The sequence below is a fragment of the Peromyscus eremicus genome, chromosome 3 (genome assembly GCF_949786415.1).
Source record: "Peromyscus eremicus chromosome 3, PerEre_H2_v1, whole genome shotgun sequence".
NCBI classification, from domain to species: domain Eukaryota; kingdom Metazoa; phylum Chordata; class Mammalia; order Rodentia; family Cricetidae; genus Peromyscus; species Peromyscus eremicus.
In genome coordinates this window covers 131,854,183-131,906,572 of record NC_081418.1, presented here as the reverse complement: position 1 = coordinate 131,906,572, position 52,390 = coordinate 131,854,183, and the positions used below count along the sequence as shown (strand labels likewise).

The 52,390-nt window shown below is 47.1% G+C and overlaps 1 protein-coding gene across 1 annotated transcript; it reads right to left on the bottom strand.

Annotated features, from left to right (window-relative positions):
* Window positions 1–8,303: 8,303 nt before the first annotated feature.
* Window positions 8,304–28,663, bottom strand: Il17ra (interleukin 17 receptor A). Its single transcript, XM_059258498.1, has 12 exons — window positions 28,430–28,663; window positions 20,119–20,143; window positions 18,547–18,693; window positions 17,765–17,877; window positions 17,138–17,264; window positions 15,496–15,543; window positions 15,222–15,385; window positions 13,950–14,033; window positions 13,479–13,556; window positions 12,433–12,559; window positions 10,693–10,734; window positions 8,304–9,808 (listed from the first exon to the last, which is right to left on the bottom strand). The coding sequence occupies exons 1-12, from the start codon at window positions 28,553–28,555 to the stop codon at window positions 8,304–8,306; spliced, it is 2,586 nt and encodes an 861-aa protein (XP_059114481.1). The 5' UTR covers window positions 28,556–28,663.
* Between the last annotated feature and the right edge of the window lie 23,727 nt (window positions 28,664–52,390).

The following is a 52,390-nucleotide window of genomic DNA, read 5'->3' as shown; positions in this document are numbered from 1 at the left end:
GCCGGAATTTCTGAGAACAGAGCTGGAAAAGGCCGATGAGTAGGGAGGCCTTTCTTCCTCTCTCCTGGCCCTTAGCTGCTGCAGGGCTGGATATGGGCCACATGCTGTCTGAGACTTGGAAACTCCAGGGCCTGCTAACGCTAGGCAAGATTTATCTGTAGGAACTCTAAAAGCAGGAACGTCTTGGCCTATGGTAAGAGGTGATTCAATAACAACTACACATTCTTACCAACATAACAACTTTATTAAGTCTTCATTATTGTACACACACAGGCACACACACGAACACTGTTTTTGCTTTTCCATAGCATTTCATGATCCTTTTCTCCCCGAAGCCTGAAGAATCGGCAGTGAACAGCATGGGGCCCAGGGCATGCACACCTGTGTATTCGCTAGGACCCAAGCCTGCTGCTATCCTGCTTCAAGAGGGCACCCCAGGAGCTACGTTAAACAACTCTCCTCACACCTTAGGTATACAGTGACATACTTTCCTCTGATCTCGGCTCTGTTCTCCACTGCCATGCCTCCCCATCACACTACCCCAAATCTTACTCTACTCCATTACTATACTCTGAGGTAGAACTGAGGCCCCCAGCTACTGGCATCAGGTGGCTTCAGTCCATGAAGAATTACATGCCACAGCCCTCCCACAGACTGGCTGTCACACCTAAGCTCAGGATTTCACACGCCTCTTCTGCTTCTTCAGTTTGGCATCCCCATCTCTATCCTGATTTTCTCCTAACTGATCTGAGGAGACTTCTGGGTGTATCTGGCATGCAGTTCCCCTCCACCCACCCCAGGGCAACAGATCCACTTATGAACGAGTCCCCAGCTGCTCCCACCCTAGCCCCACAAAGCTCTCTCCACCCTGAGCTCTGACTCCATAATACTCAACTCACAGGCTGCTCCCCTCCCAGGAGCAGTTCCTCTGCCCAGACCGCACCTCTCGGGCTCTTGGGTTCTTTCTGTAGCCCAGGGCAGCAGCCCTCTATTCGGCCTCACGCCTCAGATTATCGTCCTGGCTAATTTTCATCCTTATTGGTTTTTAAGTTTCTTGGTGGCCAAGGCTGTGTCACGAAACTTGTTTTTTAATCCCAAAGGTACAGGACCGATGCTCCAGGAATGAGTGACCCACTTGGCTACGAGCTCCTGGAAACAGGCTGTGGATTCTTGTGTGATGATGACCAGGTGTGCATATAAAGTAAAGGGGGGCTGTCCAGGGATCGAAATCCAAATGTCTACATTTGTTTTTCTGAGTCTTGCTATGTTGTCCACACTGGTCCTGAACTTGAGTTCAGGAGGTCATCAAGTCTCAGGTCCCACGTGCTGACACCACTATGTCAGACTTAGAGACCCACATTTCAAAGGCGGGCGCTCCCCCCCCCCCACTCCCCACATATACACACCAATACAACATACATCCTCTTAAGCACAGGATCAGGAGGCCCTAGTGCAGCAGTCCGCTGGCTCAAACGCCATTACAAGATGGCGCTGGTTTCCTGTTTATCCCGAATGCTAACGTGTCGCTCTCCCGCCCGATAGTACTGACCAATCAGCTTACCGCCCAAGCTCCGCCCCCAGAACCTGCATATAAGCCAGCTTGCCCCGGCGCCCGGGGCCCTCCTCCCGTACCAGCTCTCCCGAGAAGCCATAACCGAGCAGCGTTCAATAAAACCGTGATAGAGGAAGAATCTTGGAGTCGTGTCTTGCTTCCCCGCTGGTCGGGGCGCGCCGCAACTGGTGCCGAAACCCGGGAAACTTCGGACCTTGCGAACGACTCGGAGGAGGGCCGAAGATTCAGAACCTCACACGGGAACGGTGAGTACTCATAAGGTATGACTGACGCCTATGACACCAATCTTGCCTTTTTGCTGGACTTTTTCCCGTTGATAATTTTTGTGTGGGTTATCTTGGTGATTGGGTGCTGCTTTTGGCTGCGCTGCCACCGCGCGGAGGAAACTTGTTTATGTTGCTGTGAGCGAAACGAAAGTAAAGTTTGTGTTGCTGCGAGCGAAACGAAAGTAAAGCTCCTTAGTGGGGACTGCCGGAGATAAGATAGTCTTTCGTTAGCTCGTTGTTTTCTTTGAGTAAACCCGGTGTAGATAAATCAGTTTCAAAGATGGGGAACTTTGACTCACATATTGAGTTTTTTGTCAAACCTGTGAAGGAATTACTGGGTGCAAGGGATATTAATGTTTCCTCCGGTTCTATAAAAAGGGCGCTTAAAGAGATAGATCAACATGCGCCATGGTTCGCGGTATCCGGTGATCTCACGATGAGTTCCTGGGAAAAGCTAGGAAAAGATTTAGAAAAACACAAACAAGATTTAGGAAAAGCCACCTTGCCTTTTTGGAGATTGGTGAAATCTTGTCTGGATGAGGAAAAGGCACAGGAAGCAGTAGCAAAGGGGAGAAAGGCTATGGCAGAATGGCAGGATAGTCAGTCCGAAACCGGTAAGGAAACAGAAGCTAGCAAAGAAAATTCTAAACATAAAGAAAATAAAAGAGAAAAGAAGAAACAAAAATTACAACATACAGAAAGGGAACCTTCAGCACCAGCGTACCTATGGTCGGAGCTGGCCGCTATTAATTTGTCTGATTCTGACTCAGAGTTAGATACTGAGGATGAGATAGACCTAGAAAGGGAGGCTGCGGGGTATGAGCGTGAAAGCTATGGCCCAGGGCCCGGAGCCGAGCTATCACGACCACCGCCCTTCGCTCCTAACTCACAAGTGAGTACAGGAAGCTGCGCAGGAAGTCATCGCATTCCTCCCAAAACCTGGACTAAACTAGCAAATGCTTTCCCGGTGTTCGAGGACCCAAACACACAGGTCAGGTCTCATGAGCCTGTATCTTACAAGATGTTAAAAGATCTAGTACAAGCAGTTCAGACCTATGGCCCAACTGCCCATTATCCTCTGTCTATTTTAGACAGAATAGCTAAGGATGTTTTGACTCCGGCAGACTATCAGGAAGTTGGAAGGGCAGCTTTACCCCCTGGTACTTATCTAGAATGGAGGTCTCTGGTCACAGACCATGCCCAAATTCAGGCCCGGCGTAATGCACAAAATGGCCAGCCAGCCTGGACGGCGGATATGTTGTTGGGTCAAGGACAATGGGTAAATAACCAGATAAACTTCCCCATTGAAATTTACAATCAAGTGAAAGAGATACACGTATCCGCCTGGAAAAAACTGGTCAGAAAAGGAGAAGTGAGTGGAAACCTTACTAAGATCATTCAAGGACCAAATGAGCCTTTTGCTGATTTCGTAGCCCGGATGCTTGATGCTGCGGGAAAAATTTTTGGGGATATGGAAACAGCTCTCCCCTTAACGCAGCAACTTATTTATGAACAATGTACAAAGGAGTGCAGACGGGCTATCACGCCCTGGAAACAGAAGGGGCTTGAGGCTTGGTTGAAAGCATGTAGGGAGATAGGGGGCCCTCTCACCAATGCTGGCCTCGCTGCAGCAGTTATGACAGCTGTCAACCGAGGAAGTGGCTCTAAAGGAAAATGTTATAATTGCGGAAAGCCAGGACATCTAAAGAAAGAGTGTCGGTCTCCTTCAGGAGGAAACCAACAGAGGATGCCAGGCACCTGTCCCCGATGCAAAAAGGGAAAACATTGGGCAAATGAATGTAGATCAGTGAAAGATGTTAATGGGCAGCCCCTCCAGCCGATGTTCCCTGCGGTCTCAAAAAACGGATCACGGGGCCCGCGACCCCGGGGCCCGAAAGTGTTCGGGGCTATTCAGAACGAGGCATCGGGGGAATTCCCCCCGCCTCCCTCCAATCAGGGCAAAGAGCCACGTCAGCAGCCGCAGGGTTGGACTTGTGTGCCGCCTCCTCAATGGTACTGACTCCTTCTATGGGGGTGCAGGCCATTGATACTGATCTTATGAATCCATTAAATAAAAATGAGGTGGGCCTTATAATTGGGAGATCAGGTAGTTCCATTAGAGGATTGATGGTTTTGCCAGGTGTTATTGACCCTGATTACCAGGGGAAAATCAAGATTATGTGCTGGTCTCCCAAGGGATTGTTTTCAATTGCTCCAGGAGACCGCATAGCTCAGATGTTAGTTCTCCCCTCTCATCATTCTAGATTTCCAGCTTCTGATAGGGAACGAGGCCTTAATGGGTTTGGATCTACAGGGAAAAATGCCTTCATGCTTGCCATGGGTTTGGATCAGAGACCTACGTTAGAATTAATAATAGAGGGAAGGCGATTCCTTGGATTATTGGATACAGGAGCTGACCGGAGTGTCATAAGACAGGAAGAGTGGCCCTCAAAGTGGCCACTTACTATCGCCTCCCAGTCCCTTCAAGGCTTAGGATACCAAGAAACACCTAGCATGAGCGCTAAGGAGCTTACTTGGCGCTCAGAAGAACAAGAAGGAAAGTTCCAACCTTTCGTTGTATCACTCCCCGTTAATCTATGGGGACGGGATGTGCAACAACAGATGCATTTGCAGCTTACCAATGAGTATTCCCCTGCATCACAAGCTATCATGAGGAAACAGGGATATTTTCCAGGAAAGGGGTTGGGAAGGAACCTTCAGGGAAGAAGTAGTCCAGTTCAGCCGTCATCCCATAGGTATAGAGAAGGGTTGGGTTTTTCATAGGGGCCTCTGAGGATAAGCAACCATTAAAGATACCCTGGCAAGTTGATACACCCGTTTGGACACCTCAGTGGCCCTTGTCAAAAGAGAAGCTCCAAGCGGCAAAACAATTAGTTGCAGAGCAGCTTCAGTTACATCATATTGAGCCTTCCACGTCACCGTGGAATTCTCCCATCTTTATTATTAAAAAGAAATCAGGAAAATGGAGATTGTTACATGATCTACGCTCCATAAATGCACAGATGGTTATTATGGGACCCGTACAACGAGGTCTCCCTATGCTTACAGCATTACCAAAAGGATGGCCTGTGATAACAATAGACATAAAGGATTGCTTTTTTTCTATTCCCATTCATGAAGAGGATAGACCTAGATTTGCTTTTACAGTTCCAGCCGTTAATCATGAAGCTCCTGATGAACGCTTTCAATGGCGAGTTTTACCACAAGGCATGGCTAATAGCCCGACTATGTGCCAACTTTATGTTGGCCGCGCCATTGACCCTATTCGAAGTCAGTTTCCCAATTTGAAAATTATACACTATATGGATGATCTTCTTATAACTGGAGAAAAGGTTAAGCAAGTCGAAGAATGCTTGCAAAGCCTTTTGAAAGCTTTAGCAAATGCAGAGCTTTATATTAGCCCTGAGAAGTTACAAAAGGGCATACTTGTTGATTTTCTTGGTACCCGTATTTCCCCAGATGAGATTATGCCCCAGAATATTACCTTACAAACTTCATGCCTTCATACATTGAATGATTTTCAAAAATTTTTAGGAAATGTTAATTGGCTAATGGGATATTTGAAAATACCAAAAGGAGATCTTATGCCCCTATATAAGATATTGGAAGGTAATCCTGATTTGACCTCTCCCCGACAATTGACATTGGAAGCTCAAAATTCTATCCAAAAGATACAAGAAGCGTTAAAAACAGCTCAATTAAAGAGATTAGACTATACACAGTCATTCCAGTTAGTAATCCTCCCCACAAAGGTTGTCCCTCTAGGAGTGGTTTGGCAGAATGGACCTCTTTGGTGGCTGCATGGACAAGGATTGGGATCTAAAAATGTCCACTATTATCCCGATTTAGTGGCAAGGCAGGCGTTAAATGGTCTAAAGTGGTGCCTTGAGTTTTTCGGCGAGCCACCAGCAACATTGATAGTGCCCTACACCAAAGAACAAATTGAGATTTTAACAGGTGCGACCTCATGGTGGGCTATTCTTGTGGTTAGTTTTGCAGGATATATTGATAACCATTACCCTAAACATCCTCTGTTAACATTTGCCTCGGAGGATACTGTTTATTTTCCTCGAATCACATCTCAAAATCCCATCATGAATGCCCCTGTAATTTATACTGATGGCTCAAAGACCGGCAAGGGTGCCATGTCCATCGATGGTCAGACCTACAGTTTCCAGTTTCCTACCACCTCCCCTCAGGTAGCAGAATGTCTTATTATACAAAAGGTTTTTGAGAAATATCCTAATATTTCTTTTAATTTGGTCTCTGATTCCCTATATGTTGTCAATTTACTTAAAAATTTGGAAATTGCTGCCTATATACAACCTTCTAGTATGGTGGCGCCGGTATTAAGACAGATTCAAGCCTTGATGTTACTTCGCTCTCAACCTTTTTATGTGACTCATATTCGAGCACATAGCGGGCTTCCAGGGCCAATGTCAGCCGGGAATACGTTGGCAGATGAGGCCACCCGCATAGCCATAGCTGCTTGGATTATGAGTACACCTTGTGAACAGGCACAAAAGTTCCATGATAATTTTCATGTATCTGCTAACACCTTGCGCCTGAAGTTCAATATCTCCAGGGAACAAGCTCGTAATATTGTCAAAAAATGCCAACAATGTGTTGCCTTTCACCATCCACCGCATATAGGAGTTCTCCCCAAAGGGCTGAAACCCCTAGCCTCGTGGCAAATGGATGTTACCCACATCTCAGAGTTTGGGAAACAAAAATATGTTCACGTTTCAGTGGATACCTTTTCTGGCATTATTTTTGCCACTGCCATGACTGGTGAAACGACACGCCATGTCATTGCCCATTGTCTAGCTGCATGGGCCAGCTGGGGTAAGCCTTTGTTCTTGAGAACGGATAATGGTCCGGCTTACACTTCTTCCTCATTCCATTCCTTTTGTGCAACAATGGATGTTCAACACTCCACTGGCCTCCCTTATAATCCACAGGGACAAGGCATAGTGGAACGTGCAAATCGTACTATTAAAGAACTGCTTCAAAAACAAAAAGGGGGAATAGGGCGCACCCCTGGCGAGCGCCTCTCCTTGGCTCTTTTCACTCTTAATTTTTTAACTTTGGATGAAGCATCTAAGACCTCTGCTGATCGCCATGTGGGCGCAACACCAGTCCTTCGGGAGATGGTGTTATGGAAGGATGTGCTAACAAATAAATGGATGGGCCCTGACCCCGTATTACGTAGGTCAAGGGGATCTCTTTGTGTTTTCCCACAGAATGCAAGAGACCCGATTTGGGTGCCGACAAGACTAACACGAGGGGTACAACAACATGAGGAAGATGGAGAAGATGATGCTGACCTTCCTGACGATCAGCCTCTCCCTGAATCTGGCCTGGACTCAGGATGACATATTCTGGGCTTTCCTTCGAGCCTGGCCTGTGCCCGCTCCTGTGTTTTTAACGGATACTCTCTTTCCACAATTTCATTCCACCATCTGCAGGCTGGAGGATGAAGTTTGTTATCCTACCACCTATCAAACTTCAAGCTATAATAGCACTGATTTTATTTTCCAGTTCAAAAACAGTGCTTAAACAGTAAACCTTTTAAACCAGCCAAGAATAAGTTAGGATCCCTGTTTCAGGCATATAACAACAAAAGTCTGGCAGGGTACCCCTGGGATATGAGAGAGAATTTGAAATGTTACAATTGAATTTCACCGCCTCTATTGCTGCCCTAAATCAGACGCGTGCTCATTTGACCACCTTGGGAGAATTTACTGATTTTTTGGTCACAGCTGCATCTTATGTGAAGGAATGGGCTGGGGTGTGGGCGATGGGAACAGTGGGCTTGATTGGTCTAGTCATACTGGGTTGGATCCTCTGTAGGTTGATAAAGCGCAATCGTACAGAGCGTACACTTATGCTATGGCCGCCCTGGATGCTGGCGGTTCCCCAAGTATCTGGTTGGCCCAGCTGAGGGAACTGTAGGCTGTCCTTGCACTCGGAGGGCTCTGCCCATTGCACCCGATTAGGAAGCCTATGATACTGCTCCTGCACACGGAGAGCTATGCTCATTGCACCCGTTTTGAGAGTATCATTGTTCCTCCTACTCAGCACTCGCCCATCGAGCAGGAAGCTCATCATGAGGAGACTCCTAGCTCTGGGTTGCCAAAAACAAAAAGGGGGAACTGCAGCAGTCCGCTGGCTCAAACGCCATTACAAGATGGCGCTGGTTTCCTGTTTATCCCGAATGCTAACGTGTCGCTCTCCCGCCCGATAGTACTGACCAATCAGCTTACCGCCCAAGCTCCGCCCCCAGAACCTGCATATAAGCCAGCTTGCCCCGGCGCCCGGGGCCCTCCTCCCGTACCAGCTCTCCCGAGAAGCCATAACCGAGCAGCGTTCAATAAAACCGTGATAGAGGAAGAATCTTGGAGTCGTGTCTTGCTTCCCCGCTGGTCGGGGCGCGCCGCACCCTAGGAGGGAGCCTGTTCTTCTGTGGCCAGTCTCCTTGGCTCCAAGCTGTCCCAGTCAGGGTTCTTCTCAAGTTCCCAGAAGAAAAGTTGCCGCTGGAGGCTCCTCAGGTTCTGCAGGACCTCAGGAGACAGAGGCTCAGCTGACTCACCCAGTTCTAGTTCCTCCTCCTCCTCTGCCAGCCAGTCAGGGGGTTGAGGGGAGCTCCTGGAGATGTAGCCCTGGTCTGACTGCACTGACTGCCGCTGTTCCTCCTCAGAGGGGGTGCCGGGGTCCTTGAGGACCACCATGGGCCTCGCCCAGCTCTCCTGGGCCTGTCCGCTCAGACTCTGCTGCAGCACTGACAGCATCAGGCTTTCTAACTGCTCTCTTGCCTCACTGTGGAAGTGGTCAGGTGACATCATCGGAGTGCTACAGAGAGGCAAGTCATCTGAGTCCACGGGGAGGCAGAGGAGGCTGTTCCTCTGGGCCCCCAGCAGCGGGCAGGCCTCACTGTCCTCTGCCAGGGTCAGCTGGGTAGCGGCTCCACTGCCATCTGGAAGAGGGACAGGTTCCACCAGGCCGGCTGCAGGCACTTGTTCTGTGGGCAGCACCACGGTTTGGAGGGTCTGAGCCCCTGGCTCTCTCTGGGGCGGCAGCAGCAGATCCAGCTTTGCCATTCCACTCTCCTCCTCACCGGCACAGACATTTACCACCACGCAGCCCTCAGAAGGCTCCCGCACCAGGGGCTGCTGTTTGACAATTCCTCCCCCTGGTGGCAGTAGTAGGTCTTCAAATACTTCCTCATCCTGAGATGGGAGCTCTTGATCACCTGCTAGGCAGAGGTTCTCCCTCTCAAACCAATCCGGGCACTTGGTTTGCCACTCCTGGAATCTAACCACAGCCTCCTTGAGCTGAAGGCCACTAGGGCTCTGCAGGTAATTCTCCCCCGTGAGCTCTTTGACATGGTGCATCCGGCCAGGTTCAAACATCTCCAGGTCCTGGATCCGGAAGTAAACCTCCTCAAATCTGTCCATGAGTGGGTACCTGGAGGTGATGTTGAAGAGGTCGGGGACATCGCTCTCGCTACTGATGCCACTGAAGTAGCAGACAATGTAGGTACCAAAGCAGGCTGGCCTCTTGAAGTCTGGCAGGATCATGTTCATGGCTGCCGTAAAAAGGTCCCCAGCAGGCTTCCAGCGGTCACACCGCAGCTGCACAGCAGGCTCAGTCCAACCCAAGATGGCCTTCCACTTGGCCTGGGTGCCTCGGGAGCACAGGACGATGATTTTGGAGTTGCTCTCCACCATTTCCTGTTTCTGTCGGCCTACCCAGGTCATGACCCCCACCTCTGAGATAGTCTTCTCTTCCAGGAGGTCCAGGACTACTTCAGTGCCGCAGGCAGTGATCAGGAACTGGGCGAACTTTAAGACCACCTCCACATAGAGGGGGTGGTCAGCGGAGTAGACAATCCAGACTTTCCTGGGCTTCAGGGGCGGGGGAGTCAGGTCGGGCCCAGGGGAGATGCCTGTGAGAGACGAGAGAACACGTGCTGATCTCACGTGCTGATCTCACGTGCTGGGCCTGGGCAGCACCCTCCAGAGCAGTGGTTCCCAACCCTTTGGGGCTCGAATGACCCTTTCACTGGGGTTGCATATCAGATCTTTCTATCACGATTTTAACAATAGCAAAATTACAGCTATGAAGTGGCAACCAAAGTAATTTCATCGTTGGGGGTCACGGTAACATGAGGAACTGTATTAAAGGGTCACAGCGTTAGGAAGGTTGAGAACCACTGCTCTAGAGGCAGCCTACAAGCCAGCCGTACCAAAGGCAGAGTTTGGCCTTTTGGGCAGGCCAGATGCTGCTACCCTGCCTTGTGATGTGCGAGAAATCAGTGAGGGGCCCTGCATGAAAAAGAACCAATCTCCCTCTTCCTGCACCCCTGCTGCTTCCCCATACAGTTAGTTCTATCTGCTTGTTGGCTGATACTTTAATCATTTTAAATGAAAAAAGGGTAAAAAGCTGGATGTGGTGGTGCACCTTTTAAATCCCAGCACTTGGGAGGCAGAGGCTGCATAGTGAGACCTCCAGACCTCCTAAATCAAGATAAATAAAAGACTAAAAGGTACAAGGATCTGCCTGGGGAAGAGAAACACCCGCTCAGGGAAGAGTGCTCCCCACAAAATGTTCACCTTTCCTTCTTTGTCTAAGCAATTAGAAAAAGAAATCCTGGGCCCTGTATTTGGGGTACCCCCAAAGCCCTCTCTGCATGAGGTGGATACCTGTCCTAAGTAAGAGTGGAATCTTCTGAAAGTCTGACCAGAAACACACCCATTCCATCTACCCCAAGAACCCAGAGCCAGGCTTTAGAGAGAAAGGCAGGGCACCCGCAGAGCAAGTGCTACTAACCATTGCATTTGGAATCACCACCATGTTTCTCGTGATCAGACCCTGCAGGGAAAGAAGACAGCTACTGAGTGCCTTATTCCTCCGAAAGAGAAACAGGGACCCGCTCACAGGTATCAGAGGGAAGTGAGGCTGAGTGACAAAGGAACAAGGGAGCAGCCCCTCGCCGGTGACAAGACACTCTGGGCCTCTGCAGAGACTGAGTCACGTAGCTGTGTAAGTGTGAGCCCCGAGTTAGCTGCTCCAGGAAGCTGTGTGAACAGGGAGCTTCTAATGCTGCTGACACTCCGTTCTGTCTCTGAGGAATGGGTCTGTGGAGGTACAGTCTAGAGATCGTGTGGGAAGTGCTGGGCCCTTCAGTCAGTCGTGGTCTGGATTATCTGTGGCACCCCCAAGCGGGGAACCACAGACCTGAGCTGGGGTGTGCTCCCTGGCCCCTCTCTAGGGTTCCGCTTCCCAGGCCTCTGTGAGCAGACTCCACTGGAGGAAGGGCAGTCCACGCAGGAAGCAGACATCTTACAACACTGCCTGCCAGAAGTGGCCCCCATGGCCCTTACAACATTTCCTCCCAGTGTTCTTGAGATGAGGAAGGGGAACTATAGTGTTAGGTAATTGTTCCCCTTGGACACGTGACCAGGATTCTTTCTTTCTAGTCCAGGGAGGGAACCCAGGGTCCCTGCGCATGTTATGCAAGTGCTCTACCTCTAATTTACATCTCAGCTCCTGAAGAAGAGATTTAAAATCTTAATTTCAATCCTCATTTTTTTGGCCTTGGCCCAGAACTGTCAAAAGACAGTCTAATGACTAGTGAGTGAGGTTTCTCCCGTTCGATTCCCTGTGGTGGGGACACTGGGACACAGCAGGAAACATTAACAGCAGCTGGGGCATGGTTCAGCAGTCATGTGAGATGTCACGTGACTCTCCCCAGAACCTTGTGGACCCCACAATTCAGGATGAACTATAATCTGCATGAATATCAGCAAGTGCAGAAGTAGCTTCCCAGATGACTGAAGACACATTGTCACAGTACAGAATAGCTTAGGCTTCTAACCTGCCATCCCACATGCTCCCGATTAAAACTTGGCCAGTAGAAGGGTACTCGGGGAATGAACAGTTACTCTAGGCTCTGGGAGGCATCCCATTTTACAGAAAAGGAAAAGGAATCTAAGCTTAAGTAACTCCTCTGACTACAAAGCTGGTAGTGAGCAAGGTCTACCCTTGTGAGTTCATGGTCAAGAGCCTGAGTCTTCTCAGCCTGCTCTGAGTGAGTGAGTGTGGCTGACGCAGGGACATTCCATGTTAGCTCTTTCCAACCTGTTGATTTTAGAAACACTAAGTTTAACAACAAAAATACCACTGTGGCAAACAGCACTGAGCAAACACCATGAGCCAAGTTCTGAGGAAAGAATTCACGTTTGTTGTTTCCTTTAATCCTTACCACAGCCTCATGATGTGCATATCATTAGAACTGCCATTTTGTCAAGGAAAGCCTGAGGCTCAGGTTGTCCCACATGGAGCTGGTCTTTGATTCCAGGTCAGACTGATGCCTGGTTCTAGGTTCCTGACAGCTGAGAACACCAGGTCTCATAATAGCCATGTCTATCCTTCATTTGGCACTGAAGGGCGGAGTGAAGGATACCCCTCAAACACAGCACGACAGAGGTCTAGATTGTGAGACTAGGGCAAGAAGCGAAGACACATGGGAAAAGAGAAGAACAGGGTCAGCCCCAGCCCACTCCTTACCAGAAAGCCTCCAGGTCATGCAGACGATCACCAGGATGACAGAGCCCACTAGCAGAATGGCGATGATTGTGATGAAGCCATATACCCACAGGGGAATAGAGTCTGTGACAAACAGAACAGTGTGAGTCTGGGGAGGGGCCCCACACACCCCAGCCCAGGCTCCATCTTATACCAAGCTACACTAACGATTTCACCCTTTGGCTGGCTGTGGGGGTTGGGCAGCCTGTCTTCCTGGATTGGCTCAGGGATCAGCTGGGACCTCATGTGGTCCCTTGGGAATGACCTTGACTGTAAGAGGACTTACCTGCAAGGGAAACTGCAACGGAACAAAAGAACAAAAGGAAATAGGGACAGGGTTACTTTTAATGATTAGCAGTCACCCAAGCCCATCACAGACACCCACCGATGGCCTTAACCCATCACAGACACCCACCGATGGCCTTAACCCATCACAGGTGCCCACCGACGGCCTTAACCCATCAGAGAAACCACAAATGGCCTTAACCCTGTAGTCGGGCATAGCTACACTTGGAGCCTTCTCCATGGAGCCCTTCAGCCGAAGCTGTAAGTGATACCATTCTTCCCATGGGGGCCAGGCCTCCTCCCACCACAGTGCCACATCTGCCCCCATTTGATGCGCACAGGTGGCTGCCAACCCCTACACACTCAAGTAGGAACCTGGGGCTATGTCTTTGGTGTGTGAACATGGGCAAATTAATATCTGTGCCTCCGTTTTCTCATATATGAACTTGGCATGTTAAAGCACTTCCATGGTACCTAGTTCTTACTTTGTGAGAATAACGATCTTGTTTTTCAGCCAAGGAAACTGAGTTGATAAGAAGGGTTAAGTCCCTTCAGGTGCAGAGCTGGGGAAAGTCAGCAAGGAGTCCAACCCAGGAGTGTCATTCTGCACTCTACCTTGGCTACCAGAAGCTCAAAGCTAAATCTCCCTCTCCTGACCATCAGGATTCCTCTCCATGGAGACAACCTTCATCCATGCTTGCCCCATATATACCAGTGACCACTGTTTCTCTCCTACCTGAGGCCTCTGGGATTTCTGGGCAGTGTACAGTCACAGCGTGTCTCAAGCAGTCATTCAGGCAGCTGATGAAGAAGGGTTGGACCTGGGGGAGCGGAGGGTGAAGAATATGCCTATCCAAGCCTCATACCAGAAGAGGTGATCTGTGAGTTACAGACTCTGGTTGGCCAGGCTCGGGTTTCCACATGGCTGTTGAGCTGAGTGTGGTAGTGTGTACCTATATCCCAGCTGCTCGGGAAGCCGAGGTAGTCTCCTCAAGGACAGCCTGGGAGATACGGTAAGACTCCATCTCAACGGGCCTATGCTCCTTAATTTGCAGTGTGGCTGTCAGGCCAGGTCTCCCACTCCTCAGGCTGGGAGGACCAGGAAAGGCAGCCAGAGGCTCCTAGCCCGTGTGGCTGGCGCTGACCTCCCGGCCTGCTCCTCCCTCTGAATGAAGGCCACCTGCGCGTGCTCTCCGAGCGCTCCACCCACTCACCTGCAGGCGGTGGCGGCAGCACCAGTCGGAGCTGGGTAGAGTGAATGTGACATTGACTCGCCGGTGGAATAATTCTTGTCTGGGCTGGAGAGAGAGGCAGAAGCTGGGTAAGACCTTGGGGTTATACACCCACAAAAACAGCTGCTGGGAAAGGGACCCTTTGTGGACCAGCCCCACTTACAGATATCAGAGGGAGAAATGCTTTTCTGATTTCTGGTCCAGAAAAACTGTTATTTCTGCAGGGTGACTAGCCTGTGGTGAACTTCTAAGTACATTTAGTAATGGAAATTTCCCTCTTTGCTCCAGCTGCTGGGGACTGGGGCACCAATCTATGTATATGCGACAAGTGTACAGAGTACAGAGCACACTTTCTGTTCTTACCTGGCCTTATCTTAAATATTTTCCTTCTGTCTTAATCTCATTTCTTTTTAAATGTCCAAATAATTTTTGAGAGAAAGTAGAATAAATACAGGGACCAGGCAAGAGGCCTGGGGGGCATGGAGAACATGGACTGGATGGGGTATGGAAAAATGGGTGGGGTGGTGGGCTGGGCAATATCATCACTACTTTACAACTGAGGATTCAATCATGAGGGGATCCTCAATTAGTTAGCTATCGGGAAAACACAGAAAGTAACAAAACTTGCCACTCTAATTATTCTGCCATTTTAACCCTCCCACTACACCCCCATACTTAGTTCCCTTAACTACAAGTTTAGGACACAATTAGTCTAAGGCCTTCAAAGGCCTAAGCAAACTTTTAAGTTTAACTTCTGATATCTAAGGATTACAAGCCTTTATCTTCCTCTATTGAATGCAAATCAATTGATGTTATGAAGCCAAACCCCCACCAGATTGATGGGATGAAATGAAATTTTAGTTAACAACTAAAATACCTTACCACTGGCTTCAACCTACTTCTCCTGCCTGGGAGAAGACAGAGGAGGCCCGGCAAAGACATTTTTTTTCTACTTCTTTCAATCGATATCCAACATGAACTTCACCACAAGGCTTGGTAAAGAGAGAACTTGAACTTCTGCATTTAGATTTACAGTCTAAAGCTTACTCAGCCATTTTACCTATGTTCATAAACTATTCCCAGCAAACTGCGAAGACAGCAGAACCTTTGCCTCCGGAGAGGGCACAGCAACAGCCAGCACTCCTGAGTACGTGCTGGGCTCCGGCAGCAGGGTTAGCTAGGCCCAGCAGGAAGGAAGCGCGAGCCTTTGAGAGGTATTTTAATCTAGTCTGGGGGGGTAAGAAATACAGGTACCGCAGGTATTTGCTGGATGCCATCAAAGCAGCTTTGGTTCTCTGAGTGTGGAAAACTCTCCAGCAGGATCTGGTAGGGGGTGGATTCATTCCATACGATGAAGCTCACTCGCAGCTCCTGGGCATCCAAGGTCTCCACAGTGATGTTGGGATCCCAGAGGCTGCCTGCCATGGGCGCAGGGGGGTTGGGAATGAGGAGGGGTAGGTGTGTCCATGGGCAGTGTGTTGTGCATGTTAATGTGCCCAGGTCAAGGTCTCCTAGGCCAGCCAGTTACCTGAGCTCATACATGGTGTGGTCATCTTCATCCGGGGGTCCTCACAGTCTGCCAAACCCAATAAAAAAGAAATCAGTAAGTTTCTGCCTTTAGAGAGTTTGTTCTTGAAGATTTGGGGGTTTTGTTTTGTTTTTCTGAGACAGGGTCACTCTACGTAGCCTTAGCTGTCCTGAAACTCACTATAGACCGGGCTGGCCTCGAACTCACAAAGATCCGCCTGCCTCTGCCTTCCAAGTAGTAGTGAACCACTATGCCTATCCTGCTCTTGTAGATTTTTGACACGGAGGCCAAGATTGCTGTGCCTCTGAGGAGCCTGTTCAAAGACACTCCCTCACTCCCTGCTCCAGGCCCAGAGAGCTGCCCCTGGCCAGAGATCCCATCAAACTGGGGCAGCCTGGCTCCTATCTTAGGGAGCCCTCCTGACTCAAGCATCCTCCTCCTGAGCTCAGAGCCTGCTTCACGTGGCCAGAAGTCCCTGGCTTACTCCAGTTTTCTCCCGTACACACCTTTCCGCCTGTTACACTCGGGAAGCTCTGCTGTCCTCCATTGCAGCTTCGCTGACTCTCCACACACTATCACTAGGTTCTTACTCAGGACCCCGGGGTGGGTGCCGAGAGTCAGCATTTACTTATTCATTCATTCGTTCCTTTTTTCTTTTTTCGGTTTTTGTCTACAGAACTGAGGGTCAAACCCAGACAGGCACCTTGCCACTGAGCACCTGGGAATCAGTGTTTGTAACAAGTTCCCAGGGCAGGGGAGGAAGGGAGAAGTCATTTGGCAAGTACTTATTGAGTCTCCCGTGTGTGATGCGGTCCTGGGCACTGCACAGACAGTGGAAATTACTGCTTTCTGCAGAGTAATTCTATAGACGAGACCAGTAAAAGCGAATTGACAACATTTACTACCGTGTGAGAGTAAGGGGACATGTGAAAAGGAAGCAGGTGAGCAGCAGATGCACGTGCACTCATGTGAGTGTGCGCTTCAGGGTGAGGAGTGTCGCCAGCTTTAACAGGCATTTCTTGGGCTCGGGTGTGGCTAAGTGGTAAAGTGTTTGCTCAGTGTGTGCAAGGCCCTGAGTTCTCTCTTTCCACGGTCATCAATAAAACAAACAAACAAACCAACAAAAAAGACATAACTTCCTGACTACCTCCTAGGTACAAAGAGAAATGAAGTCAGTGATGGCCAAGGTTCTGGGGAAGGCTGAGACAGAAAATAACACAGAAGAAATGTGGTTCAAACGTGGCTGGTGGTGGCCACAGATAGCATGGATTGGTGGGGCAAGAGAGTAGGCTATGTAGATGGGTGCCAGACAAATGCAGGTGGGATGTGGGGGAGGGAAGAAGGTGAGAGAAGCCGAGTCCAGGCCGAGTGCACAGGCCACCACCCTTCCAGGATGTGACATTTTCTGGGATGGAAGTACTTCTCTGCACAGAGGGAGGGGCTCTGGTTGCCAACACATCCCTGGGATCTCTCTATACATATTGTGCCAACGGAGGACAGACTGCCTTCAAGACATAAGGCTTCGGCCCCAGTTGGAGGCACTCTAGGCTGTGATCTGCAGCCACTGTGGAGCAGGCTGGATCCTGCTGTCTGAGCCCCCCAGAGCTCAGGACCAAGTGGACGCTTGGAAGGGCACTCTTACCAGGCACCAAGATGATCTTGGACTTGTGGTTTGGGTCTCCATCAGGGATGGGCTTGGGCAGGTGGTGAACGGTCACCTCATACTCCTGGCCAGGATCTACCACAAAGTGGCTGAAGGAAAACCGCCACTGAGGACATGGGAAGAAGGGGGGATCGGATGGGTCACATGACACCCTCACCCACCCACTTGTATCCAAAGTCCCAATCTCACACCTCCCCACAATCAGCCAAAAAACAAACAAAAGGATAATCACAGAATCCAAAATTAGAGGCATAATCATTGTCCTTTCTACCTGTTTAAAAAGATCCATCAGTACACAGCCATGCCATTCGCATGCTGAAGAATGACGGGGGTCAGACACACATGGACACACACCACACACCACACACCACACACAAATGATGAACCAGGCTTGCAGAATGCCTGGGTTCCACCCTCAGCACTATGAATTAAAAAAAAAAAAAAGACAGCCTGGTCAAGTGGGAGGCAGAGTAATAAGCAAGGGTGGGTGTGCCAGGATCCATCCCTCACTATGGCTCACAGCAGGCAGCCATCTTGAACTCATTCTTTCAGTTAGGTGACCTTTGGGGGCGCTTAGCAACACTGCTCAGTCAGCTGCCTTCTTACCCGCCTGTAATGATGCTGAAGCTTGGACAGAAACTCAAATTCAACACAGAGCCGCTCGTTGGTGTTCAGCTGCAGGATGGACAGCTCTGCGCCCTCAAGGAACAGGATGCTGGCTGCAGGCCAGGGAGGAGAGGGGCTCACAGATGCAGACCGACCACACCCCGCCCCAGGGGGGAGCACTTCCCCATCGGCCCTCTTACCTAACTCCCCACTTCCCCACTTGCAGAAAGTACCTTCTAGCCGGACAAGGACAAGGGACACTCTATACTAGGAAGTAGCAAAGACTTTGCAACTATGTGGCCAGAGCCCTGGCAGCAGGACACAGTGTCAAAGACCTCTACCTCAACCTCCCAGACTCCCTGACACCAGCTAGGGACCTACAGAGAGCACTTGCTGCCATCCCATCACAGATCGGGGCTTGCTCTGTTTAGAAATTCTGCAGTCATTCACCCCTAAAGAGGTTTGGAGTATGTTTTAAAAAGTGCTGGCTCCTAAGCTAAGAGAAAAAGCAGGTGGCAAACTGCTACCATTTCTTTTCTAGCAAATATTTGGAATTATGTGTATAATTAACCAATGGCCTTTTCCTTTTTATGTAATAAAAAGTTGATGCAAGGGAAGGCCTTTCAAAAAGACAGTGTGAACAGAAGATACTCTGTGGGCACTCATCTAACACTGGAAAAGCTCTCACTGTGTTAATGATGGAGCTTTCCGGAACCAAACATGAGTCAGACGTGGTCTCTTCTGAAGAGCAAAGCCAAGCCCTGGCCGATGTGGCCACTCACCATCTGTCTGCAGTGTCCACTCAATGTACAACACAGGGACCAGGTCTCCGTGCCCAGTAGACGAAAAGTTCAGCTGGACGTGGATGTGTTTTGGGGAAGACGGGGTCAGGTTTCGAGGGTGGATCCAGCTGTCATCCAGGCAGGTACCTGGCCAGAAGATCAGCTATCAGACACTTGCAGCCAAGACCCTGAGATCCTCTTCGAGGGTCCTGAGAGTTGCTATGAGTTCCAACATGGTTCACACTCTACAAACGTTCTCAATTGTTGTTGGTTACTTTTATTCTTTTGTTCTTTTGAGGGGGCCTGCCAACCAGCTCCCAAATAAAACACACACTGAGGCTTATTCTTAATTATAAATGCCCGACCTTAGCTTGGCTTATTTCTAGTCAGCTTTTCTTAAATTAACCCATCTACCTTTTGCCTCTGGGCTTTTTCCTTTCTCTTACTTCTATATATCTTACTTTCACTCTTGCTCCGTGGCTGGCTGTGTGGCTGTGTGGCTGTGTGGCTGTGTGGCTGTGTGGCTGTGTGGCTGTGTGGCTGTGTGGCTGGCTGTGTGGCTGTGTGGTGTGTGGCTGGCCCCTGGCGTCCTCCTCTCCTTGTTCTTGCTCCTCTGTATTCTCTCTGCCTGCCAGCCCCTCCTATCCTTTCTCCTGCCTTGCTATTGGCCAGTTCCTTATTAGACCATCAGGTGTTTTAGACAGGCAAAGTAACACAGCTTCACAGAGTTAAACAAATGCAACATAAAAGAATGCAACACATCTTTGCATCATTAAACAAATGTTTCACAGCATAAACAAATGTAACACACCTTAAAATAATATTCCACAACACTCAACCTTCCGGCTGTGACCTTGGCCATTCTCTGCCCAGCCTGCTCTTTTCTAGTGCTGGTCTGGGATGCCCACAAAGCTCTGGGTCTAAAGAACATTTGGGCCAGAGCTCTCACACAGAGAAACTGTCTTGAAAAACCAAAAAAAGGCATTGGGGAGAAGAAGGGTTTTGAAAAGAAGCAGTCCTTGGAAATGGGGGCACAGGAGGGAGGGGCAGTAAGGAGAGTTTCTTTGTTTTCATTTGTCATGGCCCCTAATTAGCACGGACACCTGAAGTATACACCTCATGATTAAAAAAATAACAACAGGGGCTGAGGATTGTGGCTCAGTGATGAGTGTTTGTCTGTCTACTGTGTCTGAGGGCCTGGGTTTTACATCCAGCATAGGAAAATATTCTCAGAGACAAATAAACAAACAGGTAAACAAATTAAAAGAGAAAAAAAGCAAGCCAGCACCATGGATGCCTGTGACAAACTGAATAGATCGGAGACAAAGTCAGGTGGACTAGGGTGCCACCCCAGACAACATCCAAAACCCAGGTGGCAGCTAGGCACGGCCTGGCTTTTGCATAACGAATGAGTGAAGGTTTTCCACAAAAAGCACTGGTGCCTATATCCAAGATGGCCCCGCAGATGGTGACCCCCATCCAGAGCATGCAGGAGGCTCCTGCGGAAGTCAGCAGGAGGCCCTCACTTCATTAACAGAGCAGAAAAAAGTGGAACAAAAAAAGAGGACTTACTATTCTTGACTCTGCAGCTCAGCTCCTGTGGGAAGAAAGCAAGTGGTGATTACAGATGAGAAAGAGCAGGCTCACAGGGGCCCTGCCCGCCTGTTAGACCCCATGAGAACAGTTCCCACAACCCTCCTGCCTCCTCACGTCTCATTTTTGGGAGCTGCTCTGCCCTCAGGTAACTGAAAGTCCCCTAGGAGCATTTTCCTGTCTGTCTAGTCAAGGAGAGGGTGTGTGGTAGGCAGACAGGAAACACAATTGGAGGCTTTTTTATTTATTTTTATTTTTTTGGCTTCTGAGACAGGGTCTCGTTATGTAGCTTTGGCTGGCCCAGGGTTTGCTATGTAGACCTAGATGACCTGGAACTCACAGAGATCAGCTTGCCTCTGGTTCCTTGAGTGCTAGAATTAAAGGCCACCAAACAGGGCTGGAATTGGAGGATTTTTGAGTAATTGTTATGAGCTGGGAATTTCAACAACAACAATAACAACAACAACAACAACAACAACAAAATAAAGCCAAATAAACAAAACAGAGAGGGTGTCTGGCAAAGACGGTCCTTAAATTCCGAGGCTTCCAATGTTCCTAAGAGGTGAAGGGTCAAATTTACATTCTTTGTTTATTTTTTCAAGACAGGGTTTCTTCACGTAGCCCTGGCTGTCCTAGAACTTGCTTTGTAGACCAGGCTGGCCTTGCACTCAAGAGTTCTCGCACACTTAACAAATACGCCTTACTCAAAGCCTCAACTTCTGCAACATTAAATCAGAATTATCCTAACACCAAGTTCACAGTGTTGTTGGGAATTAAACTAACCACAGGAGTAAAGACCCAGGGCAGGGTATGGATGCGGGAAGTGGTAGGGTGACCCTTCACTTCACAAACACTTTAAACACTGGGCAGGGGTTCTCAGACTGGGCATTAATTTAATCAACACCACAGTGCTCTGACCTGGTCAGCATGCAGCTCACGGGGCCCTGAGAGCATCATGTGTAGCTCGGCTAGCAACAGTGCTCAGAGAGCCACCTCCTTGACAGTGTGTGACACAGGTGCGGACCTCCTTTAGAGCTGGCATCTGGTACTTCACAGTCGGTGCCGGCAAGGCAGCAATGGGAAGCCCTGGAATTCAGGCTCTGCCACTGTCGGGTCTTTGAACTACCCAGGTTAGCCCAAGCTGTCCTGTGGCCAGAGTCAGCTATGAAGCTGAAGGAAGAGCTGGATAATGGATGCAGAATGATGCACCGTGTGTAGGATAAGGTACCAACACCTGCCTCCCTGGAGGGAGCAGAGCGCAGGACTCTAGGCAATGTGATGCCCCAGGGTTCATTCACAAAACGGGTCAAGGGACAATCCTGATGTCATGCCAGGATCCATTCTGAGTCTTCTATTTCATCTGCGTCCTGCCTGTTTAGGAGACCAGTTCACATGCCCATGGGGTTCAGACTTCTTGTACCTAACCCAGTCTTTGGTGATGAATTGCCCTTCACTGTCCCTGGGCTCACACCACAGCCTGCCAAATGTCCCTTGCAGGTTTAGAACAAGACCCATCTGGCAGTCTCTGCTCACTCTGACAGACGAACACCACACTATCTCCTGAGATTAGCTCCTTTCTTCCTATGTGGAACTCCTGGGAAGCGCACACACAGGGACAGAAACAACCCTTGAGATCGGGAACTCTTACAGAAATGGCAAACATGTATACCCCATTTGGGGTAACTCCCTATTACCCACCAGTAGCTACTTAAGACCCAGGGCAAGATGGCACCTATTCTGACAAGAAGAGGAAGTGGGACAACTGATAGACACAGCTTGATAGTTCAAGTGCTGCCGCTCCAGTCTTGCCGGTGACCGTTGGATGGATGAGCATCTATGATGGGAGTGGGGAGAAGCGACCAGGATAGTTTTTATCCAAGTACACCTGTTGCCTCACCAGAGACAACAGCTGCCTTGCTGCGACAATACTAAGCCGAAAATCCAACTGTGATGCAAATGTGCTGGTGAGGAGCAGTCATGGGGAGGTGATGGCGGCTGTTAGCAGCAGGTAAGTAAAAAGGCACATTACCAAGAGGAGGTGTCAAAGGAAACAATGGATCCATCACGAGTGACTGCTCCGAGCAGGTGGAGGGGGGATGTAGGGAGCTATTGTTTTAAATATCCCAGGAAATTTTTAAAAATGTACATCTGTGTGCCACATGCATGCCTGCAGAAGTCAGAGGGGGGAGTAGGATCCCTTGGAACTGGAGTTACAAGTCGTCATGAGCCACCACATGGGTACTGGGAGCCGAGCACTGGTCCTCTGCAAGAGCAGCCCGCGCTCTTAACCACTCAGCCACTTCTCCAGCATGTTTGGTTCTTTTCTTTTTTTTTTTCTTTTTTTCTTTTTTCTTTTTTTGGTTTTTCGAGACAGGGTTTCTCTGTGTAGCTTTGTGCCTCTCCTGGAACTCACTTGGTAGCCCAGACTGGCCTCGAACTCACAGAGATCCGCCTGGCTCTGCCTCCCGAGTGCTGGGATTAAAGGCGTGCGCCACCACCGCCCGGCTGGTTCTTTCCTTATAATTCAATTCCAATACAGAATTTACACTAATGTGTGTAGGTATGTGTGGGAGCCAGAAGCTGATGTCAAGATCTCCTCCTCTGTTACTTCTCTACCTTCTTCTGTTGTTGTTGTGAGGCAGGGTCTCACTCTACCTAACTGGTTTTTTGTTGTTGTTGTTGTTGTTTTTTAAGACAAGGCCTCTCACTGTTCCAATCTGGCCAGTGGGCCCCAGGACCCACTTGTTTCTGTTTTCTAGCACTGGGTTATAGGTACAGCTGCACACCCAGCTTTTTATTTTTATTTTTTGAGCTGAGGATCGAACCCAGGGCCTTGCACTTGCTAGGCAAGCGCTCTACACTGAGCTAAATCCCCAACCCGAGCATTTTTTTTTTAAATCTTTCTTTTTCTTTTCTTCTTCTTCTTCTTCTTCTTTTTTTTTTTTTTTTTTTTTTTTTTTTTTTTTCTAGACAGGGTTTCTCTGTGTAGTTTTGCGCCTTTCCTGGAGCTCACTCTGTAGCCCAGGCTGGCCTCGAACTCACAGAGATCCGCCTGGCTCTGCCTCCCTAGTGCTGGGATTAAAGGTGTGCGCCACCACCGCCCGCCCGGCTCACACCTGGCTCTTTATGTGGCTGCTGGGGATCTGATCTCGGGCCTTCCTGCTGGCTAAGCAAGCACTTTACCCAGTGAGTCAGGACCTCAGCCCTGCAATTCTTTTTTTTTTTTTTGGGGGGGGGGTTGGTTTTTTGAGACAGGGTTTCTCTGTGTAGCTTTGCGCCTTTCCTGGAACTCACTTGGTAGCCCAGGCTGGCCTCGAACTCACAGAGATCCGCCTGGCTCTGCCTCCCAAGTGCTGGGATTAAAGGCATGCGCCACCACCGCCCGGCTAATTCTTTTCATTTGTATTTATTGTGTGTGTGAATGCATGTCAGCACACATATGGAGAGGTCAGAGGTCAACTCTCAGGAGTCGGTTCTTTCCTTTCACCCTGTGGATCCCAGGGATGGAACTCAGGTCATCAGGCTTGGAGGCAAGTGCCTTTACCCACTGAACCACCACAACAGCCCTTAACTTATTTTATTTATTTATTTATTTATTTATTGGTTTGTTTGTTTGTTTTTTGGGAGACAGGGTTTCTCTCTGTTGCCCTGGCCCCTGTAATCTTCATAATAATATAAAATGCATTTGATATCATCCTTGGACACTACTAATAGAAACCTTGTTCTGTCCAATAATTTTCTCCCCAGCCGCTTCCTTAATCCTTTCAAAACTCCTATTCCTAGGACTAAGGATATCATTCAGTAGGAAATGGTTAGGACATGTACAGCCTGGTTCAATCCCAACAGCACACATGCAGCATGGAATCACCAACATCAACCATCCACTCATTCAACCAAAATAGAAAGACAAAAAATATCATTTATTGCTGGGCAGTGGTGGCTCATACCTTTAATTCCAGCACTCGGGAGGCAGAGGCAGTTGGATCTCTGAGTTCAAGGCCAGCCTGGTCTACAGATTGAGTTCCAGGACAGCTAGAGATACAGATTGAGTTCCAGGACAGCTAGAGATACACAAAGAAACCCTATCTCAAAAAAACCAAACCAAGCCAGGCGGTGGTGGCGTACGCCTTTAATCCCATCACTTGGGAGGCAGAGGCAGGTGGATCTCTGTGAGTTCAGGCCAGCCTGGTCTACACAGTGAGTTCCAAGAAAGGCGCAAAACTACACAGAGAAACCCTGTCTCGAAAAACCAAAAACCAAAACAAAACAAAACAAAAACAAACAAAAAAACAAAACAAACTAAACAACAACAAAAAAATCACTTATGAGCTACCTCTTCATGAAAGGCTTTGTTAGCCATCTTGTAGAAATCCGAGAATATGGGCTGGAGAGATGGCTCAGAGGTTAAGAGCACTGGCTGCTCTTCTAGAGGTCCTGAGTTCAATTCCCAGCACCCACATGGTGGCTCACAACCATCTGTAATGAGATCTGGTGTCCTCTTACGCCATGCAGACAGAACACTGTATATATAATAAATAAATATTTTTTTAAAAAAGAAAGAAATCAGAGAATATTCAAAATGATGAGGAGATTATGATAGCAGCTAATACTTACTGAAGTGCCCTTTTTTAATCACTATTTTTGAGTGTGCCACTATACTTTAAACTGTGATGCTGGCAACAGTTTACCACATCCGTGGCTACATCAAGAAGCCACACAAAGCCACTGATGGTACCATCCAGATCTGTGTGTGTGCTCTGTGATGTTCACAGGCGCATAGGCACCTACCAAGACATTGTTTTAGAACCTCTCTCCAGTCAGGCGATTCACACCTGTGGCACAGGGAAATCAGCCAGGTGGCTCCAGGTTCCAGAGCTACAGTGAGCTTGCTGTGCCCTAGAACCATGCCCCAGCACTGTTACCCTGACTCCCAGTAAAGGGATGTTTACAACAGGCAGGCCTTTCCGCCGTCCGTACTCAAAGCAGGACGATTAAAAGAAGAAGTGAAAGACTGTTGAGCTCTGGGCATTGAGCAAACCTTACCAACAGCCTGATACAGGTTGGTGGAACACCCCAGTACGCACAGCCTGAGGTCTTCACAGACAGAGCCACTCCCCTTAGAGATGAGAACACAGAGCTGCAGCACAAGGGACGCTGAGGCTTGCCTGGGGCCTGGTCTTCTGATTGGGCTCCAGGCTCGCTTGCTGTTTGTTAATTGATGCCAGGGTCTTCCGCTAGGGGATTAGCCTGACAAAGGCAGTGGGCAGCCAGGGCTGAGGGCTGGTCAGCAGGAGCAGAACCTGCTCCCTGCCGATCACATCACTGGCACGGCAGCTCTGCCTATGGGAGAGCGTCCACCATAGGAGCACCCAGAGAACACAACTCTTTAACTTAGGGAAGAGTGGTAAGGCTGAGCACAGCTTCCGGCAACCGCAAGACAAAAGGGCGATGCCAAACAGTCATCCCACCACAAGTCAAAACCACAGGCGCTCAGGAAAATGAACTGATAATGGTAACATACATCCTGTCTACAGACGGTGTGAAGGCTCACACCGACGAACTCTGGGGTGCTGCTTATCGGCTTTCCTTAAGAATGGCAGTTAACACCAGACCTGAACCGTACGTAAGAAGCCCAGGCAGGCCAATGAAAAAGTATCCAGGGGAATACAATTATTTATGGTGTCTCCATGGTTTCTTGGGGAGATCAGTCACCCTGTTTTGAGGTGCTAATTCCAGGCAGCCAGAACAAGCGCCATGGCCTCAGTTTACTACTGCCTGAAGAGCAGGGGAACGTATCCTCTTTCTTCCTCTATGCTTTTTGTACCTTCATGCAACACATGTTTACCAAGCCCCTAGGCTGTGCTGGCAGCAAGGAGCAAGGAACAGAGCAGGTATGCTGAAGCCTCCTTCCAGTCACAGGAGGGAGTCCCTGAGAGCTAAACCAGTTTTCAACAGACATTTTGTCATGTTTAGAAAGTGGCAGGTTCCCTCTGAGATGTCTCCTCCAGTCCTCCCATGGTGGAAATAAACGATACTGTGCCCACTAAAACAGTGTGTGTGTGTGTGTGTGTGTATACACGTGCGCTTACAGTGTGGGTTTTCCTTTTCACACCCCCTAGCTCTCACCTCTTTTAAAAAGGACCAGCCAACAGGGAATCTGCCAACCTGTGGAGTTGAGTTGTCTGTGAGCCAGCAGAGGGGAAGAAAGAGAAGGGAGGCAGCAGAGAAAGGGGGTCACCAGCACTTCTCCAATTTTTTGGAGGCTGGAAAGGTGGATGGTTCAGCAGTGAAAAGCAGTTGTCCTGTAGAGAGCCTGAGTGAGATTCCCAGTATCCACATGGTGGCTCTCAACAGTCTGTAACTCTAGTTCCAGGACATACAATGCCCTGTTAACTCCACTGTCACCAGGCCCACATATAGTGCACATACATAAACAAAGGCAAAACATTCATAAAATTAAAAAAAATCTAAATTAAAAATAAAAACCAAAACCGGGCAGTGGTGGCACACGCCTTTAATCCCAGCACTCGGGAGGCAGAGGCAGGTGAATCTCTATGAGTTCGAATTGAGGCCAGCCTGGTCTACAAAGTGAGTTCCAGGACAGGCTCCAAAAGCTACACAGAGAAACCCTGTCTCGAAAAACAAAAACAAAACTAACTAACTAAATAACTAAATAAAAATATAAAAACCAAACCAAAAGACCAACAACAAAAAGCAAAACTTTTATGATTGTGACAGAAGCTCAGAGCATAGGCTAGCTTTTGTAGACCTCACAACCCTTGAGCTCAGTTCTCACACCCTCTCCCTTTCCTGCTCCACAGATAACCACATCCTCCAGCCATACACTTTACCCTGCCTCACCTAGGGACACTGGCAAAAGGAATGAAAACTTTAAACTGTTTCTGAGGCTCCCACTCTGGAACAGAACCACCCAAATGTCTTTTCAATGAGAAACAGCCCAGCTGGAAGTTATTTTTACAACCTCACCAGTGGTACAAAAAGCACTTGCTCCAGGCTGCCTTGCAAGACAGACAGTTCCCACATCCAAGACAACTTCACCCTGGACACTGGAGTCCCAGAAATTATTTCTTTAGTCTCAGTTTACTTGGATCTGGAAGGCCCTTGGCAAGTGACTAGCCACAAACAGCAATTCTCTGTGTTGTGACACTTCTGCCTTGTCTGAAGATGTCACTCTGCTTTGCCCAATATGGGGATCACTAGGACATTTCCCAACAGCCCTCAGACTTTTTAAAAACACCGTTTTTGATTTTTTTTTCCTGTAAAATACTCACCCTCTCCCCACCCTCTTTTGGTAAATCTACAAAATTAGATAACTATCCTTTTGTTTCACATCCTCTGACTCAGCTACTGAACACAAGTTTCTGGGGTCAGCAGTGGACGTGGAGGAGAAGGGGCTGGGAAAACCAGCGGAGGAAAGAGAAGGCTTGGAAGGTAGAAAAGTTTATTTGTGGAACAGGCAGTCTGTTTTGCACCGATTAGTTTTGTTGTTGTTGTTGTTTTGTTTTTTGGGTTTTTTTTTTGGTTTGGGTTTTTCTCAAGGTTCAACCGACAGGGGTGTGTCAGTTTCCTACGAACGCAGCGGGGGGTCCTCCTTGGTAGTCACAAATTGGCAGGCTTCCAACTCGGCACATTCCACGTGTTAAAACTCAATTCTAGGATTCTCGGTTCTGGGACACACATGGTGGTGGGGAGATGGGACGGGCGGTATCTGTCAGCCCTCCGCTGGTGGCCAGGCCACATACTGTTTGATTCCCCTGGGCACCGGGCTTGCCCGCACTGCTAAGCCTGTGGGGACCCCCGAGGCCGGGTTGGGGCGGCTAAGCCTGGTAAGCTGGAGGATGACTTCCCAGGCAGCATGGAGTTGGGTGCCAGCCCAAACCGGTTCAGCTCTTGCTAAGGACCCTTCTCCAGGTCCCTGTCCAGCCAGAGCTGCCAGTCTCTAGCGTCTCCGATGGAATTGTCACTCGCGCCTCGCGCTGCCGGTGACACCGCCGCCCGCGTAGTTTCCCTAGAACTCCCCTCTCATTCCGCACCGCGACTCCACTCCCAGTCACTGCCAGTGCGCCTCCACGTCGCGCTCACACCTCGGCCTCCTCCGAGTCCCTCCCCAGGCTCGCCGGAACCTGGACCGCCCACCCCTTCGCATCCCCGACGGCCCTCAGCACCTTCGACGACAGCTCTTCGCACTCCCGACGGCCCTTCCCACCGCCGCCGTCTCCACCACCCCCGACGGCCCCAGCATCCCCGCTCCGCCCGGCCTCAGTCTCACCTCCTGCGCGCAGACCGGAGCTGGGAAGTCCAAGAGGCGCGGGGAGGCGCGGCCCGGGGCCAGCACGCTCAGCAGCAGAAGCAGCCGTCCCAGCGCGGGCCCAGGGACGACCCGCGGAGTCCCCATGGCCCCGGCACTGTGGCGGAGCGCTCGCGGCTGGCTCTGCCGGACGGCGGGGTCAGACGATGGGCTTGCCCAGCCCTGGACTCGCGCTCGTCTGCCTCTCACGGCCTCCTTCCCTGGGCTTCCGGCTCCTCCGGGGGGCGGGGGCGGGGGCGGGGGCGGGCGGGGCGGGGTTGGGGCGGGGTTGGGGTGGGGCGGGGCTTCCTCTGGCCCCGCCCCCTCCGCTGCCCAGGTGCGCTCTCGGCCTCCTCTGCTCTGCAAGGACTGGAGCCTTTTACCAAGCCCCGCCCGCTGCCAACTTGCTATGGAGTCTGACTACCGTCGTCGTCGTCCCCTCCTCATTTACTCTGACCCTGTCCAGACCTGTTCCTGCATTCAGTCATTTTAGTCTAGTCCCCGACTCGGGACTCAAGGGAGTCTGTTTCCTCAGTCTCTTTCCACTCCGTGTTTTATGCGTTGTAACGCTGTTAATAGAGAAACGAGCCCGCCTCGTCGTCGTAATGCTCATTTGTTCTCATTTTTCTGTACGTCTTTCTAGTCTTTGATGACCGGACCATGAAGTTTAAGCCACATTTATTTCAAGTCCATGAAATTCTGTAGTTTCTCCCTTTAAGCTTTGTATCATACATTCGCACACTCAACAAACACTGTGAGATCTGTTTATGCCACTCACGGAGGATTCAGCGCTAAACGGTTGCACGCAGTTTTGTTTTGTTTTCACACTTGCGGTATGACTTACATAGCCATTTCTTGAAGTTGCATAGTAAGTTAAACGCAAATTGATCCAGGTTTTTCTATTCTTGTCTATCTAGAAATTTTAAGTCCGAGGACATTACGGTAGTTTAGAGTATGACCTATGACCTTAAACAATGAAATTCGAAGTATTTGGAAAGTAGATGAGCCCCATTAACAGAATTACTCTAACTAAATACAGAGCTCTGAAATGTCAAGCAAGTAAAAAATAAACAAACAAACAAAAAACCTGGACAGTGAATTAGTCATCTCACGGCTTGAGTAAAGCGAACACATCGTTCTGTTTGCTTTAAAACACTATATTGGGAGGCTCCAACAGTGCTGAATGGGAAGGATTAAAAGTGGATCAAGGTTGGGGATTTAGCTCAGTGGTAGAGCGCATGCCTAGCAAGCGCAAGGCCCTGGGTTTGATCATCAGCTCAAAAAAAAAAAAAAAGTGGATCGGAGGAGGGAAGTGGAGACAGTCTGTGGAGACAGTTCTTTCAAGGAGCCTGGCTGTGGGGCACAGCAGAGTGCAATGTGGCTGGGTAGGGGCTACAGCAGGAGAGCTTGCTTCCATACTGATAGAGGTGCAGAGGAGTGGAAGCTGAGGACTAAAGGGGGTGGGGGTGGGAGGCTGAGTAGTACAATGGACAGGGTCCCTGAGAATGCCTGGGATGTTCTCTAGAGCCCACTGGAGAGACTGGCCTTTCCAGCACTGTGAACAGGAGGTGATAGAAATGGTGAAAATTAGTTTGTGGGTTTGGAAGGAAACAGGGGTCTTGGGTGGTGATTTCTGTGCTTTCAGCTTTGAAGCAGGAGATAAGAGCACAAAAGCCAAAGGTCGGAGGCTTGGAAAGAAAGGAGAGATGTTGAAGCTGCTTGGTGAACAGGCTGATGGCTTCTCCCAGATTCAGACATTTGGAACCCTGGAATCGAGGTGCGTACTGAAGAAAAGGACAGATCCAGACAGGAATAGCACCAGGGCCCCGGATTATCCTTAGAGCAGGTGCCTAACACCAAAAATCATACCTTGTAACCCACGAGAGGCTTATCTTTATATTCCCTCTGGCCTAGCCAGCCAGTGGGTGATTGACAAAGCCCAGAAAGACACAGCCCATAGGGTAGCTCCCCAATACAGCAGTTGGCAGAGTAGCAGTTGGTAGGCAAGAAGAGGTTCCCAATACAGGAATGCGCTTCTGCAAGAGGCTAAGGGATTCAGCTGTCACCCCAGGAGCAGCACACTCTAACCGCCAACTGGTTGGGTTAGCAGTAAGTCTTTTAAGTAGAAATTAGATCTCAGCTTCTTATCTGTAAAACAGTACTAACTGCGCCCAGTTTACATGGTCAGTCTAAGGACTGAGTCCATCACTGTCCAGTTTGTAGGAAAGTGCCTGGCACAAAGTGCTCAGTGGAAGAGTTTCTCCTTGTCCTCATCTATCCCTTCGGCCCTTCTTGATCATCAATCCGCTTGACGGGACCATCAGCTAGTCTGGTGCCAGCCTCTCCTATTGCCTGGGCATGAACTGTGGCACCTGACACACAAGGAGTGATCACGTTCACACAGTGCACGTATACAGAGACTCTTCTGTAGTGGCTATGCCAATAAAACTTAAATTATTATTATTTTTTGCTTTAAATATTATTCTTTGACAATTTGATATATGTATACGATGTAACTTGACCACACCCACTCCACTCTTCACTTCCTTTCCCCTGCCTACCCTGCCCCTCCCATGTTCATATCCTCTGTTTTTAAAAATGACTCACCGAGTCCAATTAGTGCTGTCCACATGCCTGTGGGTGTGGGGCCATTCACCAGAGCGTGGGCAACCTACCAGAGGCCACACACTCCCAGAGAAAATCGACTCTAACCTCACCCCCTTCCGCAGCCATCAACTGCCAATAGCTTCTCAGCTAGGGGTGGGCCCCTGTGAGCTCCTCCCCCACCAATGCTAGAATGCGGGCTTCCTAATTTTGTTCAGGTGACCACTGCTGCTGTGAGTTCACGAGTCAACAGTCATGCCGTGTACAGAAGACAGCATTTCCAGTCCTCTGGCTCGTTTGTTCTTTCTACCCCCTCCACGATAGCTCCTGAGCCTTGGCAGGGATGGGTGGGGATGTGGGGGTGAGGGATATGGGAGGGGGTGTACAAATGTCTCACTTAGGACTGACCACTCAACAGTCAAGTGTTCTCAGCTCTTTTACCATCTATGAGTCTCTGAATTAACCGCTGCCCGCTGCTAAAAGAAGCTTCCTCTGCCAAGGTTGAGAGCAGCAGTCATCCATGGGTATAAACAGCTATTTAGAAGGCAGTTTCAGAACATGAGCATTTAGAAGAAGAAGAAGAAGAAGAAGAAGAAGAAGAAGAAGAAGAAGAAGAAGAAGAAGAAGAAAAAGTTAAAAGATTCCCTAGACGCTCTGACCTCCCTAACTAGGCTTTTGGTTGTTTATAGAACCAGGTCTCTAATTCACCCAGAATCTTATGATTACTCCCCTAAGAGTCATAAAGTGTCATGTTACTATTGCCCCAGTAGACGCTACTCCTCCCCTGCGCCCCCATCTGTGTGTGTGTCGGGGGGGGGGGGGGGGCTGTGAAAGCTAGCCAACAGGAAGCTTTCAGCTCAGTTCCAGATGGACTTCTCTGTCCTGAAAACAGAGTGTTGTGTCTTCAGCAATTTAGATGCATCTTACCATCTACTTATGGGATGCAGCCAAGATCATTGCAATAGGCAATGTGCTTTTGGGAGTCTCCAGGGCCTCCTGGACCTGACACTCATCTCTGGAAGTGTTCCATACAGACACGGAGATTTTTGTTTAAAAAAAAAAAAGCATGTCTTTAAACAAAATGTACTGTCTTTTCTATCAAAGGGTTAAATAACACAAAGCTCCATTTAAAAGAAAATTCAAAGAAGCCACTTGGTAGGAATTCAAATTCCTTCAGGGCCACTACTTCTTGTAATCTAATATATGCCCACAGTTGCACTCTCTGCTAAAAATTGCATTCTGATTATTAACTGGGTCACCTCAAACTAGCCGGTTTGTGAGACTATGAAGCCAAGGTCTGACCACTTAGAGAGAGGCACGGGACCCTCTAATGTTAGGAGTAAAAACCAGCAGGGCTCCCACTGGATTGTTTATGTGCTCAGTTTAATATGGCTGCGCACCCTTCTGTAGACATAAAAGTTTTTGCCTTGCTGAAACACTTTGGATTGTGTGATCACTTTCTTGAAACATACCCCCAGCGACAGAGGGGGTGATCTAGGTACCGTGAGGGAAACCTCCATGTAGAACTAAGGGGCCGGATCCGGAGGGTACCCTCACATGGCATAAGTTGGTCGGTGTGGACTCTGGGAGCGACCTTGCCAGGAGTTTACACCGACTTTCGGTAGCCATGAAGGGCCTCCTGATGCTCTGTGATGGTTTCTGAGGGTTTTCACAACAGGAAGGAGATGGATGAAGCCTCTGATGGAGACATCACAACACAAGCTAGGCATGGAAAACCAGGCTTCCTTTTGTGGAAAGGAGAAGAATAAAATATCAGAGACCAGTAAGAGTGAGATACTCAGGGCTAGAGAGCTGGTTCAGCGGTTAAGAGCACTGACTGCTCTTCTGGAAGACCCAGGTTTGATTCTCAGCACCCACATAGCGACCCACAACCATCTATAACTCCAGTTTCTATAACTCCAGTTCCAGGGATCCAACACCCTCTTCTGGCCTTCTAGGGCACTGGGCATACAAGTGGTGCACAGACATACATACAGAAAAAACACCCATACACATAAAATAAACTTTAAAAAAAGTTGGTTCTCACATTATTAATAAGGAAAAGATGATTAACTACTCAGAGGTAAAGCTAGGACTCCAGGGGACCCAGATGTAGCAGTGCAGACAGCAGCTCTTGAGGCTGGGACTGAAGGTAAGAGGGGGAAGGTGGCTGCCACAAAACAGGTGACCTGTGGGGACAAAGTCAGAGCTAACCTGCAGAACAGAGGGTCGGCAGAGAGTACGATAAGAGGCAGCCCATAAGGGATGCTTGGTGAGTGCTCTGGTGTGAATGTGTGGGGAGAAGGGCACCAGTGCAGCTCTGGTGTGAATGCACGGGGAGAAGGGCACCAGTGCAGCTCTGGTGTGAATGCATGGGGAGAAGGGCACCAGTGTAGCTCTGGTGTGAATGCATGGGGAGAAGGGCACCAGTGCAGCTCTGGTGTGAATGGGTGGGGAGAATGGTTGCAGTTGAGAGGCAATGAAGGACAATCGGCACAGTGCCCTTTCGACCACTCAGCTTCCACACATATCCTCCTACATCTGAACATCCACACAGGGAAACAACCTTCTGCTTCCACCCCACAAGCTGTAACTACCCAGCACACAGAGGACAATGTCCTCATTCTCCCTGGTAAAGAGCAAACTGCCCCCATAGACATCACATCTGTTTCACTTGGCGCTTGAAGTTAGCGGCAGCCCCACTGACAGTTCTCTTATCCAATAACCAAACTTTTTAGTTAATTTGTAACAACCTGTATACAAAACACTAAGGGAAAGGCAGAGGAGGAAACAGTGACTAATTAAAAACGCCATGCTTTACAGTCCTTGTAATTAGCTACAAGTTCATAGTTGGTATCTCTCTGTAAAATTTCTCTGTTCTCCCCAGGGGGTGGTGGCGCATGCCATTAATCCCAGGACTCAGGAGACAGAGGCAGCTGAATCTCTGTGAGTTGGAGGCCAGTCTGCTCTACAGAGCAAGTTCCAGGACAGTCAGGGCTAAACAGAGAAACCCTTTCTCAAAAAAAACCCAAAAACCAAAAAACAAAAAAAACCAAAAACCAAAAAAACAAAAAAACCCAACCCCCCCCCAAAAAAAACCCAAAAAACAAACCCAAAAATACCAAAAAAAAAACCATAAGGGGTTGGGGATTTAAGCTCAGAGGTAGAGTGCTTGCTAAAAGAAGAATTTCTCTGTCTTCAACTAACAACATACCTAGCTGTGGGGCTCGTATGCAGGTGAGATGACCCAAACCATCATTAAGAGTCTTGATTTTTTTTTTTTTCTGTCTTGTTTGTTACAGTTTTCAGTTGACCTTTACTGTTGGGTGGGGAACATATGCTGTTCTCCTCATCCTGTGTGGCAGCAGCCTGCTTTCTCATTGGTAGTTGGGGTCCATTGTGCCGGCCAATAGTTTAACCCTTTCTCGTGCTCACCAGTTCTGTGGCATAGGAGCCCCACTGACTGAGCAGTAGTTGACTCATTAAAGGTGGAGCCGTTATTATATTCTTTAATTCCCACTGAGAGCCTAGGTCTCCAGTCCAGGGACGTTCAAGACTTCTCAGTTAGAAACAAAGAAATTCTGCTGTTATATAAGGGGTAATAATGAGAGGAACTTGTCTCACTGTCTCCCTTTGGTGCCCAGTAAAGGTCTCTGACTATCACCCAATGCTACCCTTGAGACACATTCCATATTTTTAGGGTGTCATCTCACAGATGACACTGTGACTACATGCTCAGGAAGTCACCCACCAGCTTTCGGTTAACAGGGGATTGTGGAGAGAGTCCATAGGCACAAACCTACTGCTCAACCTCCCTTGCTGTGAAATTCATTTTTTGATGAGTTGTGATCTGTGAGGCTGATGTGTGGGTGTGGCAGTGAACGAGACAGTCCTTGAGTCTACAGATAGAGGTGCTGGTACGAGCCCTGGGCAGGAAAGGCAAGTTCCTGTCCAGGAAACATGGACTCCAGGGAGGACAACGCTCTCCTCTTTCAGTGGCGGTGGAGGTCAAGGGTCAACTTGCCCTTAATGTCTGGATGGTGCCCTAGGGAAACATCTCCACATGGACCTCACCATTGGCATATACTGTCAGCTAGTGAACACTCATCAGGAGCAGTTCCCTCTTCAGTGGGGAGGTCTTGACCTGTTCTTGAACACCCTCCACCTCGGTCTTCGAGGCCACTTTGCTCACGAATCCATTGAGAAATCAGTGTGGTGGCTGGGGAGGGAAACTGCCATGCACAAGGTGTATTATTTTGTTCATGTCATTATCAAGCAGGGTGTGTGTGTGTCCTTGTGACAGTTCTGAGGGGTACTTCCACTTTTCTGTTCCGTTTAGGTCCTTGACCACACTGTCAGACTGTACAACTCGTGAGAGGTGGAAATACTTAGGCATCTGTCAGTCTAACAAAGTGGACAGCCAACAATCAACCAGAGGATTTGGATTTCCTGTTCTCCTCCTTGTCCTCAGAGTCATTCCTGACTTGTCATATTATTGTATGTGTGTGTGTGTAGATCATGTGTACATGCCAGTTTTGTGTGCATGTATGAGACCAGAGACTCATGTTGGGTATCTTCCTCAATTGTTCTCCACTTTATTATTTTTTTAAATTCAGATTTATTTATTTATTTGCCTACATGTATGTATGTGCACCACATGTGTGTCTTGTGGACTCAGAGGTCTGCAGAAGGTGTCTGGTCTCCTGGAGCTGGACTTACAGCTGGTTGTGAACTACCATGTGGGTACTGGGAACTGAACTTGGGTCTTTTGGAAGGGTAGCAAGTACTCTGAACCTCTCTCTCTCCAGCCCCTTTTTAAGATTTATTTCACTTATCCTTCACCCCCCTCCCTGTATGTGTTTGCTGATTGGTTTTTGTCAACAGACTGGAGTCAACTGGAACAGACTCCAATGGGTTGGCCAGTGGGCATATCTGCGGGGCATTCTCTTGATTGATAATTGATATAGGAGGGCCCAGCCCATTGTGGGTAGTGCCAATCCTGGACAGGCGGACCTGGGTTATATAAGAAAGCAAGTTGAGCAAGCCAGTCAGCAGAATTCCTCTGTGGTTTCTGCTTCAGTTACTGCCTCCAGCTTCCTGGCTTGGCTTCCTTGATGATGGACTGTAAGCTGAAGCCAAATGAACCTTTTCCTCTCTGAGTTGGGTTTGGTCCATCTGGTGTTTATTACAGTGATAGGAAATAAATAAGGATGTACGGGCATCTGTGTAAGTGTATGAGCATATATGTGTGCACACTTCTGACTGGGCAGAAATCGGACACCAGAAGAGGTGTTGGATCCCTCAGAGCTGTAGTTAGAGGTTTTTGTGGAACACATCATAACCACAACAACTTTTTTTTTTTTTTTTTTAAGATTTATTTATTATGTATACAACATTCTGCCTCCATGTATGCCTGCAGGCCAGGAGAGGGCACCAGATCTCATTATAGATGGCTGTGAGCCATCATGTGGTTGCTGGGAATTGAACTCAGGACCTCTGGAAGAACAGCCAGTGTTCTTAACCTCTGAGTCATCTCCACAGCAACTCTTAAAAGGAAAACATTTAATAGAGGCTGGCTTACAGTTTCAGAGGTTTAGTCCGTTATCACGGCAGGACAAGGCAGCGTGCAGGAAGACATGGTGCTGGAGAGGTAGCTGAGACTTCTACATCTTGCTGGCAACAGGAACGGAACTGACACATTAGGTATGGCTTGAGCATCTATGAGACCTCAAAACCTCCACCCCACAGTAACGCACTTCCTCCAATAAAGCCACACCTCCTCATAGTGCCACTCTCTTTGGGGGCCAGATTTTTTTTTCAAACCACCACAAAGGGCTTGTTTTGTGGGTTCTGGGGCTCAAACTCTGGTCCCGAAGATTGCAGAGAAAGCACTCTTAAGTACTGAGCCGTTTGTCTAGATGGCTCCAGATAGAATCAGCCTGAGCTCACTGATTCAGCTGGCCGGCCACTGAGCTTCAGGGATCTACCTGTCTCCACTCCCCTAGTGCTGTACCTACAGACTCATGACATGGTGCCCAGACTTTACATGGATTCTGGGCATCTGAACTCAAGTTCTCATTCTTAGGGTTTATTTGTTTGAAACAGGGTTTCTCTGTGTAACAGCTCTGGCTGTCCTGGAACTCACAGAGATCCACCTGCCTCTGCCTCCCGAGTGCTGAGATTAAAGGCGTGCACCACCACCACCAGGCTATCAAGTTCTCATCCCTGTGCACACACTTTACTAACTGAGCTATTTCCTCAGAGGTCTGAGTGAGCCTCTTATGCTGCAGGTGTCTACTTTTGTGTGGTCCATGTATCCTGAAGAACCGTCTATAAATCAGCCCCCAGTTCTTTTTTCTCCAGGCAACTTACCTGACATAACTCTCAATGAGGCCTAGAGTCTGGATTGAAGGAGTTAATGTGGAAAGTGTCAGTGTCAAAGGAAACTGACTCCTAACTTTCTTGCATTGCATGTTTTTATGAGTTCGGACCATAAATAACCTCTGCACTTGATGACGGATTGTTGAACTTCACACCTAACTTTATGGCTGATGCAAGATAACACAATGTTCATGGCAGAAAGCATCTGCCTGGCTCTGCCTCCTGAGTACTGGGATTAAAGATGTGTGCCACCACTGCCAGCCATACATTGGTGTTTTACCTGCATGTATGCCTGGTGCCCACAGAAGCCAGAAGAGGGTGTTACATTCCTCAGAACTGGAGTTACAGACAGATATCAACCACTGTGCGGGTGCTGGGAACTGAACCCGAGTCCTCTGGGAGAGCATTCAGTGCTTTTAACTGCTGAGACATCTCTTCAGCCCTGCATGTACAATCTTTACTAACAGTATCAAGTCAGAAAAATTCAGAAAAGTGAGCAAGCTTACCAGTGTGGCATGGGAGAAACTCTGTAAGCTGATGCATGAGGGGCGGGCTTTGGGGAAGATAAGTACATTATCTCATTAAGGGATAATATTCCTCCCATCTCCTCTCCTTAGCCTGGCTTCAGGTAAATCAACTTTCCTGATTCTTCCTGGGGATGTGACTGACAGGGCTATCTGGATTAATTCTTACGGGAAGAGGTAACAATACATTTGGGCATATCCAAATATTATGTCTCTAACCAGAGCCAGAAGTAGAACCCAGAATCCATTATTTTGACTACAAGGAGGCTTTCACTTAATGGGCCACAACAAATACTTGAAATTTACACCTTTTATATAATTTAAATCTTTTTTTGTTTTGTTTTGTTCTGTTTTGTTTTTTCAAAACAGGGTTTCTCTGTGTAGTTTTGGTGCCTTTCCTGGATCTCGCTTTGTAGACCAGGCTGGCCTCGAACTCACAGAGATCCACCTGGCTCTGCCTCCCGAGTGCTGGGATTAAAAGCATGTGCCACTACCACCTGGTTTATAATTTAAATCCTAAGGGGGCAACTGTGATGCTTTCCTTGGAAGATGGAGCTCTGGGATGACCATGAGGGAGAGTGTACATCTTTAATGGCCTCCAAGTCTATAAATCTATCTGGTTATTTAACATTAGGTGAATTGTATGGAACCTCTTTTTTTGTTTGTTTTAATTTTTCAAGACAGGGTTTCTTTGTGTAGCTTTGGCTGTTCTAGAACTTGCTCTGTATACCAGGCTGGCCCCGAACTCATAGAGATCTGCCTACCTCTGCCTCCTGAGTGCTGGGATTAAAGGTATGTGCCACCACTGCCCAGTGGAAACTCTTACTAGCAAGGTTCTAACTAAAATATTTTACTTTACTTTACTTTATATTTTATGTGCAAGGGCATTTTGCCTGCATGTATATCTGTGTACCACATGGACACCTGGTGCCCATAGAAGCCAAAAAAAAGGATGTCAGATCCATTGGAACTAGAGTTATAGACCGTTGTGGGCCACCAATATGGGTTCTGGGAACTGAACCTGGGCCTTCTGGAAGAGTGCCCAGTGCTCTATACCACTGAGCCATCTCTCTAGTTCCCTAGATTAAATAGTTATTTAAAGGACAAAAACAAAAGTATGGTGGTATTTTATTTGTACTGAAATGTGATTTTAATTGTATGTTAATAAATAAAGTTGCCCGGGGGTCAGAGCTATTAGAGCCATAGCAAGAGCATGGCGGTGGTGGTGCACGCCTTTAATCCCAGCACTTGGTAGACAGAGCTAGGTAGATCTCTGTGTGTTCAAGGATACAGCCAACATTGGAGACACATGCCTTTAATCTCAATACCATAGAGGACCTGGAGGGCTGTACATACAGACAGTGACGAAGCAGTCATGTGTTGGGTTTATAATCAATGAGAAGGCAGAACAGCTAGACTATATAAAGACAAACACACAGGAAGTAACCCCCCTTTTCGGAGAGCTCTCTTGGCTGAAGCAGGAAGGGTAAGGCTCTTAGTTCTGACCTCTTGGCTTTCTTCTCTGAATCGGCTCTGTGTTTCTTATTTAATAAGACGGTTGGTTACATCTACACAAAAGTCTAAAACAATGTTTACCTTTGCTATATAACACCTTTGCTAAATAAAGGTGTCCTTTATTTAGGTTTCAGAATGTGTGGTTTAACTTAAACTCCCCATTTGTCCTTTTAAAAGTGAGTAGTGTGCAGACAGAGTAACTAGAAGGGAAATCTACCTTGAGTTTAACCCAAAAGACGTTTTAGTAGAAGATGCCAAGGCAGCTACTCAGGTGCTTGGCTCTGAAAGCACACAAGGGGTGGCTGTAACTGGCTGTTTGGGAACTAAATTGTGTGCTTTGTACAGTCTCTGTCTGCTGGAGACCCTGGAAAACACAGGGTCTGCACCCGAGGCTGCCCGTCATCCTCTCACAATTAAAACTGAAATACATCACGTAATTGATATTGTTGGGTCTTCATCTGGAGAATTTACTCTGTCTTGACCATAAATTTAAACAAAGATTGAAAAGAATACAAGAGATAAATCAGTACTCCACAATATAACCTACAGTTTGAAAATTAGTAAGACTCATCTAGAAATGTTGGCATTCTGATGTAAAGACACCAGGGTAAAATCAAAACTTAGTTCTTGTGTCTAAAGCCACAACAACTTTTCTGAGACAGGGTTTCTCTGTGCAGCCTTGGCTGTACTGGATCTCGCTCTGTAGACCACGCTGGCCTCAAACTCACAGAGATCCACCTGCTTCTGCCTCCTGGGTGCTGGGATTAAAGGTGTGATATGAAGCATGATCCTAATTAGTCTTATCAATAAAAACCAGTTGTCAGATATTGGAGTGAAAGCTGAAAGATCAGAGAAGCAGAGCAGCAGCCACTAGAGACTTCTTATATCTACCAATTCTCTGACCAAAAAGGACGGAGATCTTCTCTACCTTGCTTTATCACTTCCTCTCTCCGCCCAGCCTTGTCACTTCCTGTCTTCTGTCTGCAGACCTCCAGACCTCTCTGGTTAACTAGTGGCTAGCTCCACCCTCTGGTCTCCAGGCGAGCTTTATTTGTCAGGACACAAACAGAATACACACAACAATGTGCCACCACTGCCCAGCTAGCAACAATAATTCTAAAGGTTTATTTTAGTTACTTTTCTATTGCAGTGACAAAGCACCCACCAAGGAACTTATAAAAGAAAGTGTTTAAAATTAGGCTTCTAGTTTCAGAGAGTTAGAATCCAAGATAGTGGAGCAAAGACATGGCTGCTGGGACAGCTGAGAGTACACATCTTGATCCATGAGGAGGAGGAAGAGGAGGAGGAGGAGGAGGGGGAGAGAGAATTCTGGGAATGGCCTGTGTCTTAGTTAGGGTTACTGTTGCTGTGAAGAGACACCATGACCACAGCAACTCTTATAAAGGGAAATCATTTAATTGGGGTGGCTTACAGTTCAGAGGTTCAGTCATCATGGTGAGACATGGCAGCATGTAGGCAGATATGGTACTGGTGAGGTAGCTGAGAGTTCTCTGGGGGCCAATTCAAACTACCACATTCTACTCCCTGGCCCCATAAGCTTTTCATTTCATATTAACCATTAACATTCATAAGTAACCATTTCATAATGTGAAATGTATTTAGTCCAACTTCAAAGTCCCCGTAGTTTATCACAGTCTCAGGAGTGTTTTAGAGTGGAAAGTTCAAAGTCTCTTCTAAGATTCATGTAATATCATAACTGTAATGCCCAGTAAAATAAAAATAAAAAAACAGACCATATACTTTTAACATATAATGGCACATATACATTACCATTCCAAAACGCAGGGAAGGTAGCATAATGGTGAAATATTGGACCAAAGATCAAAAGCCAGCTGGGCAAACTCCAGATTCTGCATCTCCATGTCTGATGTCAAAGTGTTCTTCAGATCTCCAACTCCATTCAGCTTTGTTGACTGTAATACACTTCTTTCTCTTGGGCTGGTTCCACTCCTTTAGCAGGTATCCCATGGCTCCGGCATCTGTAACATCTTGGGGTCTCCAAGGTAATCCAGGCTTCTCCTTCACATCTTCACACAATGGCCTCTCTGGGCCTCCATTCAGGAACACCTCTGACATATGCCTGGCCTCAGGGGATTTCCTTATTCTGGAGGAATATTCCATAACTCCTTTCTTCCATCCTTGACTCTAAAGCTAGAACCACATGGCCAATGCTGCCAAATTCTGCTGCTTGCTGGGGCTGGAACATGGCCCCCTCATTCAACTACACCTTCACCACTGTTTTACATGGTTTCCTTCACTGCTTAACCTTGGCTGTCCTAGAACTTGCTCTGTAGACCAGGCTGGCCTCAAACTCAGAGATCTGCCAGTCTCTGCTTCTGGAGTGCTGGGATTAATGACGTGTACCATCACACTCTGCTTTAAGCTTTTTTAAATTCCTTTTCACAAGTAGGACACTTACTGGGTGGGATCTTGCCCTGAGGTCACCACGCCCTTTAATTCATTTCTGAATCTGTTTGTCTCCTTGAACACAGGACTTAGCTCCACCCAAGTTCTTGGTGCTCCCTTTCTTCTCAAATATTACGTTTTGTAATTTACCGTTCAGCTTGCTCCTTTTCATTATAAATCTTTTTTTTTTTTTAAGATTTATTTATTTATTAGGTATACAGCCGGTATGACTGCAGGCCAGAAGAGGGCACCAGATCTCGTTACAGACGGTTGTGAGCCACCATGTGGTTGCTGGGAATTGAACTCAGGACCTCTGGAAGAGCAGCCAGTGTTCTTAACCTCTGAGCCATCTCTCCAGCCCCTCATTATAAATCTTTAATAAAGTTACCGCTAATAATCACATGACAGAATGTATACTAGGCTGTTCTGAGATTTCCTCTGCCAACAGAATTAATCTCGAACTCTTCACTTTAGCCTCAGGCAGACTTTTTGGACAAGAGCAAAAAACAGCCACTTTTTCACCAAAATATCACAAGAACAATCTCTAGACCACATACTAACATTATTTTCCTCTGAAACCTCTTGATCCACGCACCCACACTTCAAATCACACTCAGCACCACTTCTTCCATGATATGACCCTGCTTAAAGCATTCTACTATTTTTTTTTTTTTTTTTTGGTCTTTTCGAGACAGGGTTTCTCTGTGTAGCCCTGGGTGTCCTGGAACTCACTGTGTAGACCAGGCTGGCCTTGAACTCACAGAGATCCTCCTGGCTCTGCCTCCTGAGAGCTGGGATTAAAGGCATGTGCCACCACCGCCTGGCCTCTACTGCTTTCTTAACCCAAAGTACCAAAGTCTAAATTCCTCCAAACAAAAACATGGTCAGGCCTATCATAGCAATACCCTACTCTTGGTACCAACTTACGTCTTAGTTAGGGCTTCTATTGCTGTGAAAAGACATCATGACCACTGCAACTCTCATAAAGGAAAACATTTAATTGGGTGGCTTACAGTTCACAGGTTCAGTCCATTATTATCATGGTGGGACATGGCAGCATGCAGGTAGACATTGTGCTGGAGAGGTAGCTGAGAGTTCTATATCTTGGGCAAACAACAAGAAGTGGTCTGAGACATTGGGCATGGCTTGAGCATATATAAGACCTCAAGCCCTCCTCTACAATGATACACTTCCTCCAACAAGGCCATACCTATACTAACAAAGCCACACTTCCTAACAGTGCCACTCCCTATTAGCTTATGAGGGCAAATTACATTCCAAACTACCACAGCCTGTGTCTTTTGAAACCTGAAATCTGGCCCCCATTGGCATGCTTCTTCCAACAAGGCCACACCTCCCAATCTTTCCCAAATATTTATCAACTGTGGACCAAGTACTCACGCATATGAGCCTATGGCCATGGGGGCGGGGCACTCATTCAAACCACCACAGAGATATTGTTCTGATTTTAGTAACATCTAGTAGTTGACTTAAAACACAAGATTTTACATTTTGCTAAAAAATGTTTGTTTTCAGCTGGGTGGCAGTGGCACATGCCTTTAATCCCAGCACTCGGGAGGCAGAGGCAGGTGGATCACTGTGAGTTCGAGGCCAGCCTGGTCTACAGAGCGAGATCCAGGACAGGAACCAAAACTACACAGAGAAACCCTGTCTCGAAAAACAAAACAAAAACAAAAGTTTGTTTTCTGCGGTTTATGTTTCAGTATTTTGACCCCTTAGAACATTATCCTCAATTCCATATTCACTTAAAAGTATCTATTTATGGGGCTGGAGAGATGGCTCAGTGGTTAAGAGCACTGACTGCTCTTCCAGAGGTCCTGAGTTCAATTCCCAGGAACCACATGGTGGCTCACAACCACCTGTAATGAGATCTGGTGCCCTCTTCAGGCCTGCAAGGACACATGCAGACAGAACACTGTATATTTAATAAATAAAAATAAATCTTAAAAAGAAGAAAGCGCTTAAAAAAAAGTATTATATTGAGGCAGAGCCAGGCGGATCTCTCTGAGTTCGAGGCCAACTTGGTCTCCAAAGTGAGTTCCAGGAAAGGAGCAAAGCTACACAGAGACACCTTGTCTCCAAAAAAAAAGTATTATATTAAAGTCTTAAAATTTTTTACATTTATTTTGTGTGTGGGCATATATATGTACGTGGGGGGTGGAGGGCAGGGCTCGTGTGCTACCTCGCACATGTAGAGGTCAGATAACTTGTAGGAATCCTTGGTTCTCTCCTTCTAGCATGTGGGTCCTGAGAACTGAAATCACTGTCAGCAGGTTTGGCAGCAGACAGCTTTACCTGTTGAGTCAGCTCACCAGCTGTTACAGTCTTTTAAATGATCACTTTATAAGAAGTATTGTTTGTTAGGTCATAGATCTGCTGCTTTAAGACATGGTCATTCTCAGAGACCAGATGTGGCAGGCTGGGAGCAATCAGGTAGTGTCCTGGGAATAAAGGACTGACAGGTGCCTGCAGGGAGACTAAGCCTAACCCCTCCCTTACAACTGCAAGATAAGTTTATGGTCCTACCTAATGCCTTCCTCCATGCCCCTTGGCACATAAGCAAGGCCAGGCTAAGTCATGTGGTGTGGAACTCATTACCACCCTGAAGAGCTGGAAGAGTCAGCAACCTGGGTTTGCTGGACTTGAATGTTCTTTCCATCAGGTCCCTGCTAGGCTGCACATGGCAGCTCTCTCTATTGCAGTCTCTCTGCCCTGAAGGTCTGCTCTCACCCTTCAAACTCCATCTCCTAATAAAGCTCTCATGGAGGGTGATCTCATGCCATCTTTCTGCCTTACCTGCCACTCGGTTCTTTTTATTTCTAACATCTGTTGTTGATCCCAAGTACCCGAAAGGTACACAAACACTGCCCTGTGACTGCCTTCTCTTTCCCACTCCAGATGAACACCAGGCTCCATCTGTTAGTCTCCATGTTTTTGTCATGCTACTGGGTTCTCTCCTCCATCGGCCTGTGAGCCTGGTTCACTGGGCACCAGGTGTTGTGTATCCGCTGCCAGCCTCCAAGCCTGCCTCTCACTCTCACACTGTCTGTTATGCTCTGCCTTGTCAGCCTCTGGCCCCTCTCCCTGCTCCTCTTCTGTCAGTTGCCCTCCTCCCCCAGTGGACAAGATCCGCGGCAGCCTGGTGGTGAAGTCAGTTTTTCCCTCCTCTGCCGAGCTCACCCACTGATAGCATGAACATTGTCAAAACCCAAAGTTGGGTCTGAAGACTCCATCAAGGTATTTTCTCAGACCAGTTGGTTCTTCAGGACAATGACCTGCCAGTCATGGCCATAGGGAAAAGTCAAGTGACTAGAACCATCTGCATCTTTCTTCCTTTGACCAGACTCCCCCACTCAACTCCTTGTCTCTGGCCCCTTCCCTAACTCCTAAAAACAGGGCAGCTCAAGTGGGCCCCACAATCTGAAAGTTCCTTTCACTCCTTCCATAAACTCTTTGCCATCCTTCTCAAAGCTCAGCACACTTTCTGATAGGCACTCAGCTCTGCTCTCTTCTCTCATTCCCCCTTTTGGCTGGCTTTTGTGAAAGAAACATGATGGTTCCTTTTCAATACAAGAGTGCCTTAGATGGGCATAGACTTCAGATAAGCAAGAGGCACTGGGTCCCCAGCCCCAAAGTTGGCATCTGCTTGTCTGCCTTTCCATTACCCTTTATTCAAACAAAAAGTTTATCTCCAGAGGAGAAAATGCAGGCTGTACACTATGTGGCTAAGCATGGGGGAGGGTGGGTAAAACTTGTGTGATGTGTGGAAAGTCTGTATTTCCCTCTGCATTCAGCCAATGGTGAAGAGCAGGGTGGGGCCTGCTGATTAAAGCCACAAGAATGACTTCCACTGGGCATGATGACCCATGTCTCAGTATTCAGCAGAGGCAGGTGGATCTCTGTGAGTTCCATGCCACCCTAGTTTATTTACATAGTGAATGAGTTCCAGACCAGCCAGGACTGTATAGTGAGACCTTGTCTCAAAAACACAGAAAAACAAAACGACGACAAAAGCGTTTCATGACTAACCAGAGCACCTGCCCTCTCGGCCCCTGCCCTTGCAGCTCATAAAAGTTACTGTCTTGGTTTGGCCATTCTGAGTCTCTGGGACCGGTTTTTATGAATTTTGGGTCTTACTCCTCATAATCTGGGGGCTTCTCTGGCACATCTGTGCTTAGAGAAAAATCCTTTTGTCTCCAGAGAGTGGGAGGAGTCCTGTCTCACTTGAGAGCGGTCAGCTCTGCCAGATCTTTGCCTCTGGTGTGAAACCCATGCAGGGAGACTTGAAGAGTGCTTTGTCAGAAAGGGACATCTGAATCAGCCATCTAAGTGTGCAGGCAAGGCAGGAAAAGTTGAACCTAGCACTGGCTTGGACATTTTGGGAGGGTGAAAGTTTGTGATTACTAAGACAACTAACTGCTCAATGGTACTCACTACTACATAAAAGAGATCTTGGAAACAAGGACCCTGTTCTCATGGGATGTACAAATACATCATGTACTGCAAAGTCCCATAAAAAAATAGACAAATACATCGTCTACTGTAAACACCCATAGAATAACAGTGCAGGTCACTGTGAGAGTGAATAAAAGGGCCTCTCAAGGGAGGCAATACTTGCGCTGACTTCTCAGAAATAAAGCTACAGCATTACAGAGGCAAGCCTGGAGTATACAGTGAATGCCAGTATGGCCGAGGCACTGTGACTGTGGACTTGTGTAAAAGGTAAGCTTAGAGAGGGAAGGAAGCCAGACAGACTCCACAAGACAAAACTGATCAGTGCTATGGAATAATCCTCTTGTACAATGTTAAGATTTGTCACTTAAATTGGTTAAATAAAATGCTGATTGGCCAATAGCCAAGCAAGAAGTACAGATGGGGTAACCCAACTAAGAATGTTGGGAAGATGAAGGGCGGAGTCAAGAGTTGCCAGCCAGATGCAGAGGAAGCAAGATGAGAACGCCGTACTGAGAAAGGATACCAAGCCATGTGGCTAAACATAGATAAGAATTATGGGTTAATTTAAGTGTAAAAGCTAGTTAGTAATAAGCCTGAGCTACCAGTCCAGCATTTATAATTTATATTAAGCCTCTAAGTGATTATTTGAGGGTGGCTGCAGGACACAGGAAAACTTCCATTTACAGATCAGCTCTTCAATTACCAGACTAAATGCTGATCCAGAAAGAGAAAGCAGGGGAGAAGAGTCAAGGGCTTGAACCACCGCATTACAATGGCAACAGAGACGTCAAGTGATAATTTAGTGACAAGACTTGGGAATCACCTCATCAAAAGTAGTAATTAGGAAAGCAGAGGATACAGAGAAGACTCCCTAATTTTAAGCAGGTCAAGGAAAATCAAAAAACAAAAAACTAATGACTAGGCCAACAAAAAGTTCTTGGGGTGGTGGTGGTGGACAATTGTCATGGTTGGAGAAGTACCAAATGTCCACTGACTTAGCAATAGGGTTCATTGATGACCTTAGTAGGAATAACTTCAGTGAAATGCAAAGGTAAATCTCAGATTGCTATAAATGAGGAATGACTAGAAAGTGAAATAGTTTGGCTACAATGGAAAGAGAAAGCAGGAAACAGAGTTAAGATGGATTCAAGAAAGAATATTAACATAGGAGAAACATGAACATATTCGTATGCTAAAAGTGGGAGACACCCAAGATAAAAGAGGGGACAATGGATTGAGGAGATGTCACAGTGAGTAAGGTACTTACTGTGCAAGCATGAGGGCTTCAGTTTGATTCCCTAAGAGCAATAAAAGCTAGGTGCAGTGGATTCCGAAGAGGTCAGTGATAAGCTGTTTGTCTTAACAAGGCCAATTACACTATGGCAGGCTAAGATCAGAAAGAAGAGCTGCTTGTACCCAGCTGACCTGTTCTCATGGGATGTACAAACAAATACCATGTGGAGGTAAGAAGAGTACCATGCACATTTTAGGAGAACATCCCTGCTCTTAACTGATGCACAGAATTGCAGTCTTGGGGTCCATGTGGAAATGCGTCTACAAAATTCAGAGCCAAGCAGAGGATGACTACCAGCAAGCTCTAAGATATGTCTTTGACCAACAGTTAAGACACATCTTTCTATAAGTAGAATGGGGATACTCAATACGGGTTTAAAGAGTATGAAATCTTTCTATATTTTCTTATGACATCGCCATTTACAAATGACTTCCCTCCTAAAGGTTACAGAATAATTTCTGTATCATTAAGTAGGGATCTGTATCATTTAAGCTCTAGCACCTTCTTTACACCCTATAATCTTTTTTTGTTTGTTTGTTTTTTTGTTTTTCGAGACAAGGTTTCTCTGTAGCTTTGGACCCTGTCCTGGACTAGCTCTGTAGACCAGGCTGGCCTCGAACTCACAGAGATCCACCTGCCTCTGCCTCCCTAGTGCTGGGATTACAGGCGTGTGCCACCACCGCCCGGCCACCCTATAATCTCTTACGGGTGTCATGTTCATTAAATTTTTCTGTCATATTCTGCCAAGGAGAAAGATAACTCAAATCCCTTTGGATTCAATCGAACTAATCTACAAACGGTAGGAAACCATGCTTACATATCCAACATAAGGTCACGCATAGAGCTAAAGTCCAAATTATCTTACTTCTAAATCCTTTTTTTAAATTTCACCTCTAAGTCCCTGACAACTTAAAAAGGTTCCTTAGTAAAAGTTTAGCACACGGAACCATCTCCTCATTTCTAAGGCTCCTCAGTGCCTTTTTGTTCACTGAGAAGATACACAATCCAGTTTCAAAACTCACATCTAACTTCCCTTTATAGAAATTATAAGTATTTCCTCCCTATTAAATTACAACAGAAATATACCTTATGGAGCAAATAGATGAGAAATAATAGTTCCACAATTGCTCACTCAGGAGTTTATTTGCATAATACTTGGTTATATTCTTTTGCATTTTTCTCTACTTCTATCATGTGGCCTTCCATTTAGTGATGAAAATGAAGAAAATCTGGATCTTTTTTTTTTCTTCTTCCTGTCAACTACTGAGTGAAGTTCCCAAGATACACTTCATCTACAACAAGGAATACCACACAAGTCTGACAGGACTTGTCAACTTAATTTCAAACATCTTTCAAAATCATTTTACAAGTTAAGAGATAACCAGGTTTTCTCCCCTCCTCTTTCTCCAGCTCTCCTCTCAACACACACATGGAACCACACACTTCTTTCCTGAAGCTACCAGGGAGCAATACTACTGCATGCATTAGCATTTTCAGCAATGATCTGTCAACCACACTTGCACAATCTGGTGGTCTTGGCAATGGAGGGAAAAGTGTCATTTACGGGTTGGGGATTTAGCTCAGTGGTAAAAGCGCTTGCCTAGCAAGCACAAGGCCCTGGGTTTGGTACTCAGCTCCAGAAAGGAAAAAAAAAAAAGTTTCATTTACTCTTTTTTTTGGTTTGCTTTTTTGAGACAGAGTTTTTCTGTGTAGCCCTGGCTGTCCTGGAGCCTACTCTGTAGACCAGGCTGGCCTCAAACTCCAAGATCCGTCTGCCTCTGCCTCCCGAGTGATGTAATTAAAGGCGTGCACCACCACCACCCAGTGTCATTTACTCTTCTAAGGTAACCTGGGTTTAAATTATTTGTGAGTATTAGAAGGCCAAAGGAAAAAAGGAAGTATTCCCTTGTTTTCCCCATTGTTGGTTCTCAGCAAAGGGAGTAAGTCTAAGAACCAAAAGTAATAAAGGTCTAGTGGTGTAGGCTTCTATCACTAACTACATGGGAGCAGACACAATGAAAGCACAAGGCCCGTCTGGGCTACAGAGTAAGTTCAAGGCTAGCTTGAGCAACTTAATGTTAAAAGTAAAAAGGTGGTTGAGACCATAACAGTGGTGGATGTACAATCTCCACTATTTGAGAGAGGGCAAAGGAAGGATGTCTTTTGGTTATGGTTTCTTAATGAAAACAGGACAGGTAAGTGGGGTGGTATAAGCCTGATATCCAGGCAGGAGGATCCAAGGTTAAAGGAGAACAGGTAAGCCTGTGCTAAACAGGTCATCTTAAAAAACAAAACAAGGGGGCTGGAGAGATGGCTCAGAGGTTAAGAGCACTGCTTGTTCTTCCAAAGGTCTTGAGTTCAATTCCCAGCAACCGCATGGTGGCTCACAACCATCTGTAATGAGATCTGGTGCCCTCTTCTGGCCTGCAGGGATACGTGCAGACAGAACACTGTATACATAATAAATAAATCTTTAAAAAAAAAAAAAATAACAAAATAGACATGTAAAATCATCAAGAACTACTTCTTCTACACCCCATTCCAAACAAACACATACCCCATTTCTCAGCAGTGATAACAGGTTAACACCACCAATCAAGTCATTCTTCCAGCTTAGCTCTTTGTGTTATAGATAACAAGTAAAGTATTAGTAACAGCTTTGGCCCAGATTAAACGTGGCTCCCAGTTATTGGCTAATTTTCCTCAATATTTCCAGTATTCATTCTCAGAATTTACCTTTACTTGGTTACCATTTGAAATCACACCAATACAAATGATGGGATGGGCTGAGAGTTGGGATGAGGAATCTGAGCAGACACATAATGGAAAAAAATTAGATGTAATAAATTAGCCACATTTACCACAATTTTAGAAGACAAAAAAAAAAAAAGAAAAAAAAAAGAAAAAAGAAAAGAAAGAAAAAAAAAAGACCATGCTCAAACATCATGAAATCAAGTTATTTCTGTAACTTACCATCAATAACTCTGGTAAATTTTAATGAGCATTTAAGTGGGAGGTTCAGGTCCTTAAAATATATTGTTTTGACAAACACATTATTGAGGGAGAGCACGTGTCTTCTCAGTACACATCCTATGCCGCACAGTGGTGGGTGGATCCAGGCCAAGAGAATACTCCAATTTCAAAGACACCAATGTTCATTCTTCTATAAATACCACTTGGCAAATCCCTACTCAAACAAAGTAATGGTGTGGCTTGGCTTAAAGGAACAGGTTTGAAAGGTGCAGTACTCAAAGACCTAACACAAAGCAACATTCTACACACATGAAGCTAATTCACATGTGAAACTTTATTGGACCTGGTCTTAAGGTTATATGGGGCTTCGACAACTTAAAATTTCCACAATTTGCAATTTTCAAAATTCATCCCAAATTGTTGTTTTCTCCTGCAAGTAGACTTTCCTAACTTTTTGAAAGGTAGGCTTTCTTAATTTCCTCCCTTTTCCTACTTTATTGGCTGACACACAGATGTACTACAGAATTAAATCACTGACAAATAGTTTCTTTTTTCTTTTTCTTTTCTTTTCTTTTTTTTTTTTTTGAGACAGGTTTTCCCTATCATGCTGCTCTGGCTGTCCTGGAACATGCTATGTAAACCAGCCAGCCTCTGTCTCCCAGAGTGTCAGGATTAAAGGTGTGTGCCATCACACCCAGCTGACAAGCAGTGTCTTCACATGAACTGCATCTAGCAAACTAAGAAAACTGACGTTTCCTGGACTCCTGTGGAGAACAAAGGCAGAGACGGAAGGGAAGCACTAGTGAACTCAGGCTAATCTTAAGGGTCTGGCCGTATCTGGCTCATTTTTATCACGGACAACCACAGACTTAATGTTCGCCTTCCAGTTCTTTGAAGTGTGACATGCAGTAATTCATATCTCACTGAGGCACAAGTCAAGAGTCAGAAAGGCCACGCTGGTTTACAGCAGCTTAGTGAGGGAGCCACGTCTCTCCATCTCCACATTCCACGTGGCTTCTGCAGGAACACAGAAGTGAAATAACATTTTTGAGAGGATGATGACACCTCTTCTCCCTAACTAGGGACTATTAGGTAACTATTGCCACCTTGTACTTCTGAATATGGGGATTGCATACAGTTCTAATGACAAGAACTGCCCTGTCAAGAATTATCTAAGACTTAACTACTGCTACTATTTTTTGAGACAGGGTCTTACTATGTAGCCCTGGCTAATGTGGAACTCGTTATGTAGACGAGGCTGGCCATGAACTCTTGCCTCTGCCTCCCAAGTGCTGGGATTAGTGTGTATATCACCATACTCCACAGACTTCAACTTTTTTTCATTCTGTTACCTTTGTCAAAATATCTATAATGAAGGCAGCAAGAAATAGTTTCAAAAAAATATTAAATGTTTAAGTCAAAACACTAATAATGAAGAACTGCAACTCTGAGGAGACAGAAAGAGAAACATTATAAATCAAGTTTTAATACAAAATGTAAACAAACAATACAGAAGAATGGAGTTAGTTGTAATTTTCATGAAACAATGTTTTACATTAGAACATCTCCTTTTCCTTAAATAGATGACTCTTATTTCACTTAACTCACAAATTATAGGTTTTTTTTTTTAATTTGTGGTGTGGGTAGAGTGCTAGTTTCTCTCTCATATCCTTAGAAGAATATTTTATAATTTAATTACTTCTATTTTATGTGTTTGAATATTTTCCTGAATATATGTCTGTGCACACG

Bases quoted from the DNA above. Each gene is read 5' to 3' on its own strand.
- Il17ra (XM_059258498.1), bottom strand. From the start codon at position 28,555: ATGGGGACTCCGCGGGTCGTCCCTGGGCCCGCGCTGGGACGGCTGCTT. The intron at 18,694-20,118 runs GTAAGTCCTCTT...TCTTCTGGCCAG, and splicing joins GAGCTGCAGAGTCAAGAATA to GTACCTGCCTGGATGACAGC. The intron at 12,560-13,478 runs GCCTCAGGTAGG...GCCCCTCCCCAG, and splicing joins ACTGCCCAGAAATCCCAGAG to ACTCACACTGTTCTGTTTGT.